This window comes from Triturus cristatus, chromosome 7 (assembly GCF_964204655.1).
Source record: "Triturus cristatus chromosome 7, aTriCri1.1, whole genome shotgun sequence".
In the NCBI taxonomy this organism is placed as follows: Eukaryota; Metazoa; Chordata; class Amphibia; order Caudata; family Salamandridae; genus Triturus; species Triturus cristatus.
In genome coordinates, this window is record NC_140590.1 from 109978932 (window position 1) to 110051020 (window position 72089).

The 72089-nt window shown below is 47.7% G+C and overlaps 1 protein-coding gene across 1 annotated transcript; it reads left to right on the forward strand.

The window, feature by feature from the left end:
* Positions 1 to 4286: 4286 nt before the first annotated feature.
* LOC146808950 (chemerin-like receptor 1) lies at positions 4287 to 57515 on the forward strand. The gene is made up of 2 exons (XM_085615745.1): positions 4287 to 4598; positions 54548 to 57515. The coding sequence occupies exon 2, from the start codon at positions 54574 to 54576 to the stop codon at positions 55684 to 55686; it is 1113 nt and encodes a 370-aa protein (XP_085471871.1). The 5' UTR covers positions 4287 to 4598; positions 54548 to 54573; the 3' UTR covers positions 55687 to 57515.
* Positions 57516 to 72089: the final 14574 nt, after the last annotated feature.

Below are 72089 nucleotides of genomic sequence, written 5' to 3' on the forward strand. Positions count from 1 at the left end.
CATTCCCATATTCCGGCGTCATTCCCTTCAGTGGAGCCTCGCTCACCCCCAGTCACTGGCCTCAGACACGTCAGTGCAGCCTCACTCATTCCCACACTCAGGCCTCATACACTTTAGTAGAGTGTCACTCATTCCCACACTCACTACTAGTACACTAGTGGAGTCCCACTCATTCCCACACTCTTACTCATACACTTCAGTGCAGCCTCTCTCATTCCCACACTCTTACTCATTCACTTCATTGCAGCCCCACTCATTCCCACACTCTTACTCATTCACTTCAGTGCAGCCTCTCTCATTCCCATATTCCGGCGTCATTCACTTCAGTGGAGCCTCGCTCACCTCCAGTCACTGGCCTCAGACACGTCAGTGCAGCCTCACTCATTCCCACACTCAGGCCTCATACACTTTAGTAGAGTGTCACTCATTCCCACACTCACTACTAGTACACTAGTGGAGCCCCACTCATTCCCACACTCTTACTCATTCACTTCAGTGGAGCCTCGCTCACCCCCAGTCACTGGCCTCAGACACGTCAGTGCAGCCTCACTCATTCCCACACTCAGGCCTCATACACTTTAGTAGAGTGTCACTCATTCCCACACTCACTACTAGTACACTAGTGGAGTCCCACTCATTCCCACACTCTTACTCATTCACTTCAGTGCAGCCTCTCTCATTCCCATATTCCGGCGTCATTCACTTCAGTGGAGCCTCGCTCACCTCCAGTCACTGGCCTCAGACACGTCAGTGCAGCCTCACTCATTCCCACACTCAGGCCTCATACACTTTAGTAGAGTGTCACTCATTCCCACACTCACTACTAGTACACTAGTGGAGTCCCACTCATTCCCACACTCTTACTCATTCACTTCAGTTCAGCCCCACTCATTCCCATATTCTGGCGTCATTCACTTCAGTGGAGCCTCACTCACCCCCAGTCACTGGCCTCAGACACGTCAGTGCAGCCTCACTCATTCCCACACTCAGGCCTCATACACTTTAGTACAGCGTCACTCATTCCCACACTCACTACTAGTACACTAGTGGAGCCCCACTCATTCCCACAATCTTACTCATTCACTTCAGTGGAGCCTCACTCATTCCCACACTCTTACTCATTCACTTCAGTGCAGCCTCACTCATTCCCACACTCAGGCCTCATACACTTTAGTACAGCGTCACTCATTCCCACACTCACTACTAGTACACTAGTGGAGCCCCACTCATTCCCACAATCTTACTCATTCACTTCAGTGCAGCCTCATTCATTCCCACACTCTTACTCATTCACTTCAGTGGAGCCTCGCTCACCCCCAGTCACTGGCCTCAGACACGTCAGTGCAGCCTCACTCATTCCCACACTCAGGCCTCATACACTTTAGTAGAGCGTCACTCATTCCCACACTCACTACTAGTACACTAGTGGAGCCCCACTCATTCCCACACTCTTACTCATTCACTTCAGTGGAGCCTCGCTTACCCCAGTCACTGGCCTCAGACACGTCAGTGCAGCCTCACTCATTCCCACACTCAGGCCTCATACAATTTAGCAGAGTGTCACTCATTCCCACACTCACTACTAGTACACTAGTGGAGCCCCACTCATTCCCACACTCTTACTCATACACTTCAGTGCAGCCTCACTCATTCCCACACTCTTACTCATACACTCCAGTGCAGCCCCACTCATTCCCACACTCTTACTCATTCACTTCAGTTCAGCCTCACTCATTCCCATATTCCGGCGTCATTCACTTCAGTGGAGCCTCGCTCACCCCAGTCACTTGCCTCAGCCACGTCAGTGCAGCCTCACTCATTCCCACACTCTGACCTCACACGGTTCAGTGCAGTTTCCCGCATGTCTCACCATTAGAATCATAACCCTCAGTCTGGTCTCACTCGTGCCCTCATCAGTACCCTAGTATGTCTCAATTGATTGTCCCTCAGTTTGTATCGCTGGCCTAATGTACTTCTAAGGAGACTCACTCATTCCTTATCAGTGACTGACTGCAAACACTTCAATACTGACTCACTCACCCCACACATGATCGTTTTCAGAGTGTTCTCAGTCCCTCCACTATGACACTTTTGCAGGCTGGCATTACTCCAGCGAGGGTGCAGCGCTGGCGTGCACCCCTGGTGCTTCTTATCTGTGCTTGACACATGTCCCCGGGACGGGGGCGGGGTCAGCTAAGAGGTGTCGGGGTGGGGCTGAGCTCTGCAGGAAGAACATAAACACCGGGGGCTTGATTCACAAACTGCAGGTTTGAGTCAGTTTACGCTTTTTAATACGTTCACTACTTTTCGGGATTCACGAACTGCACTTTTGTACTAAGTCCAGCACCACGAATGGCCAACCACTGGTACTGCAACACCGTCCCGTAGAAAATAATGGAGGTAGGGACTTAAAATAAAACCCCATAGGAAATAATTTTCAAATAATGTTAATTATTTAAAATAGGAAAAATGTATAAGTAAATATAAATTAATGTTAAAAATATATTCAAATTTTACATATTTATTATTTAATTATAAAATGTAAAATTCATTTAATATCCTACAGACTGTTAAATATTTTTCAATTAAATAATAAATATGTACTATTTTTATATATTTGATTTTATTGAATACAACACTCTTGTTTAGAGATCTACAGCCAACAGGTTTCGACCCGCACATGGTTTTCATCTTGGCCTGCTGCTGTAGCTTGTTGCTCCAATAGTGAGCCTATGCATTGGTGAGGTATCGGTATTCAGCAGTCGTACTCTCTACGCTTGTGAAATACTCTGCGGTCTGTGTCTGTGTCTGGGACAATATTTCATCCTTCCAAAATTGAATGTGCAAAATATAGGTTAGACCACACTTAGGCCTGATTTCCATCTTGGCAGGTGGAATACTCCTCACAACGGTGACGGATATCCCATCCACTCAATATAAATCCATTCATCTCCTAAGGGATTTATATTTCAGCCCTTGGTTTACGTTTTGAGTTTTTCTGGGGTAATATAATGTAGTGCGGTATTTAGTGAACAGGGAATGAGGAAAAGTTTGAGTACCAACAGGTTTTTACAGAATTCAGCTTTCCAACATGTAGCTGACCCTTCCCCATTCCTACAAGCAGTGCTTGAAATGGAATCAAGGCGGGGTAGGTGCTCTTTGCCCCAGAGTACGTGTGCTGATGAGAAGTCTGTTTTTTTTCTGGCACATTTTTACACTGTACTCTGAGTTTGCTAGCGCCTGGATGCCTGTTAGGTGACAGAGCGCTTTACAAGTGAAGTAAATAAATACCTGCACTCTTCCTTTAAAGGTATCGGACCTCCACTGAGAAGTGTATGTACTCTATGTTTAAAATCAAAGAAGTGCAGACACTCAGTACCTGTGAGCACCTGCCCATTTAAAGCACCGCCCTACTGCTCTATCAGCGGTGATCCTGAGATGTGACTGGTTCTACCCCAGGTCCACATACGTTTCAGGTCCTATCCTTGAACCGGACTGACTCTACAGCTGACCTGCAGGTCTTTCAGAAATGACCTAAATGTGACCATCTGTGTTTAACGTCTTCCAGGCCTGGGTTGTGACTGACTTGCCCGGCCTTGTCAGCTATTCAGAGAAGTGTGCCTGGACTGCGACTGACTGCTTTGTGGCCCTCACCTCTTTGAATATGTGGACTTGCCTTGTGACAAGCTTCTTCCATCCATTCATATATAGACGAGGCTTGTGACTGACTCAGCCCCGACATTGCCAACCTCTCAAGGGTGCATCGGAAGTTTGCTGACTCAGCCCACTTGTCCTACCGTCTCTTGGACGCAGATCTAGCCATGGTAGTCTTTCAGCTGTAGCCCTCATACGTGACTGATTCTGCCCCAGCCCCACCGGCCTCCCAGAGACTCTCGCCCGTTGGAAGGTCTGTAGGTAGGACTGTAGTTCAGGTTCCAGGGTCTGGCTGGGCTAGGACTGTGTTTCACAGTGAGACAGGCGCCCTCGGCTGTCCTGGAGTAGAGGCGTATAGTGCGCCGGAGCCTGCGGTGTGAGTCTGGCCTCTCTGCGGGTCGCGCTGGCACCGAGTGCACCAGAGCCTGGGGAGTGAGCCTGGCTGAGATGGGAGCCTGGCCTCTCTGCTGGCAGCTGGCCCGGCACAGTGCACAAGAGCCTGGGCTGTGAGCCTGGCTGGGAGCCTATCCTCTCTGTGGGCAGCGCTGGCACCGAGTGCACCAGAGCCAGGGGTGTGAGCCTGTCTGGGATGGGTGCCGGGCCTCTCTGCTGGCAGCACTGGCATCGAGCGCACCAGTCAGTCTCAGAGTGAGAGCGCTGGAGGTGCAGCCCTCCCTCCCACGGCAGGAGGAGGCTCGGCGAGGGCCGTCACTCGAGACCAGAGTGGACCAGGGAGCTCTGCCCTCCACGCCCACACCACGGCCGGCATCGAGGCACGAGACACGCAACACGAGCCAGCGCCGCCTCCGGGCAAGTATCCGGGAACTAGACAAGCCACGAGGAGGGACCCGGGAGGCAGAGAGAGCCGCGGGTAGTCATCGGGATCTGGAGACACCCCAGGCACGGAGTGGGGTCCATAGAGCGCTGGAGTGCAGCGCGGGCAGGTACGAGGCGCTACACAACTCCCACACAGTGCTTTCAGCATTACACTCGAGAGTGGAAGTTGGAATAGGCAGTGCACGTGGGAGCGAGTTTATCCTTATTTCTTTCCGGATTTATTGGAGGTTGGATTATTTTATACATTTCTTCTTTCACAAGACGGGGTATGGAATTGGCTGGGATTTCTACTTATTTCTTCTCAGAGAGATGTTGGCTTTGGGTATTAATTCGTATTCGTTTTTCTACGTGTTGGTATTTTGTGATGTGTCACTATTACCTCAAATTCGTCTCAGGCACGGCGGGGTTAGGATGTCATCTTTATGTTTTGCATTAGGCGTGTATGAATAATAACTAGCTGTTTCATGGCGCTTTATCGCCTAAACCTCGAGGCGCTCCAACAGCAGGTATCACTGTCACCACACTCAATGACGCTTCCTTTAAGTACCATGGAGCTTGGGGGTGACATCCGTGTTGTCTTTTCAAACGTCGGAGTTGCTGTCCCCCATCTGTGTTGCAGATACGTTCTGCTTTCAGGTGTGTTTGTTTCTTACTTTAAAGGGCCATGCTCCATATTTCGTGTCGGCATGGAAGGGCTTTCCGGGGTCTAGTCAATGTTTCCTGTCGAGCACGTTGAGGCCGGGTGCAATCTTCAATTCTTCTTAGGGTGTCTGTTCTTCCCTCCGTTTCCCCTTCTTTCTTTCTTCTCTCGTTACATTTCTCTTCCATCATTTTATCCTTCCTCCCTGCAGCCCTCTGTCACCCCCTTCATTCCCTCAGCCCTTCTTTTCTCCTTCCCCTTATATTATTTTCTTTCTCTTCCTCTCTTTCTCTCCCCTTTCCATCTATCCTGCATCACATATTTTTCCTTCTCCTCTTTCTCCCTCCACCCCCTTTTCTTCTTCCCTCTATGCAGGTTCGTTTAGTGTATAGTTGGTGCAAGCTTAGCTGCGGAGTGAGTGAACGCTACACTTCATTGGACTACGAGGCGCTAGATAATGAACATGAAGTACACGTTTACAGTTTGAAGTGCACAATGACACACCAGTCCCTGTTTGCATTTCACACACGTGCTCACATTAGGCACAAGGGTGCTTTTCCCAGATTTCTAAGATGTTTAGTCAGGTACCAAGGAGAGGATTGAAACTGAGGGCCGCAGGACTAGTCTCCCTACAAGAGCACACGTTCTCCTTCGCTTCGCTTCCCTTCCTTCTGTCAGTCCTTCCTCCCTTCATTTGACATGTCCTTCTTTCTCTTTAGCTCTCGTCCATCCTCCCCATCTTCCTTCCATCCACATGACTCCATTCCTTGTGTTGTTGTTCCTTCTCTTTTCCCACCCACCCTTCCTTCCTGTTCTCCTTTCTTACTTTCTTTAATCCTTCAATGTTCTTATCCCTCTGTTCGTTCTTCACCTTTTTCATTTGCCCCCTTTTCCATATTCCTTCTCCCCTCCTTCCTCTCATCCAACTAGTTCTTCGAGACCTTATTTCCTCAGTTTATTCCCTCTCCACCTCCTGCCCTCCACCCTTCATTCCTGCTGCTACTCACGCCTTCCCTCCGTCCTTCTTTCATCCCTTTTCAGGATTACCTTCTCTTGCTTTTCTCTTCCACCACCACCCCTCCACCCTTCATTCCTTCAGGTCCTCCTTTCTTCCCTCCCTCCCTCTGTCCTTCTTTCATTCCTTTTCCAGACCACCTTCTCTTGCTTTTTCTCTTCCACCACCAGCCCTCCACTCTTCATTCCTTCTGGTCCTCATTTCTTCCCTCAGACCTTCTTTCATTCCTTCTTCCAGATCTCCCTCTCCTACTTTATTCCCTCTTCCACTTCTCGTCCTCCAACCTTCATTCCTTCTCCACCACACTTCTTCCTGTCGTCTTTCTTCCAGGCCTCGCTCTCCTGCTTTACACCCTCTTGCCCTTCATGTCCTACTCCCTTTATTCCATCTGGTCCTCACTTCTTCCCTCTTCCATTCGTTCTTTCAGATCTCCTTCTCCTGCTTTATTCCTTCTTTCACTTCTCCTCCTCCAACCTTCATTCCTTCTCTGCCGCACTTCTTCCCGTCGTTCTCCTTCCAGGCCTTGTTCTCCTGCTTTACACCCTCTTCCCTCTGTTTATTCCCTCTCCACGTCCTGCCCTGCACCTTTCATGCCTTCTGTTCCTTCTTCCAGGCCTCGTTCTCCTGCTTTACATCCTCTTGCCCTTTTCATTCTGTCCTACTCCCTTCATTCCTTCTGCTCCTCACGTCTTTCCTCCGTTCTTCTTTCATTCCTTCTTCCTGTTCTCCTTCTTTTGCTTTATTCCTTATCTTCCTCCCCCTGCCCTCCACCCTTCATTCTCTCTGCTCCTCACGTGTTCCCTCTGCCCTTCTTTCATCCCGTCTTCCTGTTCTCCTTCCCTTGCTTTATTTCCTTTTCCTCCCCTTGCCCGCCACCCTTTATTCCATCTGATCCTCACTTCTTCCCTCTGTCCTGCTTCCAGTCCTTCTTGCAGACCTCCTTCTCTTTGTTTATTCCTTCTCTACCTCACGTCCTCCACCCTTCATTCCTTCGGATCCTCCTTTCTTTCTTCCGTCTTTTTTTCATCCTTACTTCTAGACCTCCTTCCCTCGGTTTATTCCTTCACTTCCTCCCCCGCCCTCTACCTTTCATTCCTTCTGCTCCTTCTTCCAGTCCTTGTTCTCCTGCTTTACACCCTCTTCTCCTTCCTGTCTTCCTCCTTTCTGCTCCTCACTTCCTCCGTTCGTCCTTCTTTCATTCCTTCTTCAAGACCTCCTTCCCTTTGTTTATTCCTTCTCTACCTCATGCCCTCCACCCTTCATTCCTTCTGATCCTCATTTCTTCCCTCCGCCCTTCTTTCATTTCTTCTTCCTGTTCTCCTTTCCTTGCTTTATTCCTTCTTTCACCCCCTGCCCATCATCATTCATTCCTTCTGATCCACACTTCTTCCCTCTTTCAATCCTACACCCACGCCGCTTTCCCTTGCTTTAGACCTCCTGTCCCCCTTCCTTACTTCCTTCTACTCCTCACTTCTGTCCTCCCTCCTTCTTTCATTCCCTCCCCCACTTCTCGTGTCTTTATTTCCCTCCTTTTTTCCACCTAAAGTTAAGTGAACCAAACCTTGCCTGACCCGCAGCCTGAACGGCTTCCAACAAACATTGGCCTCAGTGCTTTCGCCTCATTCGTGGCAGGAAGCGTCAAACCGCTGCGTTCAAATTCACACTCCCAAATAAGTTTTATTCAACACCTACTTTCGGCGGTAGTCTTGGCAGAATTCAGACTTTCAAATGGACCTGTCAAACCAAGGCAGAACATTTGATGGGCACCTCTAGGGGGCGCCATTTAAGTGCTAGGACATCCCTGGAGCTAAACTGCCAGACAAACACAGTGGGATTTTATCTTTTTATATCACTTGTGCTTTCATTCGGGAAGGGACTTGACAGATGTTACAAAAACCCAATTTAATAAAACTCTTTTCTTCTATGAAGGATAAAAGGCTGAGCCAGGCCTTCAGAATCTAACATGCAGGTTGCAAGTTTCATCTAAACGGCTGCAGAAGCTTCGTGCCACAACAAACACAGCATGACCATGATTAACGTAAAAGGCCGTTTATTAGGACACAATTGCAAAAACGTATTGAACTTTTAATCAACATTTAACATTAACTTTGCAATTACGAACCTTCCCATACATCCCGCGACCACTAACACCTCAGGCCAACTTTCAATCCCCTCAGCCATCGTACCTTGTTCCGTGCTTCCCTGTTCCACTCCTTTGGCTCTTGCCATCTTTTTTTTTTTTTATAGTTTTATATAGCACTAACTAGACCCGAAGATATCAGAGCGCTTTACATGAGTACCAGTTTTGTTACAGATGGACACATTCATTATTAGAAATAGGGAGATTAAGTGATTTGCCCAGAATCACAGGATGGTGAGTGTCGCCGAGACTCGAACCCGGTTCACCAGCTTCAAGGTCAACTGCTCTAGCCGTCAGGCTACATCCTCTCCTTCCGTTTTCTCCCAAACACCCTCCCCTGAAACTCTTCTCTCGCTTGACAACACACCGCAAACTGTCTTATGTCATCTGTACTCCGTTCTTCTCCCCCCTAGGTGTGGATACGCCTGATGTGTCTCTTCACCCCCCAAAATACTGCCACCTAGAAAAATCCGGGAGGTTGTTTTTCTGCTCCCCTCCCTTGCTCCACAAATCACATCATCGGGGATCTCGTCCGCACCAGATGTTTTCATGCCATAAGCAGCTTACCACATCCCACAATTCCGTCATATAATATGCATTCCCCATTTGTGAAAGATGCACCCCGTCACCCCAAAAAAGAAAAACCTCTTCCTCTTTTATGACCCCATGCTAGATCACAGTGATGTTCATGTTTCCACAAAAACACTCATAGCTCTGTTGAGCTTACTTCAAGCTTTGTCAATTGCCGCATGCAGGGCCGGACTGGCCATAGCGGGCACCAGATGTTTTCCTGGTGGGCTGGAAGGGTGGAGGGCAGTTTTGGACCAGTGAGAGCGTTTGTGTTACTGTGGGCCGTTGCTGCAGCAGCGCTGCAATATCGGCCCCTTGTAACAAAAGCAGCAGCAGCAGTGTTTCCACCAGCCGCACCTTCGCTCCACCCCCTGCCCCCCCCCCCCCAGGGCCCAGCCCGAGTTAATTGCCAGGGCAGGTTTGCCATCCCAGTTCAGCCGTGGCCGTATGTCTCAGAGTACCTCTCCAAACCCAACATGGCACAAATTCTGCCCACACTACGCAAGTCCTGATAATGTTCTTTTCGACTGCCTCCAGATCACGCTGCGTATGCTGTAACAAAGTCAATCCAGATAATTGCACCAGATAATTTTTCCCTAGGTGAACCAAGAGCATTTTGGGGCTACCCCTCTATGGAACCAGTTTTGTCAACCAAGACAGGAAGTTACCCCAGCGCATTCCCCATTTACCCCCACCAGAGCACCTCTTGCTGGCTGCTGTGCAGTCCCACTTGTTGGGCTGCATTTTTCGCCACCCAATACACAAACGAATGTCCCATGATCCAGGTCACCATCTTGGACCAGGGCCCGCTCACAATCCTGCTGTAGACGAAAAAGAATTAGGTCTGGTATCCCCTACTGACTCCCTCCCACCCCAGAGCTAGAACAAGAGCGCTTTTACTTCCTCACATAGCGTTTGCAACACTGTGACCTTCACCTACCAATCTGATGTATCTGACGTATCTGACCCCAATCCCACCCCAAGCCTGCTGCTGGCATCGCTGCACCAATCCGTCTGTGTGTCCCAAAAACAGCAGGATCCCTCCCCAAGCAGCGCAGCCCCATCCGCAGTATTGCCAACAACTGAAAAGCCCACACCCTCTGGTCACCTTCATGACAAAGAACTGCCTTATAATGCCGACCAGGACACTCCTGAAAACAGTTGCATTCTTGCACAGGGCTCGCTTTCACACTCCCTCCCTTACACAAGCATACCCACTTTCCCCTGCCTTATTGATCGGTGTTTGAACGCCACAGCCAAACACCTAAGCAGCCTGGGTCCAAACGCCATTCCTCGTGCAGCATCCCCAGCTCTGTCGTAGACCCCAACAACTCCGAAACTCGATTCGCGACAAAGAACATCCAAATCATGCAAACAGGAAAATCAGCCACCTCAAAAACATTATAGCAACACGCAGGCAACATTACCAACAATTCTTTCAACAAGTCAAACATAATGCCTTCTCATGGCACCGTCCCCCCTCCCCCATCCTGTTGTTCATCCCACCCCTCAAGAACCCGTCGCAGGACCTTATCACCGGCAGGGTCAGAACCCCAATGCAGTTTACCATAAAATGAGACCCCACCAACTTGCCCCCTATAGTTGTGAGTGTTAAACCTATGTCGATATAGAACAAAGCAAAAATCTAACACTCTCCTCTCCACCGCCTCCCAATCCTGCTCCCAGTCTCGCAGTGGACAGTACTCAATTGACCTGAACTCACTCCAGGCCAATCTGTAACTTCTTCTCGTGGATTTAGCCAATGAGCAGGCGACCAAACCAACAATTCTCATTCGCCCAGCGCCCAAATATCTGTTGGTAACTGCGTCTTGACCACGTCTGCCTCTAGCACCAGTCTGTAAAAACAATGCCACTGCGAACGAGAAAAAGAATCTGGAATTTCATTCTGCACCCCAAGCAAATGCTTAGCCCTGAAAACGATATTCAAACGTAAGTGTATCAGCATGAAGCTTCTCAACAAACACACCCTCAAGTCTCTGGTCTTCTGTCTGTTGACCAATTTCACCACCATCATGTTGTCAACATTTAAAAAAGCAGTCCTGTTCGCCAGCTCTCTCCCCCACCCCTTTTAGTGCCACCAACAGCAGGAAGAACTCCATAAAGGCTATGCTACGCCCTTGGCTCAACCACTGCCCTGGCCAGCGTTCTGCACACCACCTCCCGTACCAAATCAGACCAAAACCTTGTGCACCTGCCGCATCCAAAAATATCTGTACCTGCCAGACTGTATTCTCATCCAGAAAACACATGGGCTCTCCATTGAAGTCATCCAGAAATGTCCTCCACACCCCCAAATCTGCCATGACTACCAGTGAGATTCGCACTCTGTGATGCAACAAAACTGACACGGACATGGCCATGTCCAAGCACCTGCAGAACGTCAGTCCCACCCTGACCACACAACACTCAAAGTTCAATAATTCTAGCAACTTTTTCATGCGTCGCAACTCAATCTTACGTTCCCCCATCGCCTCCAACAGGAAATCTTGAATCTGCACCACCTTTGCTTGCGGCAGCCTCACCACCATCTGCACCATATCCAGTTCAATGCCAAGGAACGTCAACACTACAAGTAGACCCTCCGTCTTCTCAGTTGCCAAAGGCACCCTGAAACACCCTGCCATATCCTGAAAACGTCGCAGAGCCCTGAAACATTTCATGGAGCCTTTCCTGCCCACAAACAAAAAATCTTCCAGATTGTGCAACACCTCCCGATGGCCACAGGATTTCGTGAAGACCCATTGCAAGAAAGTACTGGAAGTTTCGTATAAGTCACAGGAAATGGCACACTCCATCGGCAAAACCTTGTCAACATAGATGGCCCCCGAACTGCATGCCCTGTAATGGGAAATCTGCAGGATGAATCGGTAGCAAACGGAAAGACAACTTAATTTCACATTTCGCCAGCTCTGCTCCCTGGCCGCACTGTCGCACCAGGTGAACAACATTATCCACAGAGGCGTACAACACCCTAGAGTCCTCTCCCATAATGTAGTTAATCACAGAAGCTCCCTCAGGCCATGACAGATGATGGATAAACCAACATTCCCTACCACCTTCTTATGCACCACCCCAAAAGTGGAAAGAATCAAATCAGAGATGGGCCAATCCCCGTAGGACCCGCCATTCTACCTTCAGCCACCTTCTTGTCCAGTTTTGCCACCAACACCCCAGGAAACTCCTTTGCAAAGTGCAAATTGTCTGCCCACCTTAGCCCCATAGGACCCTGGTACCCAATGCTGAAACCTTCTTCAAAACACCATTCCAGCTGCAAAGCCATGTCCCTGTCAGGATATACTGCTAGCCAAGGCTGTAGGGCATGAGCCTTAATGAGAGTAGTTGCCTTTTGTATCAGGGTGTCCTTGCTCACCCCTTCTCCTGGAAGCCTTCCACTGCTCGGCTGGGCTGGCCAGTTTGAAGCATTTGGTGATGGGATGCCTCCCTCCACACTGGGAACACTCATGTTCAAATTTACACAAGTGGAGGGAACAGATACCCTTGTTAAATTCAATTCCAGCACGCTCCAACATTGGGTCCCACCAGTTTCAGAACATAACCTGCTCCTTGTAGAGCAGGTTTGGGCTGAAAAGGTGGTGGGAACAGATACCCTTGTTAAAATTCCAGCACGCTCCAACATTGGATCCTACCGGTTTCAGCACATAACCCGCTCCTTGTGGAGCAGGCTTGGGCTGAAAAGGCTGGTAGGTAAAAGGAAGGCCACTTGCCATGTGCGTAGTGGCCGTGGATTGCGTGGATGACATCCACTGCATCCAAAGTTCAGAGTCCACCTCCCCCTAGGCCTTATTTGGATTCAGAATTGCCTGAAACTTCTCGTCGTAACTCAGCCAAACCCCCAAAAGGCATCTGGGGCTTCCGAATAATGTCTACATAGTTGTACAGTGTTTTTGCCCTGTTGCCATGTTTCTCACAGTATATACTGGCATATAAGTGGACGTCAAATTCTCTAAATTAATCGGTATCCGTGGCCTTCTAGTTAGTACCCACTCTTCCTCATGGGTCCCCTTCTTTGCCTCAATGGCCCTATGTAAGAGCTGGAAAACATCCACGTATTTGTGTTTCCAAACTCTGTTCTTGGTCTTCTCAGATAAATGGTACTCCAATGGCATTGCCAAACCCATGGAAGGCAACCGCTTTTCCTGCTTGTCCTCATCTGAGGTCGCATTTCCTTTTGCACCCTCAGACTCCTCTGAACTATCAGACTGACAGCTTTTCCCCTCCACAGCTTTTTTGTTGCTAGATCGCATGGGTGTCACTTTTCCCTTTGCAGGTCACTTGACCTTACCCACGAAAGGGACCCCATTTCCAACACCTACAGACCTGCAGGTGGCTCTACTCCTCTTCTGCTCCCACAATACCCAAACGGACCACCATACCCCTGTAACTGAAGGCAATGGCTCAGCCCCTTTCTTCTGAATGCGATGTCTGCCGCTGTGCTTCATCCCCGACTCTTGGTGCCACCCCAGTCCACACTTGACTTCTGTAAAACACCAACTCCACTCCCTTTTCCCCTGTGACACACCTCAGTCATCTCCAACTTGTCCTCCTCCCACAGCTCATCTTCCTCCCACTCATTGCTGCCCTAAACATAATCCAGCACAACCGCATCCTCGCACTCCTCAAACTCACTCATCTGTACTTCAGCATCATGATTCTGCACGCACACATCTATGTCCTGCTGGGAGCAATGATCCTGTGTGGTGCGTGAGCCTTCGATGTAGGGGGGGGCTACCGCAGACCTCCCCACCTTTACAGGCCAACGTTTCGGCCGTAGTGCAGCCGGGAAACAACCATTACAACGCAGTCATTACAACACAACTGTCTTTACATCGCATGCCTTTACAACGCAGCCATTACAATGCATGTCACTACAACACATGCCATTACAACACATGTTACTACAAACCATGCCATTACAATGCATTATAAGTTAAGTAATGGGGAATAGTAATTTATAACCCTACACTATCCAACACTTACACTGTTATTGCACTCACTGGAGTGGGAATAGTAATTTTTACCCCTACAATATCCAACACTTACCCTACTGTTGCACTCACTGGAGTGGGGATAGTAATTTTTACCCCTACACTATCCAACACTTACCCTACTGTTGCCCTCACTGGAGTGGGAATAGTAATTTTTACCCCTACACTATCCACCACTTACCCTACTGTTGCACTCACTGGAGTGGGGATAGTAATTTTTACCCCTACACTATCCAACACTTACCCTACTGTTGCACTCACTGGAGTGGGAATAGTAATATGCATTGTAATGGTATGCTTTGTAATGGTATGCGTTGTGAATGTAGTTTATAAAAATGCATTGTGATGGCATGCGTTGTAAAATCATGCGTTGTAATGGATGTTGCAATGTAAAAACCGCGTTGTAGAACTATGCGCTATAAATACTTGCGTTGTACTGTGTCCTGTTCGTGCGCCCGCTAGTTCCACCATCAGTCTGCCACCCTCTAATGCCTGCTTTTGGTCACACTTCCCCTACTTGGCTGCACCAACCAGGAGTGTTCTGAGCGCCACCGGGCCCCTCAGCTGCAAAAGCTCCCTGCTTGTATGAGCCCCTCACCCCTTTGTCTGGCACCCATTTCCAAAGCCTTGCTTTACCCTCAACAAAAATATGCGTTGGTGCCCTCCTCCCCCCACAACAGCCAAGGAGGTGCCCTCCTCCCCCTCAGCCTCTTTCTCACCTGGACCAAGCAGCTCTGCTCTCTGACCTGGGCCTCTATCTACCCCCAGACATCTATTTTCAGGGGTGCTGCCACTCCCCTGACAATTGCCATTTGTCCCTGTGTCCTCCACTAGCCTGGCCCCCGTAGCATTATTCAATTTTTTACTGGTTGGGCATTGTGGCACAGCCTGGTCTGTAAATACCCCTTCCAGTGTTGTCCCCACAGATAAATCAACCGGGGCCTCCTGCCCCATTCTTCATATCTTTAGCAGCCTTAATCCCCTCACACTGGCCAACACAAGCGCTTTGGAGCTAGGCCCGCCCCCTCAGGCTCCTCCAAATCGTCTTGTTCCACAGCGGGGGCTTGAAAGCTGGCCGGTAGGCTGCAACGCCTCCCACTCAGTCTTGAGTCTACTGAGGAGCACGATGGGCTCCTGCCCGGGGATTTGCACGCTGCTACTGCCGCGGCCATACCGCTGGACACGTTCCATGTCAGGTGGGTTAACCCCACCCATGCCTGTCCCAGCATGCTCGGCATCAACAGATCTTGCAGCGAGTCACCTACTATGGCCGCAACTCTGCACACAAAACTCAAACTTTGCTCCTACACTTCCCCCCCACCCGGACAGGCCCTTCCTGACTTTTATAACCCTCTACTAATTCCTGCCCCTTTCTCCCCTAACTACCTAGCTGCTATCATGTCCTGTATGGGCATGAAGTACCCCGGGGGTAGACTCATCTGTGACCTGCTTCTCCTGGGGGGCCATCATTAAAGCATTATGTATGGGAAGAGATGCAGCCTGCAGGTGAGTGCCTACTGCCCTGCTCTCTACTTAGCAGTGGAGTTTTCTGAATCATTAATGACTTGGGTGCTGTTTGATAAAATTGCACAAAACATTTCTAAAGTTAGCTTCATCAATATTGATCCTGGGGAGTTCCCTAGGTACCCACAGCAAGCTCTGCTGAAAAAGTTTCCTCTTCTGTCCTTACCGTCCACGCAGGAACTTCTTAGGCAATTGAAATCGGGCTCCCCGTTGATCCCGCCCCTCTGGCTATTTTAAATCTGATTCCTGAAACAGTATCCCCAGTTATTCGGGATGTGATAAACTCCTCTCTCCTTAGTGGAGTGCTGCCTCTCCTTTGGAAACAGGCAAGGGTCAAGGCACTTTAAAAAAAGACAAATCTTGACCCTTAGGATTGGGCCAACTATCGGCCCATCTCGCTGCTGCCAGGAATCAGCAAATTAGCTGAAAAACATGTTAATTCTGTACTATCAGCATTCTTGGAAAAAAACAATTGTCTGCACACCACGCAGCCAGGTTTTAGATGCCAACAGGGCACTGAAACTGCCCTTATTGCCGTGATAGAAGAGTCCAGGAAAATTATGGACGACGGAGGCTGCGCTGCTCTTATATTGTTAGATCTCAGCACAGCCTTCGACACTGTCAATCACCAACTTATGGTCCAAAGACTCAGGGAGGTGGGTGAGGTAGGAGTCGCCTTGAACTGGCTCCAGTCCTTCCTCGAAAATCGCTTTTTCTGTGTCTACGAAGATGAAGCTGCCTCAGAGCAGATTCCTCTGTGGTGTGGAGTCCCCCAGGGATCCTCATTAATAGGCCTGGGCAAAGCACTACACTACGCTCGCGAAGTTTGCGAAGTTCGCGCTACTTCGCACTACGCGAATTACACGTAGCACAGTGCGAACACGCGTAGCGTAGTCTTGCGTAGTGCTGCGGTCATTTTTTGCTTGCTCGCGGTCCTCAACGTCAAGTTGGCGACCGCGAGCAAGCAAAATGACATCCCGGCGAGACTTTTTCCTTGTTCGCGATCAGCAACATCAAGTTGGCGATCGCGAACAAGGAAAATAAACCTCCCGGCGAGATTCCCAACGCGAGGAGGTCAGGTTTCTCATTGCGAGGGGTCGCGTATGCTCGCGACCGCTCGCGATGAGAAACTACCAGTTCGCGTTGAGAAAGCTGCCGCTCGAGTAAAAATCTCCTCGAGCAGCAGAAAACTACAGCTCGCACTGTGCAAGATGCCATTTTCAATGATTGCACAGTGCCGGTTGCTTGTCCGCACTGTGCAATCATTGAAAACAACATCTTGCACAGTGCGAACATGTTACTACGCAGTTCGCGAAGTGCTACGCGAAGCTCGCGTAGTGCGAACTGCACTTTGCGTAGCTTCGCGAAGTGCTACTTCGCGAACTACGCCCACCCTTACTCATTAAGTCCTACCATGTTTAACATCTACATGAGTTCTCATGCCGAATTGGTGCATCCTTGGGGGATGCAGATCGTCACCTACGCTGACGACACCCAACTGGTGGTATCCCTCAGCCAACAGGACAAATCTGAGCCTGGCCTCACATTATGCCTTGGGAAGATCTCTGAGTGGATGGACAAGTAATTCCTAAAATTGAATGGAGCTAAGACAGAATTTATGCTCCTTGGTCACTCTGCGCCCGCTAGTATAGATGCTCTTTGGCCCAGCTGTCTGGGCCCTCCACCTGCCCTAAAAAAACAGATTAAGAGTTTGGAAGTCTGGCTTGACTGCAAACTGGACTTGAAAGCAAAAGCTTGTAAAGTTGCTGCCAGTTGCTATGGACTTCTCATGATGATAAGGAAGATTCTCCCTCTCCTTCCTTTTGCTGGTAGACGAGTGTTAGTTCAGGCGCTGATACTCTTTCGGCTGGATCATGCAAATGCAGTCTATCTGGGAGCGCCCCGGGGCACTACCAACAGACTGCAAATTGTTCAGAGCAGTACTGCCCGCCTACTAATGAACATTCCCAAACGCAGCTCAGCCAAACCAGCCCTTACCAGTTTGCACTGGCTGCCCATCCAGGAGAGAATTTGTTTTAAGGCAATGTGCATTGTCCATAAAGCCATTTCTGGGAAAGGCTCTCCATTGATTCAATCTATGGTGCAACTATACCGCCCCAACAGGAGGTTGAGATCCAACCATAAATGCTTCCCGATCATATTTGCCTGGAATCTTATTATTTTAATTTCAGAAAACAGCTTAAAACCTTTCTTTTTCCTTGATCTGTGCTTAGTCGACTAAGGTGCCCCACTAAGTGCTGGGATGCCCTTAGGTAGCCATGCGCTATATAAATGTGTATTCATTCATTCATTCCCCATGGCATATTGCGGTGCTCCTGTTTCTGGTTGATTTAGAAAATCTGATGATTAAGCAGTCACCAATGCTGTCGTGGCAAACGGACGGGGGGTGAATCGGGAGGGACTAAAACAAAAAAACTCATTTTTTTTAAAAGTACCTGAATCCCACCGTATTTCTACTATTCTGGCTCCACTTCAGGCAGGCACAGGCTCCCAGCCTGCCCTGCAGCCAATCCTGATGCTGCTCTCACAGAATGAGAGCAGCATCCGTAATGGTCCTGAGCATCCTCAATGTGTACTTCCATGGAGACTGGGAGCCTGTGCCTGCTGTCTCTAACCTGGCAACGCAGCTGGGTTACAGAGAGCTTCAGTGCGCATGACAGTTTGGCCGGCCTGAGTCGCCCGGTCAAAATGTCATGCTCACTGAAGGCAGTGCCCACCACTCCTCCTCAGGGCTTCTCATTCCGTGGCACTGCTCCAAAGACTACAAGGTAAGACAAAAATAAAATGATGATAAACATGGTTTATTATTGTTTTATTTTCTTAAGTTTTGCAGGTGCTGCTGCTGGCAAGGGCAGGTGACATTCCTCCGCCATAGTGGAGGAGCCCCCAATGTGAATAAAAACAGAAAAATGATTTTGGTTCACTGCGAATCTGTGAATTAGGGAAAGATCCTAGCAATATGACTGGCTGCTCGCTACTGAAGTATTGTTGTGGCGGTCACTACAGGATTCGAGGCAATATAGCCAGCACTCTGGAAAAAATTATGTGTAGGGGGATTAAGTTGGAAGGAGCTATTTCAGAAACTTTTAGATTTTTTGAAAGTGTGTGTGTGTGTTTGTTTCCAAGAGAAAAACTTAAGTTGAAATGGAATTAAGGTTGACTAATATGTTAACAGTGGCTTCACCATAAATTGCTGAGATAAGGCGGTGCCTTTCTCCCCGCTGTATTAAGTCGACCATAACTCCCACACTCAATATTAAGTACACTACCAAATACTTATTGCTACCCATCATTAACTACATCATACACTAACACACTTACTATCAAATAACATTTCACAAAGCATCATATGCTCATTTTTCACCTCACCACACAACAAACATTATGGGCCTGATTACGAGTTTGGCAGTCCATGAAACGCCGTACCCGCAGTTGTGGTTCGGCTACCGCGAGCTCAGTGGTCCGACCGCCATATTACGAGATTTTCTGATTGCCTTTACAAAGAACGCTGGTGAACCGCCAAAACCACCAGCCATTTGCAGACCGCTGCTGCTGCGTTTGGCAAAAAGCAGCTGTCATAGGGCTGTGATGTGGAGTTTCACCGCTGTCCATTTTACAAGTTCACTTTCTGACGAGCCAACCCTGTGGTGGGACTGCTGTCTTCAGGTCGTTGAAAACGAAGGTTCCCCTCTCCTATTCTTCCCATCAGAGTTTGATGTAGATCCCTTTCTCCAGGCCCCCCCCCTTACAGCAGCATCTTCACCCCGAAGAATTCAACCCTGTTTGCGGCAAAATACCAGTATGTCCGTTTCATACTATGTATCAATTGACTGGACTGGCCACATATGGGCCAGACTCCGGAAATTGGTAGGTGGTATTTTTCTACATGTATCATGTATATGTGTACATTTGACACATGTGCAGTCAAAACGTACACACAGGCATAGATAAATATGGGAAGCCATTAACCACTGCCACAAGACCACCGCAAGGCCAGCGGTCAACTCGTAATACAGCGACCGGTAGACTGCTGGCGCTGCGGTCTTCTGGAGACCATGGCCACTGCATTCAGGCCAAACTCATAATTAGGCCCTATCTGTCTACATAGTCAACATTATACACTCACACACCCACAAGACTAATAATTGTACAGCCACACTCATATGTCCACACCCACTATCATATATACACTAGTGAACGCCTACACACCAACCATCATAGACACACGTAACCACCATCTTGCCACAATATATCATCCATCATTCATCTATACACCCACCATTTACCAATGCTCTACAGTGTGTATAACAAAAAACAACCTTCATAGGGCCTTACACACACCATCATATATTAGCACACACCAGTACACAATCATACATGCACCGATAATTGCCTTCACTTCCACAATCATAGACCCAAAAATCCACCATTCTACCCAAATACAACAACAATTATTCATCTATACTCCCACCATTTAGAATTCTCTAAAGTGCCTATATTAGAAAAAAACATAGTGCCATTCTCACACATCATATATTAGCACACAACATGCAAACCCCATTGACACAAGCATATAGCCACCTTTTTACTCGCATCAACCTACGTTCATATGCAAACTATCAAATACACAGACATCCACCATCATAAACCCAGGTATCCATCATCATATTTTAACACCCCAACCATCATACATCCTCACAGCTAGCATTTCCAAATGCTATACACTGTCTACAACAAAACACCAACCATCATGCTTATAATGTATAGCCACACACCAATCATTATATGTACGCACAACAAAATTATGCACTAAATTCTGTTTGGCTTCTGTCCAACTCTGTTTTCTGTATTTCCCAAACCTAACTTTTGAGGCTGAGGTTTTTGTACCCATGCCACACACATTTGGGATGCTCTACCTCATGAATTACAATTTTTATCTGTTAGACTTGGCATCTTTGGCGTGGTTTCCCTTGACTTTTTGCCTCTTCCTTCTGTATTTTTGATGCTGTGCTGGATTTTGTTTTGCTGGCTTATATGCTTCGGACACTTTGCCGCTGCTGATCAGTGTCAAAGTGCAAGTGCTCCCTATAGAAATTGTTGTAACAATTGGTTCTCCCTGATTGGCATATGTGATTTACTGGTCAGCCCCTAATTAAGTGCACAATGTGTGCCAGGGCCTGTAAATCAAATGCTACTTGTGGGCCTGCAGCACTGATTGTGCCACCCACATGAGTAGCCCTGAAAAGCTAACTCAGACCTGTCAGTGCAGTGTCTGTGTGCAGTTTGCCAACTGCCATGTCGACCTTGCAAGTGCACCTACTTGCAAGGCTCTAACCTTCTGTTTTTCTTACATAGTAGTCCAAAGGTACACCCCCCCTCATCGGGCAGGGTGCAGTGTATGTGAAAGGTAGGACATGTACTGGTGTGTGTAGCATGTCCTGATTGTGAAATACTACCAATTTTGTTTTTAACTATTGAAAGTCTATCTTGCCCCATAGGACATAATGGGTGTTTATTTGTAACATCTTATAAGTATAACTTCCCATTGGAGCAAGATGGAGAAATAAAGTTTAGTATGCCTGAACTCAGAATGTTAAAATGCATCTTTTAGTGAGGGTGATTTTTGCATTCTGTGTTTGAAAGTACCACTTTTAGAAAGTATGTATTTTCCTACTTAGCCATCCAGTGTGCCTCTGCTAGGATGTGTATTGGCTGTGTGACTGTGGAATGACAGGGGCTGGAGAGTTGCAGTTGCTCCAGAGAGTCTAGATAAGTCAGTGGTTGGCGGAATAGACCTGGGCTGCATTAGAGCAGGGGGAGGTGATTTCCTTTCACCTGAATGGGCCTGGTCTGCTTTACACAATGCTTTCTCCACCTCCTGCCAGGAAGCTGCACCAGGGAGGACAGAACTGGCTTTGATGGAGCACAGGGCTTCTCTGCACAAAGAGCACAAATACATTTTGGGGTATAAGTTTTAGACCTAAAACCCCTGAACTTTAGACTACTTCTGGAATCAAGAGGAACCTTTGCCAAGGATAAGAGCTGGTGCAAGTGAGGAGAAGTACTGGCCCTGCTGTGTGTCTTGGGTTGGCCTGCAGTTGGTGTTTCTGCCTAGGAAAGGAGAAGGACTTTGCTGTGTGCTATGTCCCCTGCTTGAGGAAAGTCTTCAAGGGCTTGAGTAGAGCTTACTTCCTGTTGAAGTCTCAGGAACACAAAGACTTCACCCCCAGCTCCCCTGAACTTCCTTCCAGGGAGTTCTGACCTGACAAGAAGTGCCTGTGACTATGTGGGGCCTCTGGAGGTTGTTTTTGCTGCTGGGAGCTGGAAAGCAACACAACAACAAGAAAGAGACGCATCACTCTTCCTGCAACAGTTTTCCGATGCAACACTGTGGTGTGAGAAGAATCCCCCGTACCGCTGCATCACTGCCGAAACCAATGCAGCGCCTGTCACCGCTGCAAGAATCGATGCATCGAGGGATCATGGCTGAAGAAATCGATGCAGCGCCACTTGATGCTGCCGCATCATTCACCAATGTATCCCGGATTATCACGTATCATCCCTGTGCGGCAAATTTTCCTCAACACATCACCCGTGGATCGAAGTCGCCTCACAATCGACGCATCGCTTCTCCCTACAGACCAGACCTGTTGCACCGCTCCCCTGTGCCCAGCGGAACTGTTGAATTGCATCTACGAAGGTCTCAGGAAACGATGCATCTCTTTGTTTTTCACTACTTCCCATCTCTGCAGCTGTTTGGCTTGGTGAATTTTGTCGCAACGAAAGGTACTTTGCAAGAAATCACGCATCCATAGTTTTCTCTGGACTCAGTTGCTAAAACCCTTTGAAAGTCATTTTTCTTAATACTTGTATGTGGATTTTTGTCGTTTTGGTCTTGTTAAGTTTAGATAAAGATGCTTTGGGGCATATTTACAACAGACGGCGATAAATACCGCAAAGCGCGCTTAGCGGTTTTATATTTATCGCCGTCTATCGCTGGAATTTATCGCCATGCTTGCGCTGTATTTACAACGCATAGCGCAATGGCGATGTAAATTCCAGCGATAGCGGGGTAATCGCCGTTTTGCAGGGAACATCGCTGGTTTTCCAGCAATATTCCCTGCAAAACGGCTATATGCTTACTGATACGACCGTGTGGTCGTAACACAAGAATCCACCCCCCATGTTAGGTATGGGTTAGTCATGAATTTAGCAGATGTTAGTTTTTGGCGAAAACAGCAGTACGCATGCTAAAATGCGTGGGCCACCTTGTAAATATTGCGATGTGCTCATCAGCGATATTTACAAGGTTGTACTGCCCAGTGACGCCCACTTTGCATCTTATTGGAGATGCAAAGGGAGGCATCGGAAAACAGGGTGCTAAAATGCGCTAATGCATGTTAGCACCCTCTTGTATATAGGGCGATATTTGTATCTCCGCTTTTTTGTCTTTAAAAGCCAAAAAAACAGAGATATGGCCCTTGTAAATATGCCCCTTTATTTTTCTAAACTGGTGTGGTGTTCATTTGTGGTATCACTGTATTTTGAGTACAAATACTTTACACATTGCCTTTGGGTTAAGCCTGTCTGCTCGTGCCAAGTTACCAAGGGGGTGAGCAGGGGTTATCTAAACTGTGTATCCCCCTTACCCTGACTAGAAGTAAGGGTCCCTATTTGGACAAAGGTACCTACCTCTACCAACTAGAGACACCCATTTCTAACAGTATCAGATCATGTTTCTTTCAAGAAAGCCCTTAAGATCTGTGTATCAACCTAACTCTTTTCCTATGTGTTTTCTTAATAGCTGCACCCTACACCCCAAAAAGCTGTAAAAAGCTTGGGTGTCATAATAGATGTGCAATTCTCCTTTAAGCAGCAGGTAGGGGCTGTGACTACAGCTAGCTTTTGTCAGTTATGTCACATAAAAAAGATGAAACAAAATTCTTCCTAAGGAGGCTTTGATCCAAGTAATCATACCTCTAGTGATGTCTAATTCAATTTACTTGGGTCTTCCCAAAATCCTACTGCACAGGCTCCAGCTAATTCAAAACCAGGCTGCTCGGTTGACATACACTTTGCCCAAACATTGCCACATCTCCCAGGCAACGATGGACCTTCATTGGCTGCCAGTTGTACAGAGATCAATGTTTAAAGCATGCAGCATAGTTTTTAAGTCCCTCTACCTGAATTACCCTGCATTTGTGAAGTCCAGGATCACAAAATACTGCCCTAGTCGAGCTTTAAGATCGAGCAACTTGCACTTTTTGACAATTCCCCCTTGGAAAAAACAAAGGATTGGAGGGCGTACGTTTGCCATTATCCCCCCTCGAGTATGGAATAGCCTGCCTTTGGACCTTAGGTCCTCTTTGGATCTTGCTACATTTAGGAAACTCCTGAAAACACTGCTTTTCAGACAGGCTCACCACTAAGTGAGGTTGAAGTTTGATTGGCTACCTAGTGCCAAGAGATCATCTAGTATAAGTGCGCTTTACAAATGGACTTTAACATAACATAACATAGCTGGCAACCCAGCACCAAAAGATGTCTGCACTGGAAAATCCAAATAGAAACAGAAAAAAGGTAACCTTACAGGCATGTTGATACACCTACACCCATTACGATACCATCATGCACCCACTAAGAAATCCTTACATACCCTCCATCATACACCCACACACCCACCATCATACACCCACACACCCACCATCATACACCCACACACCCACCATCATACACCCACACAGCCACCATCATACACCAACTCACAAGCATGTGTATTGAGCCTAGTATTTTTTTTCGGACTTCAGGAAGTGAGTGTATCAGAGACATCTGTCATGTGAGTGTATAGCATGTAATGTGTGGATGTCCGCTTAATATGGAACATGTGTACAAGACGTGTATGAATTATAAATATGTTTGTGCTGTCAGAAACGTAGGCTAAGCTCGCAATTTTCTCACGTTTTCACTTCTCAGTAATGTTAACAAGTATTTTGTTTTCAAATTGTTTGCAAACTTCTGTGAATATATCTATCAGATGACACATGCACTAGGTCCTTCATTTTTGCCTTATATCTCTGAAACCTCCAACACAATTTCACAAAGCCAAGAAAAGGCACAAAGGATTGTTAATCTGTTGTGCCAGAAAAACATGGCAGTCATCTGTTCGTGAGTATCCCAGATACATGCGAAGAAAAGATTCCTGTGGGATATCCCATTGTATTGGTTACAATTTGTTTTTAATCCCCCGGTATAAATTGAAGTTATGCCGGACTTTGGGCCAGAGTTATCAAAAGGAGAGACATGTTTGAAGGACCCCAAAAATCGTATTTCCCATGGACTGACGTCCTTACTGTGTGTAAAATGGTATTTATGACCAGTGTTGAGGGTTGGGAAGGGCCTTGACTCACAGGAAGTAAAGTTTCAATTTGGTTGTGATGCACCTCTCTTAACAATGGTAGTAAACAGAATATTACATTTTACACATCTGGATATATGGTTAATGCTCTGCTGGTCCTCCATGCCCATTAGCTATTGAAGCAGAAGCAGAACAACATCTGGCTGCATAGGTTCATGGAGTGAGCAGTAAAATCCTAAGCGTTAAATGGTGGCAAGTTCACGGTGGTAAGAACATGGGATTTGACCTCTGAACAACAGCGATAAATGTCAAATTCTGCATTCATTGCTACACTTGCTCCACATAAAGTTGTATTGGGCTTCATGTATGTAGTTGTGAGAATCCCCTACATGATAGGCAAATCTTACATCATCTCCCAATACTTTCATTACTGTATAACACATCATTGGACTCCTGCTGGATCACTTTATATAAACACCATCACCAATACATTATCTCTCTAGTTCAATCAATCAATCAAAGTGGATTTATAGAGCGCTAGTTATCACCCGTGAGAGTATTCAGGCGCTGGGAGTGGGGGGAAGGGAGTGCCACAGTTTTGGGCTATCTGTTGAATAGCCAAGTTTTCAGTTGCTTCCTGAACACCTGAGGGGTCGGGGCTTTTCAGAGGTGCAGGTCTTTGCAATGTTTAGCGTCCAAGTGGGAGAAGAAGCGGACGCCACTTCTGTTTCTGAGGCTGTGCGAAGTGTGGGCAAGATTGTGAGACGCGGAGCGTAGTTGTCTAGTGGGTTGGCGGAAGTTTCCTCTTGGTTGAGGTAGGTTGGGCCGGTGTTGTGGAGGGCTTTGTAGGTGTGAGTGGGGTGTTTGAACTGGCATCATTTGTTAACGAGGAGCCAGTGCAGTGCTTTGAGGTGGGGTGTAATCTGGGTTCGCCTCGGGAGGTGGAGGATGAGCCTTGCTGCTACATTCTGAATGGTCTGGACCCTGTTTAGCATTTGGGTAGTGATCCCCACATGTAGGGTGTTAGCGTAGTCCAGGTGGCTGGTGAATAGGTCTTGGGTGGTGGTGTTTCTAGTGTTGGGGCATGTGGAAACATGCCAAAGAGATGGTATTCACCTGCTTTATCATTGTGGGCTTGCTGTTGAGTATGAAGCCTAGGATTTCAGTGTGTTCTGTGAGTGTGGGGGGGAGTTCGGCTGGCCACCAGGTGTCATTCCAGGGGGGAGGTGGTGCCTCCGAAGCTGAGTACCTCCGTTTTGTCGGTGTAAAGCTTGAGGCAGTTAATGACAGTAAGAGTTAAGAGGAGACATTTTAGCCCATGAACACCCTACCTATCCCCACTTCTTTTCCCCAACTCACACACATGGACTGCATGTTATAATACTCGAAGGCTGTGAACACCATAATAAGACAGATGCTTGTGACAGAGAGAATGACGGCTAATCCTAATGAATTATCTGTGTGTTCTCACAGTGTAGACTAGATCCCTCTCCCTCATCCTTCTAAAGCCATGTATCTTCTTTAAGTTCAAAGTTGTTAAGTAAAAACAAACTGTACAGTGCATTGCACCGCATTGTATTTGGCAGACCGCAGTTCAAAGTACCGAGGATGGAATATCAAGTGGCCACCATATGGTGAACAAAATTTCAAAAACCAAAGTGCATAGTTGTACGTATATATTTACTATTCTTAACTTCACATCTTCATGATCATGACATATTTGTATATCATCAAGGTACATATATTTGGAGTCAGGTATACAAAATGTATACGTGCTTACTTATATCAATATTTTGGTCACAAATTGTGGCTACTCAATATTCCTTCCTCAGAATAGATATACACCAGTTAATATTCGAATGAGATGGCCAGTGAAGGGGACTATTGATTTTGATTGCATTATCACCAGTTGCAGGCGATTGGTATTTTTTTAATGAAATTTCTTTTACTAGTGTTTGGTTAGAAAACTTTGTTCAAATTGAGTAAAAATTCAGTTAAGGGTTTTGCTAAGCTGTGCAGAGTGTGCTTGACCTGATTTGAATTTGCTTGTGTTAAATTAGGTATTGTTGGTTTAGATTTCACCTGAATAGATTCGTTTTGATTGGACGGCATGGCTTCGGCATGGCTGAATTAGATTACGTTGGGCTGGTGTGAGATGGGATGGTGTGGGTGGGTTGCAATTGGTTGCATGTTTGGCTTGGAATGGATCATATCAGATGAGTTGGGCTGTATTAGATTTTGTAACGTTGCATGGGATTCGAAGGGTTGGGTGAGTTGTGTTGCTCTTAATGCATTGATTTTGGTTTGGATTATGACAAATTGCAATTGGTTGTTGGGCTTCAATAGGTAAGGATAACATGGACTGGATTGGGGTGGACTGCAGGGGCTTTGAATATAGAGAGATGGGCTGAATTAGGATGCAATGAATTGGATTACATTGCTCTGGTCTTGAAAGAGTTTTTTAGTTTTATTGACTTTAGGTTAATAATCAATGTTGTGCTTGCTTTGGATTGAGTCAGATTAGGTTGTGCTGAGTGTGCTTGTGTTGCGTGGACCTGCCCGAATGAAATTATATGATGTTAATGTGGGGGTGGTTTGAGTGGATTGGGTTGGGTTGAGTTGGGGTATGAGGCATGGAGAGCTAGTTTAGAGTGAGGTGAGTTGAGTTGTTTTATGGTGAGCTGGATAGGTTGAGTTTAACAGGTCTTGTTGGCATCTGTTAGTTTGTGTTGAGTTGTGCTAAAATAGAGTGCCTTGTGATTAGTAGGAGGTGATTGTGTTGAGCTGGGTCCTGTTGTTGACTTGGGATGGGTTGAGTTGGGATGCGCTTTGATGGGTTGTTTTGTGTCGGGTTTGACTGAATAGATACCAGACAAACTGGATGGGTTGGTATAGGGGGATTGTGTTTGAATGGATGCGAACAACACTTAAATTTACATTTCTTTGAGTGTAAAGTGAAATATCAGGGAACATCAACACCTCACAACCTCTCAAAGGTGAAAAACGTCCTTTTTGTCTAAGAAATCCTGATACTGATGCTATAAACAACAAACAACAAGCTGTCTTTAAAAGTGTCTACAAGCCAGCACCCCGCAAAGCCCTTCACCTAAAGGAAGACATCTTTAGATTGCTTTTGAAACAGGCCTGCCATTCACTCCCCCAGTCACCACTGAAGCATGAGATGGAACCTAAAATGACCCATTCTCATGAAAATCCGCCCACTGATGGAAACCAACTGTTGTGCGGAGTTTGGAAGGGCCCTGGTGTCAGGATGGCTACATTAGGACAGTCTACACAGTGGTCCGTGAAAGGCTCACAAACCGGTTGCAAAACTACCAAACGATTCAGCCAAACTTTCTTCGAATCTCTGGAAAAGCTTTCTTTCATAAATGACAACTCTTCACTAGTTTCCATCCAAACATTCAACCCCCACTGCGCCATACAGAAGGCATATGGGAACTGTGGCCAAGATTTACATTGTGCTGGGGCAGTGACCCCAAAGTGTATTTTTTGGGAGGTACTTTCCTGCGCAGAACTTGATTTGCTCTGGAAGTAGCACTAAAGTAACGCAAAGTAGTGCTTTGTGATATATTGCACTGTGCTGTGTGCAGTGAGGGGAGGAGAGGGTGTCTCATATTTGGTAAATGGACCTTCCCATGCAGGCACCCACAGGTTTTGATACCAAGCCCCATCTCCTAACATAAGAAGACAGGGCTTTACCCCAAAAATGTAGGCCTCTTCCAAATGGTTGTAACTTGCATGTGTGCTGTGTGACACAGGTTTGGAAAAGTTTAATCTATATTAATGCATAGTATTTTGGACTGGCAGTGTACCCTCCCCATTCAAAACCTATGGTAGACTGCAATCCCTCACCCTTGCATATTGTTGTGTACAGGACACAGTGTAGCCCAGAGGGGTCTAGCGCAGGGGAAGAGGGACACAGCGACATATGCCAGTAGATATGGCACTGGTCTGCTCTCTCCCTTTCAATCCAGGGCGGTGCAGAAACTCTGGTCACTGGGCTTGATTGCACAAAAATGGGTACATTTAGCCTTAACTCTCCAGGTACCAAGGGACTCGGACTCCAGCAAACACCCCGCACGGGCCTCCTCTCAGCTCACGCGCTCCTTCTCCATCACAGTTCTTCAGATCACAAGCACATGGAGGGGGCATCTGGGTACCCCTGGCCCTGGACTCTGGAGTACCCTGGACCTCAGCCTGAGGGCAGAGTGCAAACCCCACAGGCTCTGAAACCCCCTGAGGCCGCTTGTTTCCAGGAAGCCATACCCCACAGGTGGCTCTGAGACCCACTGAGGACGCTTGTTTCCAGGAAGCCATGCCCCACAGGCTCTGAAACCCCCTGAGGACGCTTGTTTCCATGAAGCCATACCCCACAGGCTCTGAGACCCACTGAGGACGCTTTTTTCCAGGAAGCCATACCCCACAGGCTCTGAGACCCACTGAGGGCGCTTGTTTCCAGGAAGCCATACCCCACAGGCTCTGAAACCCCCTGAGGACGCTTGTTTCCAGGAAGCCATACCCCACAGGCTCAGAGACCCACTGAGGACGCTTGTTTCCAGGAAGCCATGCCCCACAGGCTCTGAAACCCACTGAGGACGCTTGTTTCCAGGAAGCCATACCCCACAGGCTCTGAAACCCCCTGAGGACGCTTGTTTCCAGGAAGCCATACCCCACAGGCTCTGAAACCCCCGGAGGACGCTTGTTTCCAGGAAGCCATACCCCACAGGCTCTGAAACCCCCTGAGGACGCTTGTTTCCAGGAAGCCATACCCCACAGGCTCTGAAACCCACTGAGGACGCTTGTTTCCAGGAAGCCATGCCCCACAGGCTCTGAGACCTACTGAGGACGCTTGTTTCCAGGAAGCCATACCCCACAGGCTCTGAGACCTACTGAGGGCGCTTGTTTCCAGGAAGCCATGCCCCACAGGCTCTGAGACCCACTGAGGGCGCTTGTTTCCAGGAAGCCATGCCCCACAGGCTCTGAAGCCCCCTGAGGACGCTTGTTTCCAGGAAGCCATACCCCACAGGCTCTGAAGCCCCCTGAGGACGCTTGTTTCCAGGAAGCCATGCCCCACAGGCTCTGAAGCCCCCTGAGGACGCTTGTTTCCAGGAAGCCATACCCCACAGGCTCTGAAGCCCCCTGAGGACGCTTGTTTCCAGGAAGCCATACCCCACAGGCTCTGAAGCCCCCTGAGGACGCTTGTTTCCAGGAAGCCATGCCCCACAGGCTCTGAAACCCCCTGAGGACGCTTGTTTCCAGGAAGCCATGCCCCACAGGCTCTGAAACCCCCTGAGGACGCTTGTTTCCAGGAAGCCATACCCCACAGGCTCTGAAGCCCCCTGAGGACGCTTGTTTCCAGGAAGCCATACCCCACAGGCTCTGAGACCCACTGAGGACGCTTGTTTCCAGGAAGCCATGCCCCACAGGCTCTGAGACCCACTGAGGACGCTTGTTTCCAGGAAGCCATGCCCCACAGGCTCTGAGACCCACTGAGGACGCTTGTTTCCAGGAAGCCATGCCCCACAGGCTCTGAAGCCCCCTGAGGACGCTTGTTTCCAGGAAGCCATACCCCACAGGCTCTGAGACCCACTGAGGACGCTTGTTTCCAGGAAGCCATACCCCACAGGCTCTGAAGCCCCCTGAGGACGCTTGTTTCCAGGAAGCCATACCCCACAGGCTCTGAAGCCCCCTGAGGACGCTTGTTTCCAGGAAGCCATACCCCACAGGCTCTGAGACCCCCTGAGGACGCTTGTTTCCATGAAGCCATACCCCACAGGCTCTGAGACCCACTGAGGACGCTTGTTTCCAGGAAGCCATACCCCACAGGCTCTGAAGCCCCCTGAGGACGCTTGTTTCCAGGAAGCCATACCCCACAGGCTCAGAGACCCACTGAGGACGCTTGTTTCCAGGAAGCCATGCCCCACAGGCTCTGAAACCCACTGAGGACGCTTGTTTCCAGGAAGCCATACCCCACAGGCTCTGAAACCCCCTGAGGACGCTTGTTTCCAGGAAGCCATACCCCACAGGCTCTGAAACCCCCGGAGGACGCTTGTTTCCAGGAAGCCATACCCCACAGGCTCTGAAACCCCCTGAGGACGCTTGTTTCCAGGAAGCCATACCCCACAGGCTCTGAAACCCACTGAGGACGCTTGTTTCCAGGAAGCCATGCCCCACAGGCTCTGAGACCTACTGAGGACGCTTGTTTCCAGGAAGCCATACCCCACAGGCTCTGAGACCTACTGAGGGCGCTTGTTTCCAGGAAGCCATGCCCCACAGGCTCTGAGACCCACTGAGGGCGCTTGTTTCCAGGAAGCCATGCCCCACAGGCTCTGAAGCCCCCTGAGGACGCTTGTTTCCAGGAAGCCATACCCCACAGGCTCTGAAGCCCCCTGAGGACGCTTGTTTCCAGGAAGCCATGCCCCACAGGCTCTGAAGCCCCCTGAGGACGCTTGTTTCCAGGAAGCCATACCCCACAGGCTCTGAAGCCCCCTGAGGACGCTTGTTTCCAGGAAGCCATACCCCACAGGCTCTGAAGCCCCCTGAGGACGCTTGTTTCCAGGAAGCCATGCCCCACAGGCTCTGAAACCCCCTGAGGACGCTTGTTTCCAGGAAGCCATGCCCCACAGGCTCTGAAACCCCCTGAGGACGCTTGTTTCCAGGAAGCCATACCCCACAGGCTCTGAAGCCCCCTGAGGACGCTTGTTTCCAGGAAGCCATACCCCACAGGCTCTGAGACCCACTGAGGACGCTTGTTTCCAGGAAGCCATGCCCCACAGGCTCTGAGACCCACTGAGGACGCTTGTTTCCAGGAAGCCATGCCCCACAGGCTCTGAGACCCACTGAGGACGCTTGTTTCCAGGAAGCCATGCCCCACAGGCTCTGAAGCCCCCTGAGGACGCTTGTTTCCAGGAAGCCATACCCCACAGGCTCTGAGACCCACTGAGGACGCTTGTTTCCAGGAAGCCATGCCCCACAGGCTCTGAGACCCACTGAGGACGCTTGTTTCCAGGAAGCCATACCCCACAGGCTCTGAAGCCCCCTGAGGACGCTTGTTTCCAGGAAGCCATACCCCACAGGCTCTGAAGCCCCCTGAGGACGCTTGTTTCCAGGAAGCCATACCCCACAGGCTCTGAGACCCCCTGAGGACGCTTGTTTCCATGAAGCCATACCCCACAGGCTCTGAGACCCACTGAGGACGCTTGTTTCCAGGAAGCCATGCCCCACAGGCTCTGAAGCCCCCTGAGGACGCTTGTTTCCAGGAAGCCATACCCCACAGGCTCTGAAGCCCCCTGAGGACGCTTGTTTCCAGGAAGCCATACCCCACAGGCTCTGAAGCCCCCTGAGGACGCTTGTTTCCAGGAAGCCATGCCCCACAGGCTCTGAAACCCCCTGAGGACGCTTGTTTCCAGGAAGCCATGCCCCACAGGCTCTGAAACCCCCTGAGGACGCTTGTTTCCAGGAAGCCATACCCCACAGGCTCTGAAGCCCCCTGAGGACGCTTGTTTCCAGGAAGCCATACCCCACAGGCTCTGAGACCCACTGAGGACGCTTGTTTCCAGGAAGCCATGCCCCACAGGCTCTGAGACCCACTGAGGACGCTTGTTTCCAGGAAGCCATGCCCCACAGGCTCTGAGACCCACTGAGGACGCTTGTTTCCAGGAAGCCATGCCCCACAGGCTCTGAAGCCCCCTGAGGACGCTTGTTTCCAGGAAGCCATACCCCACAGGCTCTGAGACCCACTGAGGACGCTTGTTTCCAGGAAGCCATACCCCACAGGCTCTGAAGCCCCCTGAGGACGCTTGTTTCCAGGAAGCCATACCCCACAGGCTCTGAAGCCCCCTGAGGACGCTTGTTTCCAGGAAGCCATACCCCACAGGCTCTGAGACCCCCTGAGGACGCTTGTTTCCATGAAGCCATACCCCACAGGCTCTGAGACCCACTGAGGACGCTTGTTTCCAGGAAGCCATACCCCACAGGCTCTGAAGCCCCCTGAGGACGCTTGTTTCCAGGAAGCCATACCCCACAGGCTCAGAGACCCACTGAGGACGCTTGTTTCCAGGAAGCCATGCCCCACAGGCTCTGAAACCCACTGAGGACGCTTGTTTCCAGGAAGCCATACCCCACAGGCTCTGAAACCCCCTGAGGACGCTTGTTTCCAGGAAGCCATACCCCACAGGCTCTGAAACCCCCGGAGGACGCTTGTTTCCAGGAAGCCATACCCCACAGGCTCTGAAACCCCCTGAGGACGCTTGTTTCCAGGAAGCCATACCCCACAGGCTCTGAAACCCACTGAGGACGCTTGTTTCCAGGAAGCCATGCCCCACAGGCTCTGAGACCTACTGAGGACGCTTGTTTCCAGGAAGCCATACCCCACAGGCTCTGAGACCTACTGAGGGCGCTTGTTTCCAGGAAGCCATGCCCCACAGGCTCTGAGACCCACTGAGGGCGCTTGTTTCCAGGAAGCCATGCCCCACAGGCTCTGAAGCCCCCTGAGGACGCTTGTTTCCAGGAAGCCATACCCCACAGGCTCTGAAGCCCCCTGAGGACGCTTGTTTCCAGGAAGCCATGCCCCACAGGCTCTGAAGCCCCCTGAGGACGCTTGTTTCCAGGAAGCCATACCCCACAGGCTCTGAAGCCCCCTGAGGACGCTTGTTTCCAGGAAGCCATACCCCACAGGCTCTGAAGCCCCCTGAGGACGCTTGTTTCCAGGAAGCCATGCCCCACAGGCTCTGAAACCCCCTGAGGACGCTTGTTTCCAGGAAGCCATGCCCCACAGGCTCTGAAACCCCCTGAGGACGCTTGTTTCCAGGAAGCCATACCCCACAGGCTCTGAAGCCCCCTGAGGACGCTTGTTTCCAGGAAGCCATACCCCACAGGCTCTGAGACCCACTGAGGACGCTTGTTTCCAGGAAGCCATGCCCCACAGGCTCTGAGACCCACTGAGGACGCTTGTTTCCAGGAAGCCATGCCCCACAGGCTCTGAGACCCACTGAGGACGCTTGTTTCCAGGAAGCCATGCCCCACAGGCTCTGAAGCCCCCTGAGGACGCTTGTTTCCAGGAAGCCATACCCCACAGGCTCTGAGACCCACTGAGGACGCTTGTTTCCAGGAAGCCATGCCCCACAGGCTCTGAGACCCACTGAGGACGCTTGTTTCCAGGAAGCCATACCCCACAGGCTCTGAAGCCCCCTGAGGACGCTTGTTTCCAGGAAGCCATACCCCACAGGCTCTGAAGCCCCCTGAGGACGCTTGTTTCCAGGAAGCCATACCCCACAGGCTCTGAGACCCCCTGAGGACGCTTGTTTCCATGAAGCCATACCCCACAGGCTCTGAGACCCACTGAGGACGCTTGTTTCCAGGAAGCCATGCCCCACAGGCTCTGAGACCCACTGAGGACGCTTGTTTCCAGGAAGCCATACCCCACAGGCTCTGAAGCCCCCTGAGGACGCTTGTTTCCAGGAAGCCATACCCCACAGGCTCTGAGACCCACTGAGGACGCTTGTTTCCAGGAAGCCGTTCTGCTGAGCACAGCAGTTACTCACACCTGGCGTTAAATATCGCTTTTGCTGATTTTACGCTGGAACGGTATCCTGTATCAGCAACATTCTCTCAGTCTGGCGTGCATCCAAACACTACTGAGCTTCACAGGGGTCTCGGGCTCCCCCTGACCCGGTCATGAGCATGAGCCTTTCATAGGATGTCACCCGCTGTGGCAAACTAGTCCCTGTGGCGTTCAGGGATGTTACCGCCACTGGCGATCTGCCCGCAGGACGTCTGTAGAGGCCATTAGGGCTATGAGCTCATGCTAGCCTTTGTGAGTTGCTCCGCAGCGAGGCCAGTGAGTGTATGGGCGCGGCAGTGCCGGCCTCCAGCCTAACCCATGGGATGGGAGTTGCAGGGAGGCGGGGTGTTAGGAGCTCACTCAGCTACTCTCTGCCTTGAACATCAGCTGAAGGTGAGTCAGAGAGGCCTCCCAAAAACCTCTGAATAAGCAAATTCGCAATTCACATGTTTTTGTTTGGAAAGACGCGACCTCGGGCCTCGTGCTCAAGGTCTGGTGGTAAACAAAGGTCGAGGGTGTATTTGTGTATGACGTCGAGGAAAATGAACAAAGCTGCCCTCGTAATCTCCATGCTGCCCACACTAATGCCCTTCTCCCCACCCCCGCCTGTAGGTGCCGCTCGACCCCTTACTCCCTCAGTGGTCGAATCTTTACTCCCGGGTCAGTCTGTGGCTGGAAGGTAAACCACATTCAGAGGTTGATGTGATACTCCACGCGTGACATTCAGCGGATATGGTGATACTCCACACACCACAATCAGAGGTTGATGTGATACTCCACGCGTGACCTTCAGCGGATGTGGTGATACACCACACACCACAATCAGAGGTTAATGTGATACTCCACGCGTAACATTCAGCGGATATGGTGATACTCCACACACCACAATCAGAGGTTGATGTGATACTCCACGCGTGACCTTCAGCGGATGTGGTGATACACCACACACCACAATCAGAGGTTGATGTGATACTCCACGCGTGACCTTCAGCGGATGTGGTGATACACCACACACCACAATCAGAGGTTGATGTGATACTCCACGCGTGACATTCAGCGGATATGGTGATACTCCACACACCACAATCAGAGGTTGATGTGATACTCCACGCGTGACATTCAGCGGATATGGTGATACTCCACACACCACAATCAGAGGTTGATGTGATACTCCACGCGTGACCTTCAGCGGATGTGGTGATACACCACACACCACAATCAGAGGTTGATGTGATACTCCACGCGTGACATTCAGAGGTGGTATTCAAATGTGAAAACTCACTCTCTAGATGTGGCCACCAAACCAATGCTGCAGATAAGACCTCCAGATAATGTCACATGCCTCTCCCCTGTACTGGAAGCAAGGCTATTCAAGACAGATATTGTCAAGAAAGAATGACAGCATAGGAACAGCTTACACTGTTGCAAGTGACGGTGACTTGAGAATGACAGCCCGAATCTGCGATTTATCCGCATGAAAGGGGCAATGAGTGAATGAATAAATGTAGAATATTTATACAGTGCACTATTACCCCTAGAAAGGTGTGTTCTGGCGCTAAGCTGTTCTCCTCATCTCAATGCTCGCCCAATCGCATCTATCCGTACCTCTCTTGACACTTCAACTACACACGTGTCTTCTGCTCGCTTGTTATGTTATTGCCTTCGCTCTATCAATTTTGATATTGTGTAGATTCCTCCATCAGCTGGGGATGTACTATATCCTCTAATGCTTTCAATTATGATATTTTTTTGTTGTATTTGTTTCTGCTTTGTGAACATCTGTAAAGCGATCTGATAACCACAAGGGTCATTCTTGCGCTATATAAAACTTTAAAATAAATAAATAAATTGGAGGGCCTACTACACGCCTATGGCGATTTCATCCAAGGGTTTAAAAAAGAAGACCAAACCCCCCACCCTGAAAAACATTATTGGGGGGCACCGCCTGAGTGACATCATATACAACACCTGCCGCATTACGCACACGCAAAGTCTGGAACATCAACCTACGTGAAGATGGGTCTAGCTTCTCAACTTTGGCCGATGTCCTCTGTAGCAAAGCTTGACATCATTCGGTCTCAGATCTCCTCCAGTAAGAAGTAATTCCAGAAAGGGCTGGGCTGCTGGCCGTGTATAGGACGGTAATTTAGAGTAAGTCTCGACAGTGCCCAGCTGTTGAGAGGTGGCAGTGCACGTACTCACCTGTCTGTCTATAAACATCTGTTATTCAGCGCCAAGATACTCATCTGGGTGAACGTGCACTTCACAAATACACATTGTATGTTTAAAACACAGGGACTCTTTTTCGCCTGTTACTTACATGTGTTAAGCTTTCTAAGATTCAGTGTTGGAGAAGATGGCAAAGTTTTTAACAAGCACTGGCCAGGCAAAGGCAATATTTCTGGATGTTACCTACCAGTCATTTGGCTTTGCCATTGATTGCCTCGTTTTGTCGTGGTTTTTGCAAACTTTGTTGTTTGGTAAACTGACATGACCCTGACAGACTAAAAAAATTATCTAAAAGCAAAAATATGTTTTCATCTCAAAAAGCACACATTGCCATAGTATTCCTTGGCACAGAAGGCAATTACTTTGCGTGTGGATGTGCTCCTTGTGAAAGGTCAGGATGCTGTCACTCACTATTACATAGCCAATGCCATAAATGGGCTGACCCATTGCCCCATACAGTTTGTTTTAGCGGGCAACAGATGAATGTGAATGACACAGCAACCGCGCAATCAATGAAGAGGGCTGGCTGAAAGCCACTACAAGTATGTTATGTATGTGCCAGTGGCGTAACCAGTGTGTCATAGGCCCTGGTTTCTGTTTGAACTGTAAAATACAGTAGAAATCAGGGTTCAGTGGGATCCTCAGTCCTCTGGGCCCTGGTGCCACTGTACTTGCTGCACCAACTGAAGCTAGGCCTCTGGTCTCGGCTACCGCCTGAAGTTAATATGACAAGAATTTGCAGATGCTCATCTTCAAATCTTCACGTACCCCTAGTCATGACATTAGAAAACATGGAGATAACAAATGACAAAGCTAAGAGTTCAGTGCAATAGCACATGACATGTATGATATATTGGCTTTGCCAATGCTTGTTGGTGGTAGTAGTGCTGATAATGGTGTGGTATCGGTGGCGGGAGCATTAACAGGTGCTATTGGTTGTATAGTTGGTGGTATTGTTTGTAATATCGGTGGTGTCTGGGGTGATGGCATTAGTGGTATTAGTTGTGGTTGTATTTGTTGTAGAATAGTTGGTGGTGATATTGGTGGTATTGTTAGTGTTATTTTTGTTGGGGGAGGTATCAGTGGTATGGGTGGTGCTATTGGTGATATTGGTGGTGGTGATGATGATGGTGGTGATATTGGTGTCAGTGGTATACTTGGTTAGCTGAATACTTGTTTTCGTAATGGTGTTTGGAAGCGGTGGTATAGGTTTTGGCATTGGTAGCATTGGTGGTGGGGATATAGGTGTTATTGTTGGTGGTATTGATAGTGGCATTGGTGATGACCACAGTGGTGGTGGCATTGATAACACTGTTGAGAGTAGTATTGGTGGTAGATTATGGGCAGCGGTCTTGTTGGTAGTGGTTTTGGCAGGGATGTTGGTCATACACTGCATAACAGCCCTCGCCATATCATGAGCAACTGACTCAGTGAGACCCATGGATACCCCATAAAGTTCCTATGCCATCCAGCATGAGCACAGCTCTTCCAGACCCCACAGCTGTGCACAGGCTCGATGCGCGCAGCGCTCCACTGCTCCCTGCCGAGGGTTGCTCTTGCGAAATACTCTGCGCCCCATCGGAGGCTCCTGTTTAAACTGATTACTAGCACAGCGGCAGTTATTAAAGATAAGGGGGCATATTTTCAAGGACGGCGTTAAAATTATCGTCGCTTCAGCGGAAGAAAACTGCAGCTAAAGCGGGGATAATGGGCTTGATAATATGCCACAGAGAATGCCAATAGAAGCCCATGTTGACACCAGAACATGGGCTTCTATGGGAATTCTCTGCGGCATATTGTCAAGCCCATTGTCTCCGTTTTAGCGGCAGTTTTCTGCCGCTAAACCGGCGATAATTTTAATGCCCTCCTTGATAATATGCCCCGTATTCTTCTCCAAAGTGATCATTCAAAAACCCTTTTGTTGTGACTTATTTTCAAACCCTCACAAAGAGCCAACACGAGCTTCGAGAACACTCTCTTTGTCAAGGCTGCGGATAAAAAATATGCACAAACAGCATCATACGTTTCATTGGAATAGTACAAATATTATTTAAATATAAAAGAGCTGAAAAATAGCATAAATTCCTATTATGTGAAAAACATTTACAAAACATTCGAGTTCTCAAGTGTAAGACTTACAAATCCCCAAAACGATTCAGCAAACATTCCAGTGGTATTCACTCAGTGGAAAGGAAAACAAGAACGGATTAAAGACAAAAAGAAGATTTCTAAGCCCGAATGGATCTGGATACCAAAAAAGTAAAGACCGAGAGCACAGAAGGAAGAAAGAAGGAAGATAAGGAAAGAGTTTGTAAACATGAACCTTCTTTAGGACTCATAAATTGAACACACACCATGGGGGGCTGGTCTTGGAGGAGAAGGCACAGGGGTAACAATCCCTACATCCCGTCCTAGCTGACGTTTACTGGTGCCAAACACCACCGCAGACATATCTGCAAACACACATGCGTACATGCAGATAGATGAGACACCTCTGTCAGCAGTCTTCCAGGCGCTAGAACTTTCTTGCTGATAATAACAGCCTGCCCTGTTGACACGATTACAGCCTGTGTGTACATCACACGATGTCACGCGTGTGTAATGATGCGGTTTACATTACAAGAACCAGGATGAGGCATCATTTCACGGAGCTTTGGGAAGGTAATGACAGGCTTCTGGGAGCTGTAATCACACGGTGAGGTGTCCTCCAGGTGTCCTGGCACGCAGCTAATTGCACGGTAATGAGCTCTGATGAGTCAGCGCCTCTTTGTTGCCAGGGCTTAGCTGCCTTCCACGGGCTATGCTTTCCCTCGGAGTCGGAGTGAGTTCTTCCTGTAAATACCTTTGTTGTTGATGGGCCGGGCGTGGGTGAGGCATCCCTCCCGTTCGAGGAGGGTTCAAACGAGGGGCGCGCGGCTGCAGAAGGCGCCGGTGATACCAGGCATTGCACCCAACGGGTTGACAAGAAGACCGCTCACAGGAGCAACGCCCAGACAAATTGTCGATTGTGCTTCCCAGAAAGGGGGGAAGGAGGGGGGGGGGGGTGTTTTAGGGGCCCCGGGCCAAACATATTTTGGGGCCCCTGTTCGAAACAGCTTTGAACTTATGATCCAGTTTCTGCCATTTCGAACCGTCTTTGGCCAGGTCACTGCGCGCACAGACACACTGGGACACATTTGAAATGTGTTTCCATCTAATATTCAGGAAGAGTGATGTGTGATTCAAAATCAAAACAAAGCAGCCGCCCTCTAATATTACTCAAAGTAATCTCTGGGACACCCTTCCATTTCTTATGTGTGAGGTGCTGTTTACTTCTAAAAGGAACTTTTTTATGGCTCTTGCATGGTGTTAAAAAACATAAATAGAACATTTCTCTGCAAAATGTCTATAATAGACTCCCACACATTACACATATTAAAAAAAAATAAGCCAAATGGTATTTAAAACTGTCTATGTTAAAAAAAACATTCAAGGCCATCAGAGCAGGACTGTGTGAAGAACAGAGCAGACCTCGCGTGGGGCCTCCTGAAGCGCTGGGGCCCTGGGCCACAGCCACGATGTCCATGCCTTAAAATGTATCTGAAGGCTGTGCCTTATTTCTAGGGAGGATTTCATTCCCATTCCATGCTGGGCCTCTCTCTGTGTCTATGCAGGGAACTGCACTTATGTGGCAATGGAGGACCAGATTTTGTGGCAGGGTGAGTAAATTATGCTGCTTGAAAAGGCACTTTATGCGGCATAATGCTGCATATTTTCTGACAGTATTACTTCATTTTTGTGTCATTTCCAAACCTGTAAACATTGTCTGGGCATTGATTACACCTCCTTGTATCATTTTAACACTCATTCAAGATAACTTTGTTTCGGTCCTCAGACCATAAAAGTACAATAAAATATTTACACGTACAGAAGTAAGACCATAAATAAGAATGGATTTAAGACAATTATTAAACATTAGGTTATCATTGAAACTTAATACAAACATTCCATCAGTTAAAACTCATCCTTCTTCGCCACATGCCATGTAAAAAACGGGAAACAGCATAAACAATGAGAGGGTTAGTGTCATACGTCAGGACTCTACATGCTTGGGCACACTGTCTAAGGCCCAAATTTTTACACAGCGGGACAAGCCAGCATTTTCGGATCGTACAGTAAACTGGGCAGAAGAACATAATGTGAATAATGTCTTCGTGACAGATTTTACAGGCTGGACAAGTGCCCTCCTTTGTTTTATCCCATCTGGATGTTAATGTCCCGATTGGCAAGGACCCATGCCTCAACTTAGTGTATAATTTTCTGGCTAAAGGAGGCTGAACTAAATCCAAGAATGCCTCAAAGGCAGAATCTGTTTTCACCATTAGGAACTCAGAGGTCAACCTCCCCAGAGAGGTAGAGCAGCATACTTTTTTAGAATTGTAAGATCTTACAGCTGCCCGTATCTCTGACTTCTGAGTCCTCACACAACTTATAGCCGGAGTGTCCCAGAGATGGGATAGACCGACTAGATACAGGAAAGTCTTGATATGGAGGAGCCATGGTATTTTCTTGTAATTTAACTGTCTCCATACCGCTATGAATTCCCCTCTATAAGTTGTAAGTTCAGGAACAGACCACAACCTTTTCCAAAAAAGTAATGGTCGTAGGGCCGCCAAGTCACTTACAGATTCTAGGTCCATATCCAAACGTAATGGTGTTAAGGGAGTGCTCTGTGGGAGGCCAACCAACCTGCGCATGAAAGCATGTTCTACCTTCTGCATGTTGGATATATTTGTATGGCCCCATGAGCATCCCATATAAACTGCTCAGTTAGGGTGACTCCCAGGTAGGTAAAGGTCTTAACTCTTTCTAGGGGGACCCCAGCTAATGTAGGGTTCGGACGGGTGCGCCTAGAGGGACTGAAGATCATAAACTTAGTTTTCCCCAAGTTAATCTCCAGTCCCCTCGAGGCACAAAAAATCATAAAGCCGTCCAAAACCCGCTGGATACCCGTTGATGTCCGCGATAACAACAATGTGTCGTCAGCGAACATCAAAGCGGGCACCCTACCAGAAGCCAAAAACGGTGCATCACTATCCTTAAGGTTATTTAGTTCATGAATCAGACCGTTTACATATAAACTAAACAGTGTGGGAGCCAGTACACATCCCTGTCGAACCCCACGAGTTACAGGAAAGCGGGCTGAAAGTTCCCCATTCTTCCCGCACCTCACCTGCGCAAAGTTCCCCGTATGGAATCGAACCAGGACATCAAGAAGAAACGCTGGTAGACCAAGATCCTTCAGGACCGACCATAGTTTCTCCCTAGGGACCAGATCAAAAGCGGCTCGCAGGTCCACAAAAACGAGATAGAGGCTGCCACCCTCCACTCTTGTGGTTTTCCAATAGAGGACCTGGAGCCGAAAGATCTGGTCAAGAGTAGAAATTCCTGTTCGAAAGCCAGCTTGCAAAGGCGTCAGAATTTTATTCATTTCCATCCAATCGAGTACTCTATTAAGAAGTATTCTACCCATCAGTTTTTGGGTGGTATCCAATAAACTGATGGGTCTATAGTTGGATGGGGCAAGTGGACAGCCCTTCTTAAATATTGGAACAATCTCGGCTCCAAGCCATGTCTCTGGCAGCGCTGAGCCTTGCAAGACCGCATTAAAGAAAACGGTCAGGTATGGTGCCCAGATTTTAGGTTCGGAACGAAAAAGGTCCCCAGGAATCTTGTCAAGACCTGGCGCTTTGTTTAAGGGTAGACCCTTGATTGCAGACTCAACTTCTTTTAGGGAAATGTAATCAGAATAATAATCGACCCCAATTTCATCTGTTAAATCATATGGGCTCATCCCTGAACCTAAATGACTCTGGGGTAAGGAGGGATCTGGAAGAACAGCCATCTCTGGGGCTGGCATATAATTCTGGACCAAGTTGGAGATGGTCCTCGAATCAGGAGTGGAATAGAGTTCGTTGAAATGTGCCTCCCATACCATGGGGGCAATATTGGATACCCCCTCCTCCTGCTCGCCTCTCGATGAAAGAGAGACAATATCCCAGAAATTCTTATAATCCTTGAAAAGGAGTGCCTGTCTCATATCCTTCCATCTAGTTTCCTCCCACTCTTTCCTAGCCCTATTCAATTCCTTCTTATAGGCCAACCTAAGTGTTCTGATGTTAGAAGTAACCTTTGATTTAATTGCGACAAGCATGTCTCTCTTTGCAATTTTGCAAGCATAGTCGTACCAGGGGTGAGTTTTGGCCCTTGGACACCGAGACCTAGCCATTGGATAAAATATTTCTCCAAGAGTCGTGGTCAATTTCCTATGTATTACAACAGCCTGGGTAGGAGAGGCAAGGACCGCCATTTCACTAATTAATGGGGTGGCAATCTGATACATTTTTGCAAGGCGTGTTGGTGAATTCAAGCATATTGGCCATTTAACCCTTCTCCTGTTATTAGACAAAATATGTAGTGGGGGGGCTAACAATGTACTTGGATCTGTATTAAATAGACCAAAAGCACCAGGCTTAAGCAATAAAACCAGGGCGTTATGGTCGCTATCTTGCCTATTTACAACAGTAAAATCTTTAAGCTTGTCCCAATGTTTAGCTTCTATTAAAATGTAGTCTAGAATAGAAGTGCTATTGGCTCTATTGAATGTTGGTAGGCCAGAGCAGGAATTATCAAACCTTCCATTGCACGCCCATAAGGACATTGCAAGTGTAAAAGATTTGATTTGTAGAACAAGCTTGGTCCATGCCCTTACTGGGGCTATCGCAGGAGATGGAATAGATCCCGACGAATCCACATCATTGGAATCATCACAATGAGGGATACTCAAGGGTTCATACTGGCAGTTAAAATCACCGGCCAGAATAATCGATATAGTGGGGTCAAGGGACTGGATAAAGGAGTCAAGAGTAGTAATAATATTTGACTCATTTCCATTTGGAGTGGGTCTGGAATAAATATTTATAAGGGCCACTTGTGACTTGTCTGGTAGAATTAGTAGGACACATTGGATGTCTAAAGAGTTTGTTCCAAGTACAACGGCTTGAATCCCCAAATGTGTTCCTACCCAGATAGACAGGCCACCAGAAGGGCGGCCCATGCCTGAAGATACCGCAAGGATATCAAAGGTCGCAAAACCGTGGCATATACTCCCTTCCAGGGCCCAAGTTTCTTGCATAATGCTAATGTCATGGTCTGTCATAAAGGTAAGCCACTCTGGCTCCAATAATTTGTTCCTTATTCCAGCTATATTCCATGATAGGATCTTCACACATCCCTGTTTCCTTTTGTCTAAGCCATACGCCTCCATCCCCTGTTCTACTAAGGGAGTTTGCACTAAAATTTCATCAGTTCCCTTTTGTGCCCTCACAATATCGTTAGGGGAGGAATCAGCGCCAAAGAATTGAAGAGAAGTAGTCACCGTCGATCCGGAGCCACCCTTCGAGTCACTATGGATAAATTCCGTGCTAGGGGTTTCCCCATGGATCAGTCAATCTACCTCCTCTAAGGCACTGAACCTATTCCTATGGGCATATGTCTGAAGGGGGGGGATGGGATTTAGGATACCTTCCATGGATGGCTTCCACTGACAGGTCCTATTGGGTAACAGGTACTGATTTCTATCGCTTTGGGGCCTCTGTGCATAGGTTGAATTTGGGCTTCGGATGGGGTAAAAATAGGACAAATGCAGGGGAAATATCTGGGAATTCCACCAAGGAGGAATTCTGCAGATATAATCCACTACAACAGGGTCCCTAAAATTAATTATTATGACATCTCCTGCCACTGTTTTGGGACCCCTTCCAATCCAATCAATTCTTCTCACCGCCAAGATTTCCCCTGTCATATTTGGGGGGAGAGGTCTATTTTTACTTAGCCATTGGATACATTTATTTTTCAAATCACTGTCATATTCTTTTTTCCCCTCGGAGAGGGTTGGAACACCTTCTAGGACCACCACATAGGGTTGTGCCTCTGGGGGGAGATTAATAGAACACAGCTGGAAAGTACCAGCCCTAGGCTCCTCAGATGTCTTTGCCATAGATGGAACGATTTTTGTAAGCGTCTCTTTCTCTTTATAGTGCGGCCTAAGATTAGCAGAAGGAGTCCCTAAGGGCTGGGAGGTGGAGCTCGCTGCCACTGAAACAGGGGGAAGTGTAAGCGTAGGGTTTATATGTTTGTCAGTATTTGTAGGAATTCCCTGATTTAAGTTCTGCACTACTCGGGTATCATCAATTACTACCCTCAGACTACCAGATGCAGGTGATGTCTTGTCCTTAACAGTTATAGGCTTCGCTGTACCCCCTTCCAACTTATTTATGAAAGACGAAATTCTATCTAATTTGGAAACAAGAGGTTTAATATGGGAGGCTATAATTCGCTCTAAACATGTCTGTAAATCGGCCACCATATTGGAGACCCAACATGGCACCCCTACTTGGGGATGCAAAGAGCTATCTAGTGGGGTCACCAAGTTGTGGTTAGGCTGCGATTTTTTCACAGGTTTTCTAGTTTTATTTTGGGGACAATTTTTCCTTAATTTATGGCCTAGCTTCCCAGGTTTTACTATCCCTATAGGGGAGGAGGAGGGAGGAATAGAGCGGATGTCCGCAGCATTATTAAATGATATCACAGAGGCCTGGACTAATTCCTCACTCCTCTCGAGTTCTGGGGATATCTGTGAACATGGGAGCTCCGCGTAAGTAGGAACAAGAGAGGAATCAGCAATCGTAGGGTCAATAGTAGAAGCAGAACAATCCCCCCCATAGTCTTGCAAACATAAAGTAGGAGTAATAGAGAGTCTCCTTTCTGTGTTTTCTATGGCAGTGGCTACAACTCCAATAGTCTGTTGTAGCATTTTATCAATGGCCGTAAGTGTCGGTAGCGGTTGAGTCGTAGTTGGATGAAGTCTGGTGTTAGGGCGGGCAGCCATAGATTTCCGTACTTTGCCCGATTTGCTCATGGTATAAATAAAGTTCTATGCACTATAACAATTGAAACCACTGTAAAGTAACACGAACCAGATTTATAAGCAAATCAGTGAGAGCCACATCAAAGACATAGTGGCTCAATTAACCCATAATCAGTACCTTCATTGCACAGCCAGCCGGAGTTCAATGATCGAAATCCACTTCCACAATGTCAATGGCAGGATTACAATGATGCGGCCCAGCCCTGCCCCCTCCTGCCCCGGACGGCCACAGACGGTCCCGCCCTTGTCCCGGGCTTCTCCCGGCGCCGCCCGCGCGCGTCCCGCGACGCAGGAGGAGCGACGGTCCTTTAAGCGCCTCCGGGCGCGTATGCAGCACAAAGCACTGTGGGGGCTGTGGTCTCCGGCCACGAATGGTGGTGGCAGCAGCGGCGGGGAGGCACACAGCGAGAAGGAACCCGGAAGCGGCGGCAGCAACACCAGCACCAAGGCGCCCAGGAAATGTCACCAGCGGGTAGGCAAGTTTGAAAATGAACAGGGTTCCCGCTCTGCAGGAGGAGCGACGGTCCTTTAAGCGCCTCCGGGCGCGTATGCAGCGCAAAGCACTGTGGGGGCTGTGGTCTCCGGCCGCGAATGGTGGTGGCAGCAGCGGCGGGGAGGCACACAGAGAGAAGGCACCCGGAAGCGGAAATGTCACCAGCGGGTAGGCAAGTTTGAAAATGAACCGGTTTTAACACTCAAATATAGCAATAAGCAACAAAAAGCTACACAGTCAATCTTTGCAAAGGGCCTTCCACTTCACGGCAATACGTTTCACTGCATTATTAGTAACTTTTGAACCATTTGAGCTAGAAACTATTTTTGGGGTGAAAATCTGAAGACTATGTGGCATATCCGCCAAATCTATAATTATGTGAAAATCACCGTGGACACTCAATTGCATAATTCCAGTGACCCTAAGTATATGCAAGTACCTTTGGGTACATGTGAAGCGTTTAAACCAGATAATTGATTTTAAAGAGCTGGATCAGGGTAACTAGCAGGTAACTCTTCCACGACCCACTGCACTTAGGGATGTTTCAATCCGCTTAAGGTCGATCCAGGCTTTCCTTCTTTTGAAGCAACTAATGTGGTAACCATAGGTTTAGCTAATTGTAAAACAAATGTTTACTGCTGTCCCATTTTTTCCTCACACACCCGACTACCCCGATGATTCATTGATTTCAGTGTACCTTGTAACCCCAATTTTAAGATGGTAATCGGGTCCCAGCTGAAGTTAACCATAAGGAAGCATCAAGGTTCTTGGTGGGGAGAGGAGGACCTCAAAAGTCTTTCCATGCCATCTTTAAGGAAGTACCCTTCCTTGACCCCCTTTTAAGGGAGCAATTTGGTAATGCACTGTTTTTACCATGTGCCTCCATCCCCAGTAAAATCTGTGAAGCACCATCAACGATGACCCTCACATACCACTGAAAATGTCCAGCATGGTCAGAAGAGCCTCCAAACTGGCCTTCCCTAGCGCGAGTCCAAGCTGTCTAGTTTTAGAGGTCACAGAGCCTGACCTTGGCTACCTTCGTGGGTGGCAAGAGCTGCTCACACTTGGAGGTTCAAACAAGGCAGATCTCGGCTCAACCTACACGCTTGTCTTACTCTGGTGGGCTTGCAAGTCCAAACCTTCTCAGTATTGTGATAGAAGGTATTTGGGCTACAGCGTTTTTGTAGCATGACAATTTTCATTCAATATTATGGAAAAACCCAATTGTTAACTCTACATGTACGTAACTTGAAGACAGTGTCAAGATCCATATGGAACTAAGTATAGTAAAGACTATACTTATGCATATATACTTATAGCTACTTATTTATACTTACTTTGAATTTACCTTGGTCATCAATATTTTTACGACAATATTTTCTTTGCATACTATTTAAAACCCAATATTGCAAAACCATACCAGTGTATCTGCTCATACCAGTGTATCCAGCATACCAAGTGCATTTATAAGACTGGAAGAGGTCTTGTCAGCATCCTTGCCGTCCTCTTGGCCCTGCAACCTAGGTTAGAGGGGGACACTCAACTCTAGGGAGAACCTCACATAAAATTCCCACTCTTGGCAACATGGTTTTCAACTCCATTTAATTTAGAGACCTCCTGGATATAACAAGTTCCTCATAGAGTAGAAATGTTTGGACCTGAGCTTCACTTAACCTGTTCAACACACCCACATTACCCTCCACAGCAACTTTAACTTCCCAGAAAACTCAAGTGTAAAAAGAAGAGATGCTCTCATCAACCTCATCAGCACTTGTATTATGAACGAGCATGTCACTCAACCAACAAACTTCAGAGGCTACTAGTGAACCTCATCTTCTAAACATCATTAACAATCCAATGCAAATCACCCCTACCCCGCAATTGGACTGACCACCTCACCGTCCCCATCATTCTGCTTAGAACCCAACCAACACATGTAGGTCTACTCGAAACAGAACAACATACCTTCATATCCTTTAAAGACTTCTCAACTGGCAACCTAAAGCTGAACCTCATCTCTGTCTCTGCCACCTCTGCATCAGACATCAATTCCCTTTTAAACAACTTCCACAGATTTCTAGAAAAGCATGTAAACAGGCACTCGCCAAATAGAATGTGGAAGTGTAAGCCAAATCCCTTCAGCACCCTTGTACTTCAAAGACTGCATTAATAACAAAGGCTCCATCAGCAGATAGGATAGAAAATAATAAACATAAAGCCCGCTTCTCCTCTGACAACCATCCCCTTCATGTGGCATCCCACAATGGTCCTATTTAATCACCTACCTCATCAACAACCTCAATCCTATTTAATCACCTACCTCAACCTCGTAAATGCCACCTCCGATAACCCATACCCTTCAACAAAGCCCTCTCTTGAGATGCTCTCTTACCACTGTCAATGAATGCCACTCTCACTCTGAGCATCTTCCCAGAAGGTCTCAAGAAAGCCATTTCTTTCCAGTCCTGTTGAAACCCACATTAGGCCCTGATGACTTTGTACACTAAGAACACATCACTCACCTACCCTTCATTGGCAAGATCTGCAAAAAAGCAATCTGTGTACAACTCCGAGATCTCATCAGTGCCAAACATCCCCTGCACAGCTACCAATCCAGTTTCAAATAATACTGCAGCACGGATACAGCTGCCTTACAAACTATAAATAATGTCTTCTTATCACAAATGAATATGATCACTTCCTCTTGGCACTGAGACACCTCTCAGCTGCCTTTGACCCTGAAATTTTAATGGCATTCTGTGGCATCATCCTTCGATGTTTCCTCAGTTTATTCACAGAATATCCATATCACCTGGGTTTTCCACCAGGTTCCATCTTGTCCCCTGACATCTTCAACCCTTAGTTGGAGCCCCTTGTACTCTACTCACTGATAACAGCCAAAAGTCTCCTTTGCTCTAGTATCCAGCACCTCAAGCACAACCTGCATCTCATCAAGATATGGATGTTTAGCACCTAGCTGAAATTTAAAGCCATCAAACCACAATTACAGCTATTCCCCAAGAACAGTAAGAAACAACTAGTCAAAACTTGTCTCAACAACTTGAGCCTGGATGGCTTTGAACCCATGCTTTCAGCCAATGGCAAATCATTGAGATTCCTCCTGGACAGAGAGGTCACCATCAAGGAACACACTTCCAAGAAACCCACGGCCGCTGATATTAGTTCTCTCCACTAAAGTGAAAACATTTCTCCCAGAAAGGGACATTAGAAATTTTGTGCAAACTATCATGGTTTCACAATTGCATTGGCAGCAAAACCCCACTCCATGGCCTCCCAAACTCCACACTGACCCCCCTTAGGGAATTGTACATGCCATAGTATGCTTCATCAAGGGACTGAGGAAATATGAGGATACTACACTAGTCATGATAGAGCTCAGCTCCCTTTTCCAGCCCCCATCATCATAATGTCATGGAATGACATCCCTGTGTCCCTGACACTGCCCAAGCTCTGCTCCTTTTTAGGGAAACGCTGAAGACACATGTTGCAGTGACAGTTCCCTTTTGGTGTCAGAAGCCTGCTACCCCTCCAATCACACACTGACTTTGCCCCATCGAGGCACTTCCTTTTAACTAGGTTTGCACTATACAAAGCATGCTACAGGTAAATTCTCGATGTGACAAAAACCAAGCAACCAGGAACCCCAAGGCGGTGGTTCACAGCAACATGACTCCCACAGAGGTGGTCCGCACCCTAATTAGAATTTTCTCCTGGTTGCTTTACTCAAAGAAGTGTTCTATGATGGTGACAAACATAATGTACATGTTCATATACGTGAATTCCTTTTAGGACAAATGGTGAACTACATACTAGCGATTCAATTCACCTGCAGAACAAAGAAATAAACTATAGGTCATCCCGTTCCAGAGTGGCGCGTGCTTGGCAGCTACACATCTGTGTGATTTCGTTATGTGATGCCCCGTGTCTCTGAGCTTCTAACCAGGGTGACTTGGTCAGAAGCTGCATCACCACGCTGTATGTTCAGGGGGCATTTCCATTGCAATCACTGATGTCTCTTTTAACAGCTCTCCTGAGCTGTGCTGAGGTCCAGGCATGTGGGACCCAAAGCAGCTGTGTATTTAGGTAGTTATGTATGTAGTAATATTTATGAAGTGCAAGCCTAGATATAAAGCATTGGAGCACTGTACAGGGGTCAGGTAATAAAGTATATCAGTGGTGGGATAAGGTCAACTTGCTTCAGGTGGGTAGGGCTTCAGGTGCTTCCTGATGAGGAGGAAAGAGGGCTTCTGGACCTTCGCGGGTAAGGGGACCATTCTGCAGCATAATCGGAGTAGTACAAAAATACCTGTATTTGGTTCTTTTCTTCCTGATTTGCTGGGTGTGAGGGTCAACTATGAATCTGAACCATTCTGAAATGGATTAGAAATGTGTCTCCTTACATAAGAGAGGCCACTAGTCCCACTGCTCAGTGAATAGAGCCCTCAGTCTGAGGCTATCCGCTACTCTTCACTAGGCCTGTGGTGCTGCATTTTCCAACCACAACTCGCAGTCTAAAATATAGTTCCATTTTAACTTTGTACAGGGCCCTTACTCTAAATGAGAAAGCATGCAGAAATTGACGCATGGATTGCTTGAATTAATCTCAGTCTCAGGTCCACATCGCAGTTCATTGTTAACTAGTTAGGACCCAATTATATCAAAATGAGCCTTGACCCTGCTCCAGTGGGAAGAGTCCAGCACGCAGTGCGAGCCCAGGTTCTCCCTGAACTGGAACACAAGCAGCCAAGGACCAGTTCCACCCTTATTAAGACTCATCAGGCAGGTAAACTTGGTTACAGTGGCACAGCGTGCATGGGACAAAGGTCTGGGCATAACCATCCCATTTATGGCATCACAATGCCACCTCAGTTTGGACCCATCCAATGCAAATCAGTTTTGACCCTGCTGCAATGGGAAAACACTTTAGTCCAAAATACCAGGCCAGGTCCTCCCTGACCCCCAGGACCGATTTTGTCTTAATATAGCGGGCAAAGAATGATGGTTTGGAGTGGCATCCCTAGCGACTGCCAGTGGTTAGACAAATTGCAAGCATTCCTCATATCACCTTTTGTATGTTTGAAGTACTGCCTTAAGTGGTAAGGGTATGCCCAGATGCGGCTCACTGCGCCACTGGAAACAAGCTACGCCCGACTGAAGAGCACCAATAAGGGCAAAACTGGTCTTGGATTGCTTGTGTTTTGATTCAGGGAGGCCCTGGCCGGGCAGTTAGGGCTGGACTTTTCCAGTTGGAGCAGTGTCAACAGTGACTAGGGTATGTCTGGATCCAATCTGAGGTAGCATGGTGGGAAAAAGGTAATTGGGTTGGAATGCTGCCCTGAGTGTTTGAGTGTTTGACAGTGTTTAGACAATTTGAAAGCATTTCTCCCATCAGTTTTTGTGTGCTTGACTTACTGTAAGGTAGGGCTGGCTGAACCCCCAGTGACCTGTCACAAGATATTGAGCATAATAGTATATGGTGTGCACAGAATACAACTTCATAGGCCTTTATAACGTCGGTACTTTGCAAGAACAATATTTCAATAATGTAATCAATTAGGAGAAGGGATAAATTGCATTTTATTTTTATGTGGAATGTAGGATCTTGGCTTGCCATAACATACAGGGAATGGAATCCTGAAATTCAAAGTTGGCCCTAAGAAATATACCATGCCTGTGCTTTCATGAAGAAGTAGCCTGTTGTGTATCTGGTGTCGCTCCATTGACTTCAATGTAAAAAACATTCAACACAGCAGAACAACCGGCAGCTCTCCATGGTGCCGAATTCTTCAAGTGATAACATGGGCAATTACAATCTATGGGTGCTGTGTTGATGAAATATATAAAACAAGCATTGGCAAAGCCAATAAGTCTTGCTTATGCAAGAGCTATTGGCTATGCCAATGTGTTTTAGTCATGGCGTATACCAGTGTGTCTGCTGTTCAGCATGGCTAAAAGATAGTGGCATAGAAGAGAGTGTTGTGGAGTGTTGTAGACTGGAATGGTGAAGAGTGGAGTAGAGTGTTGTAGAGTGGAGTGAAGGGAGAGTGTCGTCCATTGGAGTGGCATAGTGTGGAGCACTTTGCATGGCATTCATTGGAGTCTATTAGAGTAGAGTGGACTGGTATAGAGTGTATTGGTGCAGAGTATTGCGGAGTATAGTGGCATAGAGTGCATAGGCATTGAGTGCAGGGGCAATGAATTCAGTGGCATACAATGCAGTGTCGTTGAATGCAGTTCCGTAGATTAGAGTGGTGCATAATAGAGTACAGTGGTGCAGAAGGGATTGGTGCAGAGTGGAGTGGTGCAGGGTATAGTAGAGTTGAGTGGCGTAGAGTGCAGTACAGTAGAGTGCAGTGGTGTACAGTAGAGTGGCATAGAGTGGTGTAGGATCGAGTGGAGTAGAGTTGAGTGATGCAGAGGAGAGTCAAGTGGCAAAGAGTGCAGTGGCATTGAGTGCAGATTAGGGAAGGTACAAACTCAAACTGAACAGCATAAAACAAATAAAGCCAGCAAATGGAAAGCAAGAAAACATGGGTAGCAAACCACAAAGCCAGTGGCAAAGCAACGAGCAGAATGCATTCCTAGGTCAACTTTCTGAATGTCCCCAAGATGTCTCTAGCAAAGCAGACAGCTATGCTGTCTGCTAGGTTGCGACCTATAAACGAATCGTGAACTGGCAGGCTAACAGATTTCTAAAAGTTATCTCTTCAACTATTGTATATAATTGTTCACATACTTTCTTACTAAAGTAAGTGCTAATGGGTTATTCCCTTTAAGCAATCAGTGACATGTCCTTTTATCTGCACAATTAAATAAAGTCACAAACATATCTTGGTAATTAAATCAGAAATCAAAAAGTAATGAGGGAGCAGTCAGATAAGACAAAAGGTTACATTTAAAGATGTCACTAAGGGTAGCATAAGAGAATGTCATATGTCAAAATAAAAATGTAAAGCCAGAGCTTAAGGAAAAGGTGGCGGTTTACGGAGTATACCTACTGAAAGAGAAAAAAAACACAAAACAAAAAATACAGAATGCCTACATGTATATATTAAAGGACAATGGATGGAAAATTAAGACGGAAAAGATATACATTAATGAAAGTTGATACAGGCGTTGCTCCATAAAAAACGGAAAAAGGAAACTGTGAGATGTAAATACAATAAATACCCAAGATAAATACACAATACTAAATATACCCCTATAATACTAATCGTTCCAAGATTTATTACCCATGGTTATGCCAAAACCAAACTCCCTGAGAAAAATACATGAAACCACAGAGTGATCACATTGAGCGAACATTGGTCTTTATAATAATACATTTGTGTTATACTTTAGTTGGCTTCTCTTTTCCTCTTTTTAGCTAGACCTTGACTGCTCAATCAAGCTGCCTAGACAAGGCCCTGTAGATTATGCGGTCGTGGAGGGCTGCCAACCGCAGGGAGGACTGACCCTCAGGAATTTTGGGGAATAGAGCAGTCCAGGTTACTACTTCATTATTTGGTCTGTTTCATAGCCCAGGCGTATATATAGGGCTCCAATTTAGGGACCGGTGACCTTTTTGTATTGTAAAACAGTGGCAGGTCATTAGGTCTTGGTTGACAGCAGCAATCCAAGCTGAAAAAGAAGGGGTAAACAAGTTCACGCCCCGACAAGGTGGGAACTTTAAGGTTCATTAGGAAGTTAAGTTAGTTACAATTTAATAGTTCTTGTAAAAATGTAGGGGAGGTTAAACATCTCAATTGCTGAAGATGAGCTCCCGAGGAGGTAGTGATATGCAGGTTTAAGTTTTGTGGGGGGAGGGACTCTTTGGGGTGGGGGTGGCTTAACATAGGTAACATTTTTTGCATAGTGAGTTTGTAGTTTTGTAAGGCATTAGGCCAAGGGTTTTTAATTGTGATGTGCACCTGTTTCAATAAAAGTGGCCTTTTTCACACTATATCGGTTTCAGTGGTTTGTGCTGCTCCCCATATTGCCCAATCGATTTCATAGCGATAACTTTTTGGAGAATGGAACAGGACTGGGTATTTGTTTAAATTATTTTTTGCTTGTAGTAAGAGGAAGCAAATCCCAAGGTCTGTCTGCTTCTCTGGAGTTAAACTTTCACTTACAGCAGGCTGAAAAAATACCCAGAAGGACTCCACCCACAGATCAACCTCAAAAGGAGAACATCACTCCTATTTTATGCCTCTATTAACCTTCTGAAATTAATTGAGACAGCTTCACTCACTTGTTATCAACATCGAGATCTCATTATTGTGCCCTACCTCCTGTTGTCTTGGCTTGTAGCATAATCAGCTGATAAATAGAATCTTTGTGTGTATAAGACACTATATAAATACAGTCAAATGTCAATGATTCCTCATGCTAAATCTCTGAAAATGCTGGCACATCAGATTCTGCACAACACTGAACCATCACTGATGGCAGTGGTTCATTTCTTAAATTGTTCTTTGTGTTTTTTCAGGTTTCTTGCCTCATCATTCACTGAAGATGAACAATGTCACCGGTGCCCCTACTTCCACCGCTGGTGACACTGTTTTGGACACAAGCCCATGGTACGATGACTATGAGGAGGATGAGGAAGCTAACCATAACCTTCAGACGTCCTTGCATGTGCTGTCCATGGTGTTCTACAGTGTGGCGTTCCTGCTAGGAGTGACGGGTAACGGCCTGGTCATCTGGATCGCCGGCTTCAAGATGAAGAAAACTGTCAACACTGTGTGGTTCCTGAACTTGTCTATTGCTGATTTCATATTCACCTTCTTCCTGCCACTAAGCATAGCCTACACAGCCATGGACTTTCACTGGCCATTTGGCACATTCCTGTGCAAACTCAACAGCACAGTGGCCTTCCTCAATATGTTTGCAAGCATCTTTCTTTTGATGGCTATCAGCATTGACCGCTGCTTTTGTGTGGTGTCACCAGTGTGGTCACAGAACCACAGGACACCATGGCTGGCCACCAGGGTGGCTATTGCCATCTGGATCATGGCTGTTATCATCAGCTCCCCCTATCTGGCCTTCCGTGACACAGCAACATCTCTGAACGAAGAGAATATAACCATTACACATTGCTATAACAACTTTGCCTTTTCCGACAACTATGATGATGATGAAATCAACCTCTTGAGAGCCACCAGACATCAAGCCATGATCATAACCCGTTTTGTGTGTGGATTCCTCATCCCATTTTCATGTATTATCGCCTGCTACTCCATTATCGCACTGAGACTGAAGAAAAACCACCTGGCGAGGTCCAGTAAGCCGTTCAAGATCATCATTGCAGTCATCGTGTGCTTCTTCATCTGCTGGTTTCCCTACCATGTCTTCTCTATCCTGGAACTGATTATCCACACATCACAGAGTTTCAGGCTAAGAAAGGCCATGCTGATTGGAATACCGCTGGCGACCAGCTTGGCTTTCCTGAACAGCTGCATCAACCCCATTCTTTATGTCTTCATGGGCCAAGACTTCAAGGAGAAGTTCAAGATGTCAATCCTCTCGGCCTTCGAGAGCGCCTTTAGTGAGGACTCCACTCAGACAAATGTCAGCAAAAGCCACAAGTCCAAGTCACTATCTGTCACAGAATCGAACTTTAACTGATAGGTTCTGCCCCAGCGTGATCACGGATAGAGTGTGATATGACTGAGCAGTTTGGCTTTGGGTAAAGCAATGCTTTTACACCTGGGTTGTATGCTTCTAATCTGGTTTTGGCCAATATTGATGGACTGAGTTTGGTGATCAATGCCAAATGAGTTGGTGACCTTGGTTTAATTCTCCCAGGTGCCAACTTGGTTTGCACTCATTATTCTAAGTAAGCTAAGAATTTGTTGGACCCAAATTGGCCAACTCTCAAATATTCACCACAGACACCCCATGGGAAAAACAAGGGACAGCATGGAGATTCAGCAAGGTTCTTAACTTCAAAAAGACTGCATTTGGAGCAGAGCATAAGTAGAATAATATGGGAGATGATGGCTCTCAAAATTTGATCGAACAGCTTAATGTTGTACACAACATTAAAACATTCCATACATTTGACTGAGAGCTCTTAATTTTATGATTTCAAATTGTATTATTTCAGGGAGCTTTTGTAGATGTTGCATAATGCTTTGGAACTATATTGCACCTGGAATTGGCTCAAGTCATAAAAAGGCACTACCCAAGTCCATTCAATGCCTCGAAGAATGGTTGACCACTACCTAGCATCAGTGTATATTCGCTTATAAATAAAGGGTGCTAATGACTCAATTTCCAGACTCTAGTACCAGGAAATAGCCTTTACAATGGGTCATTACCACACAATACCTCCACCATGCATCCATTACCACGCATATGCCTTTACCACGCATGCCTTTACTGGACTCAGATCGGTGGTGATGATGGATGGGCGAAATATTTGCCAGTTTAGAATGACAAAAGTCTACCATTTTGTAGTCTGATTGTTGATTGGTTGAGATATGGAGCATTCCAGCCAATCCATTTTTCCCAAAATGACAGAGCACCTTAGTCAATTTTGATTATGAGACATTTAACCTCGCAGTTGGTCTTCATTCATGTTCCTCTCTTGAGATCAGATCCATCTGAGGTAGCTTGATGCACCTTCAGTCCATAGATCAAACCTTGTATGGTTCACATAGTCGATTGGACATTGTCTCGTCATTTTCTCGTGGCATCTTTTGATTTGTCTAATTGCTTCTGCACACCCAGAGCACTCTTAGAATGGCACCCATGAGCAGTATGTGTGCTACTTGGGAGGGGGACAAGGCTAGGGTTTTACTTGTGTTGGTTGAGTGCACCCTTGCTCTCCTCATGAAGTCAGTAGTGTTCACAGACATATTTATTGACTACATTTGAACTGGAAAGCATCATGGGATACAGATTTCACACCTGAGGCATTCACCGTTGTTCTCCATCACTGCACATTTCTTTGAAAGAATCAAAAAGGTGTCACTCCAGACACAACTCAGGGCCTTCTTGATTGGAAAAGATCACTGGATGGCAAACATTCTTCAAAATCTGTGGCTTCTTCTGGGAAAGAGGCGGAAGCATCCTCGGAATGTATTTTGTTGTACCAGCCATCTTTTGAGGCACGTTTTCCTTGTCATGCCTAAGGGGATAGATAAATCCCTTTTCAAATATCACCTTTGTTGAATTGCCACATGGACTAGTGTCTTGGCCGCCGCCAAAAGCGCACTTAGAAATCTTGGCAAAAAAATGTTAAAGTAACTTTGAGATTCTTTCTTGTATAAATATAAAGTTAGGTGTCAGGTATTTTTATAATTGTATCTGTGCATAGCTATTTTTCCATGAATAAGACTTACACGTTTCAAACGTTATCTTGCTCAAAGTTCAATCAATGTTGTGGCTGCTGCCTAGTCTTTGTTTTTTAGATGATAATGTTATGTCATTAAACCTTTTGTCTAACAATACCTCAATTGGGAAGAGCTTGAACATACACAATGATATATAGAGTGTGAAAAACTGTTCTTATGAGTTTTACATAAGAAATGTATAGATGAAAAGTAGTGCCATATAAATCACACTTTCTGAGGACAATCTCTCACCACTCTCTCTAATCTGAATATCAATTTAGAAATACACACGGAGGGCTCATCACAGCTGCCCTCTATTTAAGTTAATATCAAAGATCCTATTGACAAGGTAAGTTTGGCAGCCTTTCAGACCACAGCCTCTTAACACATACATATGATTTTTTAACTTTATTTTTGCCATATATGGACAGGAACTCTAAGTATGTGTGTGTGGTTGTAACTATCAAGACTGTGCATTGATAATCTCAAAAAGATTAAATGTAGAGTTACTAGATTGAGCTCTACTGGACATGTTTAGGTTTAGAGATGTTTGGAATATTGGACTTACAGACCCACCAAATCGAATCCCAAACTCAGAATACGAGTGGCTGAAAGATACTGCAAAAATGCTTTAAAAAGGTACTGTGGGGCATATTATCAAGATTCGGCGTTAAAATTATCGCCGCTTTAGCGGTAGAAAACTGTCACTAAAGCGGCGATAATGGGCTTGATAATATGCCCTTAAGAATTCCAATAGAAGCCCAAGTTCTGGTGTGAACATGGGCTTCTATTGGAATTCTCAAGGGCATATTATCAAGCCCATTATCACCACTTTAGCGGCAGTTTTCTAACCCCAGTAAGGACAACACTTCCAAACCTTAGGGCTCATTTTGGTCTCTCTCAGGGTATTAAGTGAGGACCTAACTTGGGTTGTGCTTCAAATTTTTGCTTTGATTAAGTTTTTTTAAGCAGTCTGTATTTTCTGGGCCTTTTGGGCCCACCCACTATCATGTGGGAGGACACAACCGGGGCACAGTGGGCATTTGCGCCCACTTTGTGCGCCCCGTGGCGCTTTGGTATTTCAGCAGGAAGCGCAGACGCTTATGCGGCCCCTTCTGTAATACTGATAGCCATGGCACACATGTATTGCCAGCGATACCTTGACAGGGAATTCCCTCATTTGCATTGGTGCTTGCCCAAGCTAATGAGGAAATATCATTGATTCTGTGCCTGTGCCAAAGGAAAGTGAACAGGATAAGTCACAGGAGCCGTCACTGGAGCGCAGCAGGAATCCGGAACATTACGGACAGATGGTCTCAACCCAACACGCATCAAGGTCCAACTTCCATGCAGGACCCCATGATAATAACAGGAGTTTGAAATAAGAAACCAGCCAGACGTTTCCAACAAGGCTTTTTACAAAACAGCTGGCACAACGTGTCCACACAGTCAGCAGCCCTGAAAAAGACCTTCCCGAAGACACATCACAGGCCCTTTCCGGAGGTCGAAACTCGTCGGCGTGATTACAAACGGGGCCAAGAGCTAACATAAACTGTTTCCTTCTGTGCACAAAAGCTGTGCACCATGAGAGATGGAATTCAGATCCCATCCTGGTACTCACTCATGCTCTGACTCCAACCAAAGTAGGGGCGAGTAGCACTGCCTAGCACTACACAGGAGAGGACTGAAGTAGCAAAGGTCCCAAAGATAATACATTGTAGGACACTAGACAGGCCACTTCATAGGTTTTGTTGTATGCCCGCTGATTAATTCTGCAAATGTATTCAAGAAATGTTTACATTTTTGTTTTGTATAAATTATTTTCTGGATCTATTCTTTACATGTACTCAAGAAGTGTTGTTATGTAAGTTTTGCTTTACACTAGTCTTGTCCCTTGTCATTATGTCTGTAAATGTACACCAAGTTCTCTAAAAAAAACTTTTTATAAAAATAAGCCAAGAAATAATGCTGTCTTCTAAGAAAAAGGTGCATTGATTTATTCCATAGAAAATTACTGAAAATAATATAAACAGGTGTGATATATCAGAGGGTACACCTTGGTTGAAAAATTGAAAGAATAAAAGGACAAATCAAGGACAATAGAAGGAACAATAATTTGGTTTCTTCTCTCAAAGCATAAGTTGATGGATGGTTTGGGCGGCACCCCCCCTTGTGATCCTTTTTTATATTTTGGAAACCGGCACAAAGGCAAAGAAGCTGTCAGGAGGGGCACTGAAAGCGTGCCACTAAAAGGGTGCTCACTCTCAGTGCGCCCCCTGATGGTAGACCTCTGAAGGGGAGAAAGGAGATTCCAAGGTCCCCCCCAGACACCCCTTTGCATGTGGGTCCAGTCACTCACTGCACCTGCCTGCAAAGGAATGAGTGCTCCCTCCTCAAAGTGCAGGCGGGCTGTCCCTTGCTCCGCAAACGAGGGAGCGGATTTGAAGCAGCAGCTTCGCATTTCACTTGAGTGCGCTGCCCTCGGGGCAGTAGTAATTCACGGCTGCCCAAAGGGCAGCACATTCTCTGTAATGGGGCGCGCGTTCCCTGTTTGCGCACAGCGCGCTGATTTGAAGGTGCGCCAGGGCGGAAACATGAACAGTGTGCCATTATGTGTAATAAGAGCTCAGGTTCAAATTTGGCAGATTTGTTTGGTAAACATGGAGCCCACATTAAAACATGTGAAATGATTGATTTTAGAACTGCCTGGCGAGTAGGAATGTTGGATTATATTATAACAAAGAACAAGGAAATCTCATGAATTCCGGTGAGGTGGCTGCAAAACTTCAAAAATCGCTTTTTGTTGCGCATGACCTCACAATCTGAGGCCAGACAGGGAGTTATATTTGGACCCTTTTCTTTAGTAGGGCCCGGGCAGCAAGTGGCTCATCTTGTTCGATTTCTCTACGATAGAGACACACAGGGGCTTATTTACAAGTCCCTTGCGCCGTCCATAGGTCACTTATTCCCATGTTAAAATCAACACACTGGCGGCACAAGAGGCTTGCAAATAAGTTCAAGTGGTTTTAAAAAGCCCCTCATGATTTAACTCATGCAGGGATCACGCAGTAATATCCCAAAACATCTTGGAAACAAGCACTGGCAAATCCAATATGTCAGACTTGACAAGTGTTCAATTTTCAAACATTTTTTAACATATATATATATATATATATATATATATATACACAATAGGCAAAACAAGAAAACTGGCAAAAATATCAAACACATATAAAAGGAGGTGTCCAGCAACCCAAGTGCACCTACTCTGGCACTGAAGTGCACTCCTTGTCAAGTGGTTGCGCACAGTGACCAGGCAAAAACAGTCTTTCAACGTGAACAATAGCCAGCAGGTGTCAGTGGCCGCTGGTGGTCATTGAAGGTGGAGGGTGTATTACATGCCCTGAATTCCAGTGAGCTTCAACTATTAGGATGGTTTAGGGAAAACTTTGTAAAAATGAGGTCAAATAGTGCATTTTAAACCACTATCTCAACACAAACGTGCTAAAAAAACAGAGAGCACTTGAAAAATCACAGTACTTCATTGGTGTACCAATGAAGCCTGATGCTTACCACAAGTGGACCCCAGTTTTTCAAAATTCTACATAGCACCTTCACCCCCAATATGTTAATAGCTACCTACAGTGTTTCATTGCCATCATGTTGTGATGAGTGCCACACATATTCTATGGGTGCCTCCTTATGCAAAGAATTTAACTCAACATGCCAGTACTAGAATTTCACCATTGATGTCACCATGTAGCCTGGGAGACCCATGTGTCACGAATCATCTCTAGTAAGTAAAGGCCAGCGTGTTCTCATGGTTTGCCGCATCTCCCTATGCCAAGGTTGTCCTCCTTGAGGCTACGATTACCACCAACAGTCAAGCAGCATTGTGCCATAGGTGACCCATATACTTAGAATTGACACCAATATGCTAGGGCCTGCATTCTTTCATTGGTGCCCCTATGCCAATAATTACCACCAGAATGCCAGGTCCTGTATTTTTTCACAGAAGCTTTTTTTTTTGCCGGAAATACTTCCAATTTGCCAGCGCCACAATGTCGCCATGACTGTCCCCAGAAGCCAAGAATTACAGTAAACATGCCATTTCCCGTGGCTGTTGCGCACTCAGACTCTGCACTCACACTCCATCTCTCCCTCTCACTTATTCATACTTACTCCCACTCAGTCTCATTCACTAATGTTTACTCCCACTGACATAACATACACTTGCACGCTCACTCGCACTTACCACTCACACTCACTCACTGACTTACCTATGCACTTATTAAGCCCTCACATTCTTACTTTTACTAACTCCCATTTAGTTACTATGTCACACTCTCACAAATTATCAATGATTCATACACACACTCAAACACAATCTCACCCACGCACACCCCCACTGATTCACACTCAGTCATTCACTCACATGCACACACACACACACATACACACATACGCACTCATACTCGCATTCAGTCAGATACAGAGCAGCAACACTGGATTTTGTACTCATCGTGTTCCTCTGCTGATGACTCCTCTATGGCAGCAACGGGACAATAACCTGGCACGGTACATAGAGCCAGCCAGGCATGATTTCTGTGCTGGAAACAAGGGTCAATGACAGCAGCAGGGCCAGGATTAACAATCCCTCTTCTAGCTTCCGCGAGGGCTGGAAGCACAGCCCCATCAGAAGCTGGGACAGGTTGAGATCCCATCTCTGCTGGTTCATGTGGCTCAATTTTAACAGATATGCGATGCTGTCTAAGCCATGAGCTGTATCAAGTTTATTTATTTTTATGATCTTGGAACTCCAAAGAGATCCACATAAACTGAAAGACCAACAACATAGAAGAATTTTTATACAACAAAGTTTCTACAATCCTAAGCGAAAGCCAACAGTAAAAATCTCCAAATACACAACATTATAATATTTTATAGAATAAAAAATAATTAAAATATCCTTTATTCCCTTAGTGCTGTATAACGGCAGGTTAAAAACCAAAGTTAATAATTGCTCCCTTCATCTAATAAGTGTTAATACAAATTTAAAAAGCACTTTAAAAAGTTCAAAATCCTATGACAGAACATTTCTTTTGATGGCATGACCTGTATGTCTGGTATATAATATGGATCGTGGCTGTGTGAGGGTTCAGCAGTTCCATTACTGCTCTTACACATTACACATGCACAATTCTGACTGTTTTGTTAATCAGCACCTTGCAGATGTATCATCACTCAGCCTTCTAAGGGCCCCTCTTCACCCTCTCATCACCAGCCTGGAGAGGCCGAAAAGGTTGATCTGTGCACATGCATTTTTCATGAAAATGTTGTGTTTCCATGAACACTGCTAAATAAAATAAATAGCAGTGCAGTGCAGATGCAAAGGGTGTCGTGGTGGGCGATGGGCCAAAACTGCCCATTGTCCTAAGCTGCATGCTGTGGTGGCTGGAGGCAAAATGTGAATGACACTTAGACCAATGAATGAAGAGGGCTGAGAAAAAGCCTTGTGTGAATATATATATATATATTAAAAGAATCACGTTCTGATTGTGTCAATCATGTGATCAAGACCGCTGTGCCGGTCGAAACGCGTCAAGAACCGAATGAAGTTTTGTGAGAATAAATTGAGCGACTAACTCTGCACCAGCATACCTGTGTCCGTGTCTTGCTGTAGCACCGGCTGGTGCTACGAAAGGAGGATTTGATATATATATATATATATATATTATCTACAGGCGGTCGCCAGTAGATAGTTATAGTTAGGACCGTGTTTCCATAGGAAATCTGCAACATTCTATTTGGAATAACTTTGGCGCCGGTTGACGAATCCTCGCGAAATTTTCAAAATAGGTGGGGCGCTCCGCTCCACTCCTACCCTGAAAGTCTCGGGGGGATTCGTCAAGCGGGGGCTGAGAAAAAAGGGGGGTCCCAAAACGCATTTTCCCCATGCAATTTTCCATAGGGACCTTTAGTCCAAGGTACAGCCCGAACGGCTGAACAGAATTACTTGAAATTTGGCAGAGAGGTAGTCCTCAGCTCAGGGAAGTGCCTTTTGCAGGTCTGGTGTCAATCTGTTCAGTAGTTCCTGAGAAAATCAAAAGTAAAACCATATATGTATGTGGGCGGAGCCTAACCACACATCTCATCCTGAGATCTGATTGGCTGTCAGCACTTCATCCAAGAAGTGTTGGCAGCCATCTTGGGACCAATATACATGATAGCACCTCATTAAAAAGCATTGCAGTTAATAGAAGGTTTTAAGACTTTAGTTACATTATAAATCATTTGTTGATGATACCATACTCGTTTTAGGAATTGTGGTATATAAGGTGATTTCACCATGTGAAAAAGCCTTCTGCTGGGATATCATGATTGAGAGAAAAATATTTTCTCATGCTTTTCCCACAGAGGTTTGGAAGGTGATCTATAAGCTAAACTGAGAGCTTATTTTCTGTAAATTCGCATTATCTTTCTCAGTCATGTGAGAATGAAGTCTGAACTTCTCAGTAAAACATGTACATCCAACAAGGGCAGAGACTGTCAGTTGATTCCTTTGTGTTCTACTGCAGCTTCCCAGAGTGTTCCAAAGAACAACTAGAGCGCTAACAGTCCTACTTATGATAAACGTATGGCACACCTGAAGCCATCTTGCTTGGATTAAAGTGGTAACTCTTAAAACATTTAATTTAAAAAGGAACAAAATGAGGGGGTTCATTTTTCCATAACAAGTATGATTAGTGCTGCAGAAAGAAAAACTAGGGCACATTTTGACTTCTGAAATCCTCTTTTATTTCATTAAAAAATTCTGACATGCAGACTGAAACATGCACTTTCAATACCAGCAGCAGTTTTCCCTGGTGAGCAGTAGCTTTACTACAGTGATCTAATGAGCAAAAAGAGTGCTAACATTCAGAATTTATGGCAAATGTGTGACACATCTGAATGCCTTCTTGATGGAATCAAAGTAAAAAACTGAAAGTATTTCCTACTGAGGAGACTGCAGTAAATGAGGAAATTAGGAAACTTCATAACAAATACGTCTCCCAAGATGGCCACCAGAGACAAAAGAGCCCAAATGTAGCCCAAATATCACCCAGATGTAGCCCAAGTATAGCCCAATGACAGAATGTCCCAGAGTGTTCTTAAAAACAACTAGAGCGCTTACTGTCTTCATTATGACAAAAGTATGGCACACCTGAAGCCATCTTGATTGGAATAAACTGGGAACACTTAAAACATTTAATTTAAAAAGGAACAAAATGAGGGGGTTCATTTTGCCATAGAAATTATGATTAATGCTGAAGAAAGAAAATGAGGGCACATTTTGAGTGACTTCTCAAATCCTCTTCTATTTCATTAAAAAATTCTGACATGCAGACTGAAACATGCACTTTTAATACCAGGAGCAGACTTCCATGGTGAACAGTAGTTTTACTACAGTGATCTAATGAGCAACTAGAGTGCTAACTTTCAGAATTTATGGCACATGTGTGACATATCTGAATACCTTCATGATGGAATCAAAGTAAAAAACTGAAAGCATTTCCTACTGAGGAGACTGCAGTACATGAGGAAATTAGGAAACTTCATAACAAATAAATCTCCCAAGCTGGCCACCGGAGACAAAAGAGCCCAAATGTAGCCCAAAATCACCCAGATGTAGCCCAAATATAGCCCAATGACAGAAGTGTGCAAAACACTTATTATTTTTTGTTTTTGCAGTGTTATATAGTGCAGACTTGTCAGGTATTGGAGTGCTTTACATGAGCATTGGTTACATCACACAAGAACAAATTCATTTTGGTTGTAGACATGGGGAGACTAAGTGATTTGACCAGAATCACAGAATGTCGAGCTGAAGCAGAAACTCCAACCTGGTTCCCCAGTTGCAAAGTCTGCAGTTCTGGAAGTAACACCACATCCTCTCCCCTAAGTGCAACATTTAATCAAGTGGTCAACTGGATAAAAAAAACATGAAGATAACAAATAATTTAAAAGTGCTTTGTCGCTATTTGAAAACTCAGAAAATATGTCCTTATTTTAGTCTTTTAGAGCAATAACCATAATTTTGATGCCAATAAGACCCTCTCATATATGTAATTTCTAAAAGAAATGCTCTAGGTATTACAGTTTTGATTACATCAAGATGACGTCAGGCGTTCCACACTTTTGTAATAAATATAGAATGTTAGCAATCTAGTTGTTCATTAGGATACTGTTGAGAGGCAGAGGCCAGGGGCACGGACTCTGAAAATTGAAGGCAGGTAGGAGGGTGCAAAGGCAACAATGTAACCACACTGAGCAGGCAGGAAGGGCCGTGGCAGCACAACAGACTATGGAGGGCAGTGGAAAGGGGGGCAGGGGCAACAAACCAACAATACAGGACTTGCAAGAGAGGCTGTGGCAATGTAATAGACCATTGTGGGCAGAAGGAAGAGGCAATGGTAGTACAACCATACATGCCAACAGACCCGATTCAGCCAGGAAACGTCCAATGTTTTTAAGCTCAAATGGGCTTTATTTGATCTGTCTCCTGTCTACAATCTCCTCTTTTTCAATGTAACTCAAAGGGGAAAATCAATACCCCAGTTTTTTTTCAAAATCTCCCTCTTACCAAGTTCAAAATGTTCGCAAGTATGGTACATTGGATCATGGAAGGAAATGGGGTAGGGACATGGACTTGGATAACAGAGGACAGGAGGGACATGGAGAGGTGCACCAAACTGACCCTGCAGGGCAGGCATCAGGGTTTGCAGCAGCACAATACACCACACAGGGCATGCAGGACGGGAGTGCAGCACAACAATCCACTTGTGGGACACCCCCGCGCCGCACGGCCACCAGCTGCTGCGTGTGCCCCTTGCCGCCCTCTGCCTCGCTGCTGCCTCGTTTGCCGGCTGCCGCCGCTGCGAGTGGCTTTCCTTGTTTTGACGGTTCTTTGTGCTTGTTTGGGCTAAACTTGTTTTTTTTCCCTGTTTTAGCGTTCATTTTTGCCTGTTTGTACTGTATTTTAATTTTTGTTCCGTGTTGCCCTCCTTCCTTGTTGCCCGCCTACCTCGACGCCCCCCGCCCTCCCTTCCCGCCACCGCCGCTTGTCCCCGCCCCTTTTTGCCTTCTGTAACCCTCCCCGCTCCCGCCTCCCAGCTGCTCCGCCCACCCGCGCACTTGGCCTTAAATGGCGACCGTGCGACGCAGGTGAGTGTGACCCATTTGTGGGACACCCCCGCGCTGCACGGCCACCAGCTGCTGCGTGTGCCCCTTGCCGCCCTCTGCCTCGCTGCTGCCTCGTTTGCCGGCTGCCGCCGCTGCGAGTGGCTTTCCTTGTTTTGACGGTTCTTTGTGCTTGTTTGGGCTAAACTTGTTTTTTTTCCCTGTTTTAGCGTTCATTTTTGCCTGTTTGTACTGTATTTTAATTTTTGTTCCGTGTTGCCCTCCTTCCTTGTTGCCCGCCTACCTCGACGCCCCCGCCCTCCCTTCCCGCCACCGCCGCTTGTCCCCGCCCCTTTTTGCCTTCTGTAACCCTCCCCGCTCCCGCCTCCCAGCTGCTCCGCCCACCCGCGCACTTGGCCTTAAATGGCGACCGTGCGACGCAGGTGAGTGTGACCCACTTGTGGGACACCCCCGCGCCGCACGGCCACCAGCTGCTGCGTGTGCCCTTTGCCGCCCTCTGCCTCGCTGCTGCCTCGTTTGCCGGCTGCCGCCGCTGCGAGTGGCTTTCCTTGTTTTGACGGTTCTTTGTGCTTGTTTGGGCTAAACTTGTTTTTTTTTCCCTGTTTTAGCGTTCATTTTTGCCTGTTTGTACTGTATTTTAATTTTTGTTCCGTGTTGCCCTCCTTCCTTGTTGCCCGCCTACCTCGACGCCCCCCGCCCTCCCTTCCCGCCACCGCCGCTTGTCCCCGCCCCTTTTTGCCTTCTGTATCCCTCCCCGCTCCCGCCTCCCAGCTGCTCCGCCCACCCGCGCACTTGGCCTTAAATGGCGACCGTGCGACGCAGGTGAGTGTGACCCACTTGTGGGACACCCCCGCGCCGCACGGCCACCAGCTGCTGCGTGTGCCCCTTGCCGCCCTCTGCCTCGCTGCTGCCTCGTTTGCCGGCTGCCGCCGCTGCGAGTAGCTTTCCTTGTTTTGACGGTTCTTTGTGCTTGTTTGGGCTAAACTTGTTTTTTTTCCCTGTTTTAGCGTTCATTTTTGCCTGTTTGTACTGTATTTTAATTTTTGTTCCGTGTTGCCCTCCTTCCTTGTTGCCCGCCTACCTCGACGCCCCCCGCCCTCCCTTCCCGCCACCGCCGCTTGTCCCCGCCCCTTTTTGCCTTCTGTAACCCTCCCCGCTCCCGCCTCCCAGCTGCTCCGCCCACCCGCGCACTTGGCCTTAAATGGCGACCGTGCGAACGCGCAGCGGTCACGCGCAGCGGGCGCGCCGATTGTGCGCCGAAGGTAAGCCCGTCTGCGCCCGTCCGCGACCGGATCGCGCCCAGCGCCAGGACCCCTGGACCTCGAAGGCCTCGACCTACCCGCCTGACGTACTCAGCCGCCACCCTCATCGCTCTCAACACCGGCCGACACCCAGAATGCCATCAAGCCACTCCACGAAGTACCCACGGACCTTTCAGCTGCCACGCCTGCAAGTTCTCCTGCATCCAGACCAGCCCCGCACCAGCACCCGCCAAGTCGAACTCCAGCAGCACCCACCTCAAGTGCATCCTGCTCAACACCCGCTCCATCCACAGACACGCCATCGAACTCTGGAACCTCCTAGACGCCACAGCCCCTGACGTTGCCTTCCTCACGGAGACCTGGATGAACGCCTCTTCAGCTCCCGACATCGCCATCGCTATCCCAGAGGGCTACAAGATCGTCCGGAGGGACCGAAACGCCAACCAGATGGGAGGAGGCATCGCCATCATCCACAGGAACACCATCCGTCTCACGACCAGCACCGACAACACCCTGACCAGCGCCGAACACCTGCATTTCCAGATCCACACCAACCCGAACACCACCCTCAGAGGCACCCTGATCTACCGACCCCCTGGACCACGCACACAATTCAGCGAGGACATCGCCGACTTCGTCAGCCCGCATGCCCTCCCCTCCGCTGACTACATCCTCCTGGGAGACCTCAACTTCCATCTGGAGAACAACAACGACCACAACACCAGCACCCTGCTCGACAACCTCGCCAACCTGGGACTCAAGCAACTGGTGTCCACCCCCACCCACCTCGCCGGACACACACTCGACGCCGTCTTCTCATCTAGCACAGACATCGACTTCAGCCACGCCACAGAGCTTCAATGGACGGACCACAGCTGCGTCCACTTCACCTTCAAGAGAACGACGACCCACCAACACCAGCAACTGACCGCCCGCAGAAGCTGGAACAAGATCACAGCAGACCAGCTCGCCACCTCCCTGAGCCAACACCCTCCTGCCAGCTCAGCGAACCCCAGCCAGGCCGCCGACAACCTCACGAAGTGGATCAGCAGCTGTGCGGACGAACTCGCCCCGCTGAGGACCCCGCCTAGCAGACCCGGCAGCAAGAAGGCCCCATGGTTCACCGACGAACTCAAGAGCTCCAAGAAGAACTGCCGAGCCCTCGAGAAAGTCTGGAAAAGGGAACCGACACCGGACAACAGGACCTCCTACAAACTTGCCACCCGGAAACACCACCAGCTGATCCGCACCGCCAAGAAAACAGCATTCAAGGACCGGTTGGACAACAACGCACACAACTGCAAGGAACTCTTCAACATCGTGAAAGAGCTTTCCAACCCCAGCGCAGGAAACAACAACATCACCCCATCGCAAGACCTCTGCAACTCCCTCGCCTCACACTTCCACAGCAAGATCACGGACATACACAGCAGTTTCAACAACAAACCAACGCACACCACGACCGACCAGCCACCCCCCCCCCACCACCACCCTCCACGCCTGGACCCGGATCAGCACCGAAGACACCATCCGCACGATGAACTCCATCCACTCCGGATCACCGACCGACCCCTGCCCTCACCACGTCTTCAACAAGGCCGACGCTGCCATCGCACCCCACCTGCGTGACATCATCAACACCTCCTTCGACACCGCCATCTTCCCTGAAAGCTGGAAACACGCCGAACTCAGCGCTCTACTCAAGAAACCAACAGCGGACCCCACCGACCTCAAGAATTACCGCCCCATCTCGCTTCTCCCGTTTCCAGCCAAGGTCATCGAGAAGACCGTCAACAAGCAGATGGCCGCCTTCCTCGAGACGAACGGATCCCTCGACCCCTCACAGTCCGGCTTCCGAGCCAAACACAGCACCGAGACCGCCCTCATCGCCGCCACCGATGACATCCGAGCCCTGATGGACAACGGAGAAACAGCGGCCCTCATCCTCCTAGACCTCTCCGCGGCATTCGACACGGTCTGCCACCGCACCCTAGTACGGCGCCTCAGCAACATCGGAATCCAGGACAAGGCGCTGGAATGGATCATCTCCTTCCTCGACGGAAGAACACAGAGAGTCCGCCTACCACCGTACAAGTCAGAGGCCTCCGAAGTCATCTGCGGCGTCCCCCAAGGATCGTCCCTGAGCCCCACCCTCTTCAACGTCTACATGAGCCCCCTCGCGGCCATCGTACGCAAACACCACCTCAGCATAATCTCCTACGCCGACGACACCCAGCTGATCCTCTCCCTGACCAACGACCCCGCCGCCGCCAGAGCCAACCTGCACGAAGGGATGAAAGAGGTAGCCGTGTGGATGACGACCAGCCGCCTGAAACTGAACTCGGACAAGACGGAGGTCCTCATCCTGGGCTCCTCACCCTCCGCCTGGGACGACTCCTGGTGGCCTCCCGCCCTGGGCACCGCACCCAAACCGACAGACCATGCACGAAACCTGGGCTTCATCCTGGACTCCTCCCTCTCCATGACCAGACAAGTCAACAGCGTCTCCTCGGCGTGCTTCAACATCCTACGCATGCTACGGAAGATCTTCTGGTGGATCCCCACAGAGACCAGGAAGACCGTCACCCAGGCCCTCGTCACCAGCCGACTGGACTACGGCAACGCCCTCTACGCCGGGACCACCGTCAAGCTCCAGAAGAGACTCCAGCGGATCCAAAACGCCTCAGCCAGACTCATCCTCGACATCCCACGATCGAGCCACATCTCCGGACATCTGAGAGACCTTCACTGGCTCCCCGTCAACAAGAGAATCACCTTCCGCCTCCTCACCCACGCACACAAAGCCCTACACGACCAAGGCCCGAGCTACCTCAACAGCCGAGTCAACTTCTACGCTCCCAAACGCCACCTCCGATCAGCCAACCACGCCCTCGCCGCCGTCCCCCGCATCCGAAGAACGACTACAGGGGGAAGGTCCTTCTCCTACCTGGCCGCCAAGACCTGGAACTCCCTCCCGTCCGACCTGCGCCTGACCCATGACCACCTCTCCTTCAGGAAGAAGCTGAAGACCTGGCTGTTCGAGCAGTAGCGGCACCCCCCCCCCCCCCCAGCGCCTTGAGACCCTACGGGTATGTAGCGCGCTTTATAAGTGTCACTGATTGATTGATTGATTGATCCATAGAAAGCAAGAGGGAGGGGACAGGACCATGCACATGGACAACAGAGAGCAGAGGGGCAAGAGGCAATGGTAGCTAGCTGACCATAATGGACAGACAGGAGAGAAAGCTGCAGCATAACAGACCATAAAGGGCAGGAGGGACGGATCAGGGGCATTACAATGGAACAGACAAGCCAGGATGAATGGAATAGGGGTCTGCACATAGAAACAGAGGGCTGGGGGCAAGGGGGCAGGGCAGGAGCAGCAAGATGACCATGGAGGTCAGGCAGGATGGGCACTAGAAACAAGACACACCATGGAGAGCAACAGTGAGACTGTGATGGCATACACACAGACCATGGAGGGAAGGTGGGAGGGGGTCAGGGGCAGCTAACTGACCACACAGGGAAGGTGGGAGGGGCCATGGCAGCACAGAAGACCATGCATGGCAAGTGGGAGGGTTAGTGCCAGCACAATGGCTATGATGGGCAAGAAGGAGGGTGCAGGGGCATGCACAAAGGACGATGGAGGATAGAAGGGAGGGTCAGGACCTGTGCACAGACAAGAAAGTTCAGGGGAAGGGGCCTCACAACAGACCGCACGGGGCAGGCAGGGTGGAGGTGGCAGGGACAGGTTACAATCATCTGACAATGCTAGGCAGGTGGGAGGGGAGTGGCAGCTCAACAGAACACTCAGAGTAGATAGTAGTGGCAGGTCCATGGAACATGGTGGGCAAAAAGGATGGAGCAGGGGCATGCACAAAGACATCGGAGGGCAGGGGGAAGGAGAATAGGGGCAGCAAGCTAAGCACAGAGTTTAAGCAGGAGGTCAAATATGGGGCATAGAATTGGGAAATGGAGGGCAGGAGGAGTGGACTGGTACATCATGCTAAATGGGGGGGAGTGGCAGCACATCAGACCATGCATGGCAGGAGGGAGGAGGCTAGTCCATGGATTCACACAACAGAGGATAGGGAGGAGGGGGATGGGGCAGCAAGCTAACTGTTCAGAGAAGGCGGGTATTAGGAACTTTATTGTTTTTAAAACGTGTGTCTGTGCGAACTACTTAAAATATGAACAAGTATGCAGCATAATCTCACTTTTATTCAGGAAGAAGAGGACGTTTGTGACT

Excerpts from the sequence above, each read along its gene's own strand:
- LOC146808950 (XM_085615745.1), top strand. The coding sequence starts at position 54,574 with ATGAACAATGTCACCGGTGCCCCTACTTCCACCGCTGGTGACACTGTT.